We start from the raw sequence: 71,762 nt of genomic DNA, 5'->3' as shown, positions 1-71,762 counted from the left end.
TCACGTGGGCCAATGCGGCCATCATCAATAGCCTCAGCCAATCCCTCCTCCAATGGGCGAGCTTCCATGTAAAGACGGTTATGCTTGTTGGGGGACTTGCTCATGACAGTGCGACAGGACTTCTCAAGAACAGTCTCACGGAAGGAGACGACGGGAGGGGAAACAATAATTTCAGCACCACCCATGAAGTCCTCCTGCAGATCCTTCAAACAGATTTCAAGGTGAAGCTCTCCAGCTCCAGCAATGATATGCTCACCAGACTCTTCAATGCTACAGAGAACCATAGGGTCAGACTTCGCCAGCCGCTTCAAACCCTCAACAAGCTTAGGAAGATCAGATGCCACCTTGCACTGAACGGCAACACGCACAACAGGGGACACAGAGAACTTCATTGCCCTGATTGGGCAGGCATCAACTTCCTTCTCATTTGTCAGGGTTGCATTCTTGGTGATGAACTGATCCAAACCAACCAAAGCAACAGTGTTACCACAGGGAACATCCTCAACAGACTCTTGCTTCTTTCCCATCCAGATAACAGTACGCTGGACACTCTTCACATACAGATCCTTCTTCTGGCCAGGAACAAAGTTGGGACCCATGATACGGACCTTCATACCAGTTGCAACCCTCCCGGCAAAAACACGTCCAAAGGCAAAGAACCTACCCTTGTCAGATGCTGGAATCATCTTGGAGACATACAGCATAAGAGGACCATCAGGGTCACAGTTTCTGATAGCATTAGCATATATATCATCAAGGGGACCCTCGTACAAGTTCTCCACACGATACCTCTGTGCCTTTGAGGGAGAGGGAAGGTGAAATATCATCATCTCAAGCAGAGCACGACTGGCAGGCAGCCAAGTTTGCATCACACGCTTCATGAGAGCCTTGCCCATCAAGTCCTTCTCATCATTCTTCATCGTCACACCAAGCTTCTTCAACATTGGCCACAACTTATCCTTCTGATCATTCATGCAGGTGGCTATGATTTGCTTGATTGGCTCATAGCAGAACTGAACGAAACCTCTCTTGCAGGTAGCTGTCCCAGTGTTCTTGGAGGTCCATTTCTTTGTGGCTGGGTCAAAGAAGTTCTCACCCCACAGCCTCTCCATCATCTTCGACTCATCAACTCCAAACTTGGAGGCATACATCTTAGCAAAGTTTGTAAGGGTGAAAGCCCACCCATGCAAACCAGCGGAGAATGCAACAGTCCCCTTCTCTGGGTACACTTGGACATCACCAAGGAGCACATCTTCATATGTTGCCATGATGACATTGGCATTTTCAATGACACGGGAGAAAGTCTGATATGCTTCCTCGCCTTCCACTTGAAGCTCAAGGAAGCATCTGTCCATCTTGTTCACGGTGAGGACAGGCCGAATCCTCTCACCAAGAGCTTGGCGCAGCACAGTTTCAGTCTGCACACAGACACCCTCAATACAGTCAACAACAACCAAAGCACCATCGGTGATACGAAGAGCAGCTGTGACTTCTGAAGAGAAGTCAACGTGGCCAGGTGAATCAATAAGGTTGATCAGGTACTCATCACCATCCCTGTCGCCCTTGTACATCTCGAGTGATTCAGGAGTCATCTGATAGAAAAGAGAGATACCCGTGGATTTGATTGTAATACCACGTTCTGCCTCATCTGCACGGGTATCGGTCATGCGAACATCACCAGCTACTTCCTGGGCAATAATCCCAGCTGCTGCCACAAGGGAATCCGTAAGCGTAGATTTGCCTGCACAAATGTAAAAGATACAAGGACAGTGCACAATTTTAGTATTCAACAAAACAAAAAGGATCAGCTTTAAACAGTAGAACACAATTTATATGAACTGAGAATTGAACATATTAACTTCTTAAGAATTAAGTAGTACACAACAGCACAGTACACTGAGACAATCCAGAAACAAGAGAAGATGAAAATAAAACAAACAAGATACAGTAACATGGCTAAACACAATCTACTGGGAGTCTGGGACAAAGCAAAAAAAAACAGCACATGTATAAGATCATCAAATCAAAGTTATTAAGCACAATGGTGCCAATTTCTGAGCTTATAAATTGTAATAAATACAGTCATTAACATGATTATACACCAAACTGGGTAGATTTTTGAAACCTAGGACCCCAAGTTAACAGTTAAACGTCTTATATTAGTTTACAGAGGGAGTACATTTTAAGGTTATTACGTAATTATTTTGAGTCCTGGGACAATGAGGTAACTGAAGCTCTATGACACACGAGATGGAACTAATTAAATAGAACAAAGCTGACAGCTAATTAAACCAATTTATAGAAATAAACAGTTTACAGAATTAAGAACAGACTATAAAAACAACAATCAACAAGTTTCTAGATTATGAGCTCAGCAGTCAAAAACCAATGTTCACTGTTCAGGCACATGCACATACCATGGTCAACATGAGCAATAACAGACATGTTACGGATATTATTCTTTTTGTCCATAATTCCACGGAGCTCCTCCGCGGTAAACTTCACCATCTTGACTGCTTTTGAATATCACACCGAGAATTTAAGTTCCTGTTCAGAGAATGGCAAAGCTATTAGAATTGAACAAGAATGAGATGTGAACGACTAAACATGAATATCCAGCAATGTAATATAATGAATTAATGATTATGTCAAGTAACTGCAACCACAATTGTCTACTCAAAAGTGCTTAGTATTAAAAAACAATCAAGAACAAATAGGTAATGCAAAAACACACATCACGGCAAGAAAAGCAATCGACCATGAAAAGTGTCCTTGCAAAAGCTGGTCCTCCACAATTGAAGGGGCTGTAAAACTATGAGGAAGAAACATGCATGGATTTCACCAACTACACAAAATACTTCCAGATCTGTACAACTAGCGAAGGGGTGAATAATAGTAAAGCTTCTCAGGGATTGATCTAATCAAGTTAGAAAGGCTTAATAAGTACAGATACTATTAAGTGATCTGTACATGAATAAGCAAGGATGTATCCGCTGACCATTAAGTGACCAGTAAGCCATGTAATTTAAATTTCATTATACCACAATGATAATAATCAAATATGGAAGCACAAAACCGAGTACTCCTCAATATGCATAGCTTGACGCCTAATTACACCGGGAAGCAAGCACACATGTAACAATTTCTTTTGCAAGCAATGTATGAATGGCAAAACAGTGCATAAGTACAGCCCAAAACAAGACGGCTAATGGTCAGATCAGAGAAACTTATACATGGGGAGCACTGAGAAAAACCAAATCATACATGGTGAGCACCAAGAAAAACGCAGAAGATGCCCACACATAATAGTTCAGACGAAACGGTCAGATCAGAGAAAAATTCATGCACAACACCTGAACTAAAATTACATAGAGGAGTAGCAAAACACACCGACATGGGCATCTCCCATTTTGCACATTAAATTAGATTAAGCATGCCAGGCAGTGACATGCATCTCCATTTTATCCACGCTGAACATGGTAGCAAAAAAAAATCGACCAGGTTACGGCAGGCAGCAAAGTAAGCAAGCGAGCGAGCAGAACCCTGCAGCCGAACGATTTCCAACGAATCCCCGTGGACGAACAGCCGAGCGAAGTAGCCAAAAGTACACGATAACAGAACACGAACTCCTCTCTGGAATTACACAAAAAACTTAGATCGGCGTCGACCACAACGGAAACCACGGGCGCCTACCACCTAAGCAACCACCGATACCTAGTGGACGCACGCAGGAGGAGAAGCGACGGGCATCCATCCACGCCAGCAAATCGCCCCCGGAGCAAGCGCGCGGGGCGAACGGAGCAGCAGATCTACCGCGGAAATGATACGCACGCGTCCCTGACGACGACGAATCCGGCGAACCAGAGCCTAGAACCCAGTGAAGCCGGTCGACTGGGCAGCAGCTAGCTGGCGCGGACGCGGCGGGGAGCTCCGGGGAGAGGCAATCGGAGGAGCGGGGAGGGCGGGGGAGGAGGAGAGGGGGGTCTCACCTTGGGGCTTGGCTTCCGCCTCCCGATCCGGGAGGATGAGATGAGGAAGCGGCGGCGGAGAGGGTCTTCGGGTTTAGGGGACAGGGGAGGGGTGCAAGGGACCTGCTTGCGGATATACTGCGTGGTGAGGTGCGAATGGGAGACTGCGTGGACTGCGACCACGGCCCAGGAGTGGTGGAAGCGGCTCCGTGGACTCAAGGCCCGGCCGAATGAATGGCCCTGATGTGTGAGAACTTTCTTGTTACCACCTACCTGGGCCCAGTCGTGAAGCGTTGGCCCTCGCATCTTGATATTCTTAACGTGTATCAAGAAAAAAAAAACGAAATCACTAATTGAGTACTACTCGTTGCAAAGAACACTTCCACCTTCCTAGGTTGCGATAAGTGGCGCGCTGCATGTGCATGGCTTGTCATTTTTCCTTTTTTAGTAGATCTGTTTATTTAAAATGTTTTATCTCTTAAACCGTGCGTCCAAATCTTGAATCGTTTTCATCATTGGTTTCCTCGCGTCGAGATCTTTAAAACTAGATCCCATGTTGATAGGTTCTGACGAACTTTTTTTCACGAAAAAAGCAGGACGAAAAAACCGAATCGGGAGCACGGATTTTTTCCCTTTTCAAAAGAGGCATGCCCGTGTCTCTCGCGTAATCACAACCGTGCCTCTCGCGGAAGGAAAAAAAAGAAGAGAAAACGCGTTTTTTCCGTTTTCGCGGAGGCACGGCTATGCCTCTCGCGAAAGCACAACCATGCCTCTCGCGGAAGCAAAACCGTGCCTCTTGCGAAAGAAAAAAACAGAAAACGCGTTTTTTTCCGTTTCCGAGAGGCACGGTCGTGCCTCTCGTGAAAGCACAACCGTGCCTCTCCCGGAAGCAAAACCGTGCCTCTCGCGGGAGGAAAGAAACAGAAAATGCATTTTTTTTCCGTTCCCGACAGGCACGGCCGTGCTTCTCGCGAAAGCACAACCGTGACTCTAGCGGAAGCAAAACCGTCCCTCTCGCGAAAGAAAAAAGACAGAAAATGGGTTTTTCGTTTCTGAGAGGCACAGCCGTGACTCTTGCGAAAGCAAAACCGTGACTCTCACGAAAGAAAAAAGAAAACACGTTTTTTCGCGTAAATTTTTTTATTTATTTATTTGTTCTAAAAGCTAACAAAGGCCAGTGAAAAACCGAAGCGTCGAAAAAAAACAGGGAAAAAACCGTTTAAAAAGCTGAAAACGCGTGCGGAAAAATAAAAAAAACGAAGGGAGCGCCCAAAGCGCGACACGTGGCAGGCGGCTGAGAGCGCGCCAAGTGACGTTGATCGTTGTGAGGCTCCCGAAGGAGCGCTCGTTAACTAGTTGCTCCAAAAAAACTGATATTCTTGGCTGCACACTGTTAGAGCGAGGGTTTCAAGGGTGTTGCCGCTGCTGCAAGAAAATTTTTGGCCCTCTCGCCTCCGGCTGCTCTCTTAGCCCTTGAAGGTGGCTGCCAGATTGAATTGGACTTGGATAGAGTTTATTGTTGGAAATATGCCCTAGAGGCAATAATAAAATGGTTATTATTATATTTCCTTGTTCATGATAATTGTCTATTGTTCATGCTTTAATTGTGTTATCCGGAAATCGTAATACATGTGTGAATACATAGACCATAACATGTCCCTAGTGAGCCTCTAGTTGACTAGCTCGTTGATCAATAGATGGTTACGGTTTCCTGACCATGGACATTGGATGTCATTAATAACGGGATCACATCATTAGGAGAATGATGTGATGGACAAGACCCAATCCTAAGCATAGCACTAGATCGTGTAGTTCGTTTGCTAAAGCTTTTCTAATGTCAAGTATCATTTTCTTAGACCATGAGATCGTGCAACTCCCAGATACCGTAGGAATGCTTTGGGTGTACCAAACGTCACAACGTAACTGGGTGGCTATAAAGGTGCACTACAGGTATCTCCGAAAGTGTCTTTTGGTTGGCTCGGATCGAGACTGGGATTTGTCACTCCGTATGACGGAGAGGTATCTCTGGGCCCACTCGGTATTGCATCATCATAATGAGCTCAATGTGACTAAGTAGTTAGTCACGGGATCATGCATTACGGAACGAGTAAAGTGACTTGCCGGTAACGAGATTGAACAAGGTATTCGGATACCGACGATCGAATCTCGGGCAAGTAAAGTACCGATTGATAAAGGGAATTGTATACGGGATTGCTTGAATCCTCGACATCGTGGTTCATCCGATGAGATCATCGTGGAACATGTGGGAGCCAACATGGGTATCCAGATCCCGCTGTTGGTTATTGGCTAGAGAGGTGTCTCGGTCATGTCTGCATGATTCCCGAACCCGTAGGGTCTACACACTTAAGGTTCGATGACGCTAGGGTTATAAGGAAGGTTTGTATGTGATTACCGAATGTTGTTCGGAGTCCCGAATGAGATCCCGTACGTCACGCGGAGTTCCGGAATGGTCCGGAGGTAAAGATTTATATATGGGAAGTCACCATACGGTCACCGGAAATATTCGGGGGTATACCGGTATTGTACCGGGACCACCGGAGGGGTTCCGGGGGTCCACCGGGAGGGTCCACCTGCCCCGAAGGGCCTTATGGGCTGTAGGTGGAAGGGAACCAGCCCTTAGTGGGCTGGGCGCCAACCCCCCTAGGGCCCATGCGCCTAGGGTTTGGGGGGAACCCTAAGGGGGGAGGCGCCCCCCTTGCTTGGGGGGCAAGCTCCCTCCCCCCTTGGCCGCCGCCCCCCTCTAGATCTCATCTAGAGGGGCCGACCCCCTTCCCCCTCCTCCCTATAAATAGAGGGGTGAGGGGAGGGCTGCAGCACCACATCCAAGGCGCAGCCCCTCCCCTCCCCAACACCTCTCCTCCGCGTGTGCTTGGCGAAGCCCTGCCGGAGAACTGTCACTCCACCACCACCATGCCGTCGTGCTGCTGTTGGAGCCTTCTTCCTCAACCTCTCCCTCCTCCTTACTGGATCAAGACGTGGGAGACGGCACCGCTCCGTACGTGTGTTGAACGCGGAGGTGCCGTCCGTTCGGCGCTTGGATCATCGGTGATTTGGATCACGACGAATACGACTCCATCAATCCCGTTCTCTTGAACGCTTCCGCTCGTGATCTACAAGGGTATGTAGATGCACTCCTCCCCTCTCGTTGCTAGTAAACTCCATAGATTGATCTTGGTGATGTGTAGAAAATTTTAATTTCTGCTACGATCCCCAACAGTGGTATCAGAGCCAGGTTTATGCGTAGTTTCTATGCACGAGTAGAACACAAGTTGTTGTGGGCGTCGATTTTGTCAATTTACTTGCCGTTACTAGTCTTATTTTGATTCGGCGGCATCGTGGGATGAAGCGGCCCGGACCGACCTTACACGTACGCTTACGTGAGACAGGTTCCACCGACTGACATGCACTAGTTGCATAAGGTGGCTAGCGGGTGTCTGTCTCTCCCACTTTAGTCGGATCGGATTCGATGAAAAGGGTCCTTATGAAGGGTAAATAGAAATTGGCATATCACTTTGTGGTTTTGGCGTAGGTAAGAATCGTTCTTGCTAGAAACCTATAGCAGCCACGTAAAAGTTTGCAACAACAATTAGAGGACGTCTAACTTGTTTTTGCAGCAAGTGTCATGTGATGTGATATGGCCAGAAGGATGTGATGAATGATATATGTGATGTATGAGATTGATCATGTTCTTGTAATAGGAATCACGACTTGCATGTCGATGAGTATGACAACCGGCAGGAGCCATAGGAGTTGTCTTAATTTATTTATGACCCGCGTGTCAACTGGAACGTCATGTAATTACTTTACTTTATTGCTAACCGTTAGCCATAGTAGTAGAAGTAATAGTTGGCGAGACTACTTCATGAAGACACGATGATGGATATCATGATGATGGAGATCATGGTGTCATGCCGGTGACGATGATGAACATGGCGCCCCGAAGATGGAGATCAAAAGGAGCAAAATGATATTGGCCATATCATGTCACTATTTGATTGCATGTGATGTTTATCATGTTTTACATCTTATTTGCTTAGAACGACGGTAGCATAAATAAGATGATCCCTCGCTAAAATTTCAAGAAAGTGTTCCCCCTAACTGTCCACCGTTGCGAAGGTTCGTTGTTCCGAAGCACCACGTGATGATCGGGTGTGATAGGTTCTAACGTTCGCATACAACGGGTGTAAGCCAGATTTACACACGCAATACACTTAGGTTGACTTGACGAGCCTAGCATGTACAGACATGGCCTCGGAACACAAGAGACCGAAAGGTCGAACATGAGTCATATAGCAGATACGATCAACATGAAGATGTTCACCGATGATGACTAATCCGTCTCACGTGATGATCGGACACGGCCTAGTTGACTCGGATCATGTATCACTTAGATGACTAGAGGGATGTCTGTCTGAGTGGGAGTTCGTTAATAATTTGATTAGATGAACTTAATTATCATGAACTTAGTCTAAAAAACCTTTACAATATGTCTTGTAGATCAAATGGCCCACGCTAATGTTGCCCTCAACTTCAACGTGTTCCTAGAGAAAACCAAGCTGAAAGACGATGGTAGCAACTACACGGACTGGGTCCGTAACCTGAGGATTATCCTCATAGCTGCCAAGAAAGCATATGTCCTTGAAGCACCGCTAGGTGATGCACCTGTTTTCCCAGCAACTCAAGACGTTCTGAACGCCTGGCAGTCACGTAGTGATGATTACTCCCTGGTTCAGTGCGGCATGCTTTACAGCTTAGAACCGGGGCTCCAAAAGCGTTTTGAGCAGCACGGAGCATATGAGATGTTCCAAGAGCTGAAAATGGTTTTCCAAGCTCATGCCCGGGTCGAGAGATATGAAGTCTCCGACAAGTTCTACAGTTGTAAGATGGAGGAGAATAGTTCCGTCAGCGAACACATACTCAAAATGTCTAGGTTGCACAACCGCTTGTCTCAGCTGGGAGTTAATCTCCCGGATGACGCGGTCGTTGACAGAATCCTTCAGTCGCTTCCACCTAGCTACAAGAGCTTTGTGATGAACTTCAATATGCAGGGGATGGAAAAGACCATTCCTGAGGTATATTCAATGCTGAAATCAGCGGAGGTGGAGATCAAAAAGGAACATCAAGTGTTGATGGTGAATAAAACCACTAAGTTCAAGAAAGGCAAGGGTAGGAAGAACTTCAAGAAAGACGGCAAGGGAGTTGCCGCGCCCGGTAAGCAAGCTGCCGGGAAGAAGACAAAGAATGGACCCAAGCCTGAGACTGAGTACTTTTATTGCAAGGGAAACGGTCACTGGAAGCGGAACTGCCCCAAGTACTTAACGGATAAGAAGGCCGGCAATACCAAAGGTATATGTGATATACATGTTATAGATGTGTACCTAACCAGCGCTCGTAGTAGCTCCTGGGTATTTGATACCGGTGCGGTTGCTCATATTTGTAACTCAAAGCAGGAGCCGCGGAATAAGCGGAGACTGGCGAAGGACGAGGTAACGATGCGCGTCGGGAATGGTTCCAAGGTCGATGTGATTGCCGTCGGCACGCTACCTCTACATTTACCTACGGGACTAGTTTTAAACCTCAATAATTGTTATTTAGTGCCAGCTTTGAGCATGAACATTGTATCTGGATCTCATTTAATGCGAGATGGCTACTCATTTAAATCCGAGAATAATGGTTGTTCTATTTATATGAGAGATATGTTTTATGGTCATGCCCCACTGGTCAATGGTTTATTCTTAATGAATCTCGAACATGATGTTACACATATTCATAGTGTGAATGCCAAGAAATGTAAGGTTGATAATGATAGTCCCACATACTTGTGGCACTGCCGCCTTGGTCACATTGGTGTCAAACGCATGAAGAAACTCCATGCAGATGGACTTTTGGAGTCTCTTGATTATGAATCATTTGACACGTGCGAACCATGCCTCATGGGAAAAATGACCAAGACTCCGTTCTCCGGAACAATGGAGCGAGCAACCAACTTATTGGAAATCATACATACTGATGTGTGCGGTCCAATGAGCATTGAGGCTCGCGGTGGCTATCGTTATGTTCTCACCCTCACTGATGACTTGAGTAGATATGGGTATGTCTACTTAATGAAACACAAGTCTGAGACCTTTGAAAAGTTCAAGGAATTTTAGAGTGAGGTTGAGAATCAACGTGACAGGAAAATAAAGTTCTTACGATCAGATCGTGGAGGGGAATATTTGAGTCACGAATTTGGCACACACTTAAGGAAATGTGAATTGTTTCACAACTCACGCTGCCTGGAACACCTCAGCATAATGGTGTGTCCGAACGTCGTAATCGCACTCTATTTGATATGGTGCGATCTATGATGTCTCTTACCGATCTACCGCTATCATTCTGGGGTTATGCTTTAGAGACTGCCGCATTCACTTTAAATAGGGCTCCGTCGAAATCCGTTGAGACGACACCGTATGAATTATGGTTTGGAAAGAAACCTAAGCTGTCGTTTCTTAAAGTTTGGGGATGCGATGCTTATGTCAAGAAACTTCAACCTGAAAAGCTCAAACCCAAGTCGGAAAAATGCATCTTCATAGGATACCCTAAGGAAACCATTAGGTATACCTTCTACCTCAGATCCGAAGGCAAGATCTTCGTTGCTAAGAACGGGTCCTTTCTGGAGAAAGAGTTTCTCTCGAAAGAAGTAAGTGGGAGGAAAGTGGAACTTGATGAGATGACCCCTCTCGAACCAGAAAGTAGCGTAGCACAAGAAAATGTTTCTGTGGTGCCAGCACCGACTAGAGAGGAAGTTAATGATGACGATCATGATCAAGTTACCACTGAACTTCGTAGGTCCACAAGGACATGTTCCACACCAGAGTGGTACGGCAACCCTGTCCTGGAAATCATGTTGTTGGACAACGGTGAACCTTCAAACTATGAAGAAGCAATGGCGGGTCCAGATTCCAACAAATGGCTTGAAGCCATGCAATCCGAGATAGGATCCATGTATGAAAACAAAGTATGGACTTTGACAGACTTGCCCGATGATCGGCGAGCGATAGAAAATAAATGGATCTTTAAGAAGAAGATGGACGCGGATGGAAATGTTACCATCTATAAAGCTCGACTTGTCGCTAAGGGTTATCGACAAGTTCAAGGAGTTGACTATGATGAGACCTTCTCACCCGTAGCGAAGCTGAAGTCCGTCCGAATCATGTTAGCAATTGCCGCATTCTACGATTATGAAATATGGCAAATGGACGTCAAAACGGCATTCCTTAACGGCTTCCTTAAGGAAGAATTGTATATGATGCAGCCGGAAGGTTTTGTCGATCCTAAGAATGCTGACAAAGTATGCAAGCTCCAGCGCTCAATCTATGGGCGGGTGCAGGCATCTCGGAGTTGGAACATTTGCTTTGATGAGATGATCAAAGTGTTTGGGTTTACGCAGACTTATGGAGAAGCCTGTGTTTACAAGAAAGTGAGTGGGAGCTCTGTAGCATTTCTCTTATTATATGTGGATGACATACTATTGATGAGAAATGATATAGAATTCTTGGAAAGTATAAAGGCCTACTTCAATAAGTGTTTTTCAATGAAGGACCTTGGAGAAGCTGCTTACATATTAGGCATCAAGATCTATAGAGATAGATCGAGACGCCTCATACGTCTTTCACAAAGCACATACCTTGACAAGATATTGAAGAAGTTCAATATGGATCAGTCCAAGAAGGGGTTCTTGCCTGTATTGCAAGGTGTGAGATTGAGCACGGCTCAATGCCCGACCACGGCAGAAGATAGAGAAAAGATGAGTGTCGTCCCCTATGCCTCGGCCATATGGTCTATTATGTATGCCATGCTGTGTACCAGACCTGATGTTGTGACGCCCCCGATTTGACCGTCCACTAATCATGCACGCAAATGTGTATGATCAAGATCAGGGACTCACGGGAAGATATCACAACACAACTCTAAAACATAAATAAGTCATACAAGCATCATAATACAAGCCAGGGGCCTCGAGGGCTCGATTACAAGTGCTCGATCACAGACGAGTCAGCGGAAGCAACAATATCTGAGTACAGACATAAGTTAAACAAGTTGCCTTAAGAAGGCTAGCACAAACTGGGATACAGATCGAACGAGGCGCAGGCCTCCTGCCTGGGATCCTCCTAACTACTCCTGGTCGTCGTCAGCGGCCTGCACGTAGTAGTAGGCACCTCCAGTGTCGTAGGTGTCGTCGTCGACGGTGGCGCCTGGCGCCTGGACTCCAGCATCTGGTTGTGACAACCAGATAGAAAAGAAAAGGGGGAAAAGAGGGAGAGAAGCAACCGTGAGTACTCATCCAAAGTACTCGCAAGCAAGGAGCTACACTACATATGCATGGGTATATGTGTAAAGGGGCATATCAGTGGACTGAACTGCAGAATGCCAGAATAAAAGGGGGATAGCTAGTCCTGTCGAAGACTACGCTTCTAGCCATCCCCATCTTGCAGCATATAGAAGAGAGTAGATTGAAGTCCTCCAAGTAGCATCGCATAGCATAATCCTACCCGGCGATCCCCTCCTCGTCGCCCTGTTAGAGAGCGATCACCGGGTTGTATCTGGCACTTGGAAGGGTGTATTTTATTCAGTATCCAGTTCTAGTTGTCATAAGGTCAAGGTACAACTCCGGGTCGTCCTTTTACCGAGGGACACGGCTATTCGAATAGATAAACTTCCCTGCAGGGGTGCACCACATAACCCAACACGCTCGATCCCATTTGGCCGGACACACTTTTCTGGGTCATGCCCGGCCTCGTAAGATCAACGCGTCGCAGCCCCACCTAAGCACAACAGAGCGGTCAGCACGCCGGTCTAATCCTAAGCGCGCAGGGGTCTAGGCCCATCGCCCTATGCACACCTGCACGTTGCGAACGCGGCCGCGAGCAGACCTAGCAACCCACACGATCACGGCGGTTACGTCAAAGCGGTCCAACACGGCGCGCGCCACTCAGTCGCTGACGTCACGAAGGCTTCGGCTGATACCACGACGCCGGGATACCCATAACTACTCCCGCGTAGATGGCTAGTGCGTATAGACCAAATGGCCAGACTCAGATCAAATACCAAGATCTCGTTAGGCGTGTTAAGTAACCGCGAACGTCGACCAAGGCCAGGCCCACCTCTCACCTGGGTGGTCTCAACCTGCCCTGTCGCTCCGCCACAAAGATCCACTTGCGGGTACTCCTACGAGCCGACCCGGCTTTAGTCATCACATGTGTCATGTATATAGTATATAAGTATATACCCGTGATCACCGCCCAGGTGATCACGGCCCGATAGTATAGCACAGCAGACGGACAAGAATGTAGGGCCACTGATGGGAACTAGCATCCTATAGTAAGCATGTAGGATTGCAGGTAAAGGTAACAACAGTAGTAGCAAGGATAGGCTATGCATCAGGATAGGATATCGAAAAGGAGTAACATGCTACACTACTCTAATGCAAGCAGTATAGAGAAGAATAGGCGATATCTGGTGATCAAGGGGGGGCTTGCCTGGTTGCTCTGGCAAGTAGGAGGGGTCGTCGACTCCGTAGTCGAACTGGGCAGCAGCAGTGTCGGTCTCGTAGTCTACAGGAGAGAAGAGGGGGGGGAGAAACAGTAAATACAATGCAAACATAAGCATGACGATGCGTGACATGACAATGAGCGGTGCTAGGTGTGTCCTAACGCAACAGTAGGTGGTACCGACGAAAGGGGGGGAACATCCGGGAGGCATTCCCGATGTTTCGCGTTTTCGGACAGACAGACCGGAGGGGGAAAGTTGCTAGATCGATAGGTTAGGGAGGTGTGGCGGACGAACGGACTACGTATTCGGATTCGTCTCGTCGTTCTAAGCAACTTTCATATAGAAAACATTTTCATCCGAGTTACGGTTTAAAAGATATGAATTTTTGAAGATTATTTGAATTTCTGGAATTATTTGAATTTAGCAAAAATGAATTATGACGTCAGCATGAGGTAATGCTGATGTCAGCAGGTCAACAGAGCGGCTGACCAGGTCAAACTGACCAGTGGGCCCCACCTGTCATAGACAGTGGGCTAATTAGAAGATTAAATTAACTACTGGACCCCACCTGTCAGTGCCTAATTAGATTAATTAATTAGTTTTATTTATAAAAACATTTTTTTTGTTAATTATGCGGCAGAGCCCGCATGTCAGTGGCTGGGCCTGCCCAGTCAGCAGTTGACTGGGTCAACCCAGTCAACTGGGACCCACTGGGCCCACTGGCAGTGGCACTGGGGTGGCCCCAGGCCAGCCACGTCGGCGGCCGGCGCCGGAGCGACTCCGGCGACCAAAACAGCGGCGGCCCCTCGCCGGAGTTGGCCGGAATCGCGCTACAGGGCTCGGGGAGGAGCGGGGCTAGGCTCATTCGAAGGAGCTCGCAGCGCCGCATCCAGTGGTGGCCGTAGCTTCGCCGGACCTGGCCGGAATCGGCGCCGGCGAGCGGCGGAGGCGCGCACGGGTGCCCGACGGAAACGGGGCTACGGCGTGCTATCGAGCAAGCGGAGGGGCTGGGGAGCATCTACGCGTTGTGGGGAGTGCAACGGGCTTGAGCCCGTGACCAAAAGGTCACCGGAGCCTTGCCGGCGGCGAGCTCCGCGGCGCTGCGTTTGGGCGCGCGGGGGGAAGCAGCTAGGGGGCGCGCGAGAGCGAAAGGACAGGGGAGGAGGGGGAGAAGCTCACCGCGCGGCACACAGAGGCCCGTGGGTGGCTTAGTAGCAGCAGCAGTCGCCGGAGTCGAAGGAGACGGTGGCGACCCGAGGAAGAAGGCGACGGCGTTGGGGGCGATGTAGGGTGTCCCGGCTCGAGCAGGTGGTCGGGGAGGACGGGCTCGACGCGGCGGAGCTCGTGGACACGTCGGGGAGGAGAACGGGGCTCGGTGGCCGCGTGAACGACGGAGAACGGCGGCGACCGCGTCGGGCGTGGGGAAGCAGGGAGCGGCGTGGATCTGGGGGGGAAGGGAGAGGCGCAGAGGCCGAGAGGTGAACGGGGCGAGTGGGAGAGGGGCCCGAGGAGGCGGGGGGCGCTGGCGTCCTTATCCTCCCCCGTCGCCGGCGAGGGGGTGCGGCGGGGACCGGCCCCTGTTCCGACCCCGGTCGGGGGAACAGGGAAGGGGAGGGCGAGTGGGAGAGGTGGGCTAGGCCGGCTGGGCCGGGGGTCGGCCCAGTTGGGCCAGGGGTCCAGTGGGGGGGGCCTTCTCCTTCTCTTTTTTTCTTTGTTTGTTCTGTTTTGTTTTGCATTTTCTTTTATTTATTTTCTTTCACCTTTTAATCCATTTTAAAATACTTAGGCATTTTCTAAAAAGGAGTTTTCTCCACAATAATTACCAGTGTATTATTTGGCACCCACCGAACATTTTTGTTTAAATTTTTGAAAACTTTTATTTTCCACTTTAATTTTAATTGAAATTTGAATTAGGAGTTTGAAAAGAAATGTGATTCCAATGTGATCAAGCCCTGTTTAGCAACATGATTAGCTTAATCACAGAGAGTTACTGTAGCATGATTCTCGGGGTGTTACAGATGTAAACCTTGCCGTAAGTTTGGTAGGAAGGTACCAAAGTAATCCCGACATGGAACACTGGACAGCGGTCAAGAACATCCTAAAGTACCTGAAAAGGACTAAGGATATGTTTCTCGTTTATGGAGGTGACGAAGAGCTCGTCGTAAAGGGTTACGTCGATGCTAGCTTCGACACAGATCTGGATGACTCTAAGTCACAAACCGGATACGTTTATATTTTGAATGGTGGGGCAGTCAGCTGGTGCAGTTGCAAGCAAAGCGTCGTGGCGGGATCTACATGTGAAGCGGAGTACATGGCAGCCTCGGAAGCAGCACATGAAGCAATCTGGATGAAGGAGTTCATTGCCGACCTAGGAGTTATTCCCAATGCATCGGGGCCGATGACTCTTTTCTGTGACAACACTGGAGCTATTGCCCTTGCCAAGGAGCCCAGGTTTCACAAGAAGACCAGGCACATCAAGCGTCGCTTCAACTCCATTCGTGAAAATGTTCAAAATGGAGACATAGATATTTGTAAAGTGCATACGGATTTGAATGTCGCAGATCCGTTGACTAAACCTCTTCCACGAGCGAAACATGATCAACACCAGAACTCTATGGGTGTACGATTCATCAGAATGTAACTAGATTATTGACTCTAGTGCAAGTGGGAGACTGTTGGAAATATGCCCTAGAGGCAATAATAAAATGGTTATTATTATATTTCCTTGTTCATGATAATTGTCTATTGTTCATGCTTTAATTGTGTTATCCGGAAATCGTAATACATGTGTGAATACATAGACCATAACATGTCCCTAGTGAGCCTCTAGTTGACTAGCTCGTTGATCAATAGATGGTTACGGTTTCCTGACCATGCATATTGGATGTCATTGATAACGGGATCACATCATTAGGAGAATGATGTGATGGACAAGACCCAATCCTAAGCATAGCACTAGATCGTGTAGTTCGTTTGCTAAAGCTTTTCTAATGTCAAGTATCATTTTCTTAGACCATGAGATCGTGCAACTCCCGGATATCATAGGAATGCTTTGGGTGTACCAAACGTCACAACGTAACTGGGTGGCTATAAAGGTGCACTACAGGTATCTCCGAAAGTGTCTGTTGGGTTGGCTCGGATCGAGACTGGGATTTGTCACTCTGTATGACGGAGAGGTATCTCTGGGCCCACTCGGTATTGCATCATCATAATGAGCTCAATGTGACTAAGTAGTTAGTCACGGGATCATGCATTACGGAATGAGTAAAGTGACTTGCCGGTAACGAGATTGAACGAGGTATTCGGATACCGACGATCGAATCTCGGGCAAGTAAAGTACCGATTGATAAAGGGAATTGTATACGGGATTGCTTGAATCCTCGACATCGTGGTTCATCCGATGAGATCATCGTGGAACATGTGGGAGCCAACATGGGTATCCAGATCCCGCTGTTGGTTATTGGCTAGAGAGGTGTCTCGGTCATGTCTGCATGATTCCCGAACCCGTAGGGTCTACACACTTAAGGTTCGATGACGCTAGGGTTATAAGGAAGGTTTGTATGTGATTACCGAATGTTGTTCGGAGTCCCGGATGAGATCCCGGACGTCACGCGGAGTTCTGGAATGGTCTGGAGGTAAAGATTTATATATGGGAAGTCACCATACGGTCACCGGAAATATTCGGGGGTATACCGGTATTGTACCGGGACCACCGGAGGGGTTCCGGGGGTCCACCGGGAGGGTCCACCTGCCCCCGAGGGCCTTATGGGCTGTAGGTGGAAGGGAACCAGCCCTTAGTGGGCTGGGCGCCAACCCCCCTAGGGCCCATGCGCCTAGGGTTTGGGGGGAACCCTAAAGGGGGGGGGCCTTGCTTGGGGGGCAAGCTCCCTCCCCCCTTGGCCGCCGCCCCCCTCTAGATCTCATCTAGAGGGGTCGGCCCCCTTCCCCCTCCTCTCTATAAATAGAGGGGTGATGGGAGGGCTGCAGCACCACATCCAAGGCGCAGCCCCTCCCCTCTCCAACACCTCTCCTCCTCCGCGTGTGCTTGGCGAAGCCCTGCCGGAGAACTGTCACTCCACCACCACCACGCCGTCGTGCTGCTGTTGGAGCCTTCTTCCTCAACCTCTCCCTCCTCCTTACTGGATCAAGGCGTGGGAGACGTCACCGCTCCGTACGTGTGTTGAACGCGGAGGTGCCGTCCGTTCGGCGCTTGGATCATCGGTGATTTGGATCACGACGAGTACGACTCCATCAACCCCGTTCTCTTGAACGCTTCCGCTCGCGATCTACAAGGGTATGTAGATGCACTCCTCCCCTCTCGTTGCTCGTAAACTCCATAGATTGATCTGGGTGATGCGTAGAAAATTTTAATTTCTGCCACGATCCCCTATATTTATATGTACGCATATTATATATAGGACAATAGGAGAGAAATAAAATTATGAAGTGTCGGTTTTAAGGAATATGAAATAGCACAAGGCACCAATACCTTTAGAACACAGTTTAAGCTATTTAAAAGACTCACTTTTTAGAGAATCTACTACATTTGCTCTTAGACCGTTCATAAAATCTAGCACCAATAACTATCATCTCAGGGTTGCTATTTCTGCTTTTGATAGCTCATGTCGGTGGTTGTCCCCGGTGGAAAAACCACACCCAACTTCACGTTTTGCCTTCGATGAATTTTGCCTATGTCACTATTCAACATCTGCAAGGAAGACATATGATTCCAAAGAAACTCAATCGAGTGTAAAGCCTCACTTTGCCAAGAACAGCATCATTTCGGCGATGTCGCATGCACGCTACGACATGAGCGCCAAATTTGTGTGCATGTCTTCATTCATCTTATCAAGCACAATAAGAACCTAGTCTTTCCTAAAGTAATTTAACTCGTTATCCAGTGGGATGCCCCAAACATCTTGCAAGCCATGTCGCAAATCACCAACAAACGTACACCACATTACGACATGAAAGACGTGTTTTAGTTCGCTACCGCAAACATTGCAAATTGGTGATAGATTTGGTATCCACTTGCATCGATTAGTGTGTATCAGAATGGATACATAGGCTAGCTTCCAGGCAAAATCATGAACCTTCGGAGGCACTAGGGCCTTCCAAATAATTTCGATTGTGTTGGAGTTTGCTTGTACTTAGCGTAGCATCAAGTGCCAAACGGTAGATGCTCCGGACAAAAAAAATGTCAATCTTAGGATAGTAGGTAGTGAAGTCATCATCTTCATAATTTGGGCAACCTGATTTTCATGACTTCTTCTGCATCATGCATCAAAAGAATCCACCAAACCACCACCTCCTTCAAATAGTGTTCTTGATTAGTGACGTCTGCCACCCAACAAACACGTGAGTTTGAATGATTACTCGCAATATTAACCAACGTGTGGTAGGATGGTTAGGTAGGCAGTGGTATCCCCAGCCAACTAGGGTTCAAATCCTGATGCTCGCATTTATCCTGGATTTATTTCAGTTCCGGCGATGCGTGTCCAGTGGGAGGAGACGTTCTCGTCGACTACGAGGCGCCTACGGCGACTTCGTAAAATCTCAGCTCAGTCTCTCGGAGGTGCTCATAGGGGTAGGGTGTGTGTGCGCGCATATGTATGAGCGCTTACGTCAGTACAGTGTTAAAAAAAGATCCAACTAGTCCTCATTTTTTAACATTTACATGCCATGCATAATGCCACGTCATCCTAACGATGTAGTTCGAACAAAAGCATTATCTTTAAACCTCCCTCAATATATACTTAGTTTTCAATGATATTGCAGATAATATGCCCATGGCGAGCAGGGATTTTTCAAAAGGTCTCTACATCTACATCCCCTAGCCTTTTCTCTTTCATCACCCCCGCCGAAGAGGAGAATTCAAAAACACTCATCCTATAAGTAAAGGAGGATGCAATACATGTGATATATTCCACGAGAGCCAGTTATGTGTTTATGGTAGACAACAAACACCACACATGAAGAAACGAATGATGGCCACAAAGATGACATGCACACATACACAAAAGATAAGCATGACATGCAACAAGAGATGTAAGTCACCACATTAAAAAATAGAGTTTACAAGACATAGAAGAATCACAAGAACAAGTCTGGTAACTCTTGACACCTTGGGACGATCCTATAGTTTAGTGAATCATTATCTTCCATCAGGACCAAGACACCAACAATAGAGAAGAAGACACTATTATGGTGGCTGAGCGCCTTATTTGAGATCTTTGGTGTGAGTGTGTGACCCTGACTAAGGAGGTGATGAAGCAACAACCTTCTCGCCCTCGGCCTTGTCTGCAGGGGCACCGGTCATGCGAACATCGCTAGCAACTTCCTCGGCAATAGTCCGAGCAGCTTCTACAAGCGTATTCGTAAGCGTAGACTTGCCTGCAAATATGTAAACAAAATGTAAGAACGGCGCTAAATTTTGTTATTCAACAAAATGAAAGCGTCAGGTTTGAACAAATGAACACAATTTATATGAAGAGACGATTGAAAATTTAGTAGGGCACAACAGTGAAGTACATTGAAACAAAATAAGTTGACTACTCATATCAAATAGCAGAGCTTACAAATTGTAATAAAAACATGATCGTGAGTACACTCCAAATTTGGTAGATCTGAGCCCTTGGCACATATGTAGTAGTCACATTTTACCTTATTAAACCATAAATCAATCATATAAGAAAACAAAATACGATGGATTGATACTTTCATGGATGGAATTAATTACTTCATAATAACAAATTTAAAAATATACCCACGTTTTAGATTAAGGCGATATAATTAAGAACAGGCTATAAAGACATCAATTTTAAACTTATAGTCCGAGACCACTGCCCACTGTTCAGCACATACCATGGTCCGCATGAGCAGTAACAGACATGTTGCGGATGTTGTCCCTCTTGTCCATAATTGCGCGGAGCTCCTCTGCTGTAAACTTCACCATCTTGACTATCACGGTGGTAAGATAAGTTCCTACTCAAAGAACAGCAGAGCGTGAGCATCCAACTTCACTAATACGAATAATTACACAGGGAAGCAACATGCGACAATTCTTTTTTCAAGTAACGTGGGAATGACAAAACAGTGTAGAGGGTTGCTTCGTGTGGCAGAATCATATTAGCATGCACAAGTGCTGACAGTATTATCGTGTAACTACCACGGTAAAAAACAGTTCGATGCACAAGACGTTCTGAAAGAGATGCAACATGCAACCAGCCATAATAAACTGAAACAAAAACTAAATAATTTAAACGAGATGATCAGATCAGAAAACCATTCATGCAGAAAGCCTGTAGTGAAGTTACATGGAATAGTAACACACACTAATATGCATATGTACCTTTTGAAACATAAAATTTGATTGCATTAGAGCATCTCCAACAGGCGCGCTAAACAAGGGCCGCGCCGCAAATTTACCCGTTTTAGCGCGCGCGCAATCGCTAGTGCATCGCCAGCAGGCGCACAATAACCGCGCGCGCCGCATATAGAGTTGGGCGCGCGGTCCGAATCGCTATCGCGCGCTGCGTATTTGGGGCGCCCGCTTCCGCGTGCGGCACACACGAGCGCTCGGGCCGCACTCTCTCCCCCGCGCCACCTTCGCCCCGCCGGCGCCGGCGCCGGCGAGCTGACCCCGATGGACCCACGCGCCGGCACTCCCCTCACCCCATCCTACAGCCGCGAACCCTCCAGCGCCGCCGCCGCCGCCGCAAACCCTAGCGCTGGGAGCGTTGGCCACGCCTCCGCCGGAGCTCCTCCGAGCATCGGCCTCGCGCGCGGCCTCTGAAGATGCCGTTGAAGATCTTGGCAACACCTTCCGAGCTTCACGTGATGAGGATACGACGCGCAACAATGAAGAGGAGGAGGAAGAATCGTCTTCGGAAGAGTCAGATAAATCAGAGGAAGAGCATGAAGACAAAGACGAGGACAAGGCTTGATTCTTGTGTCTTTCGTTTGTGTCATCATAAACTTGGTTTGCATGTTAAACTTGGTTTAATTATGTTGTGGGCATGAATTTAAACTTGTGGGCATGAATTTTTGGGCACGAACTTGGTTGGAATGATGTTTGGGATTCAATATATGCCATGTGTTTTGTGTTGAAGTGTGAAATTTGTGCCCAAAATGAGAATAAACATGTGCGCCGGCTGCTCGCGTGCGCTGCATTTTAGCGCTACTGCTGGAGCAAGTGCTGCACCACGCGCCAAACCTGGCGTTGCGCGCGCCGCAAATCAGATTTTAGCGCGCCGCGTGTTGGGCGCCTGTTGGAGATGCTCTTAAACATCCGATGAGAAGATAAGGAACAGAGAGCAGAACCGAGCAGCAGGTGAAGGCATGCAAGCGAGCAAGCACTATATATTCCTACGGCATGAACATTCTGGCGGGACCAGTGAATGAGCAGTCTACCAATATATGCAGACAAAAGTAAACAACACCACACACCAGAACAACAGATCCACGTTAGACAAGAGTAGACATAGATCCAGGCATGTCTAGTACCAGTCGAACATCTACGACAACTTAGCGACCGATGCACGAGGGTGGACGACGAGCGCCTATATATCTACGTAGCAGGAGGTCGAACAATGGCAGCTACTATGTTCAGAATGATATGCCAACGAAGAAGAAGCAGTCAAACGAGGGCTGGATCACCTTGGGGAATCGCTCTCCCGATCCGGGAGATGAGGAAATGAGGACGAGGCGGCGGCGGCGGCGGCGAAGGTCTGCTTTATAGGACGGGTGCTATCAGGCACGCTTGGACTAGGGCCGTGAAGGAGGCCGGCCAGATGGAATGACGGCCCGGCCCAAAGGGTTTTGTGAAAACTTATTATCTAGTGGTACCGTGTTTCCCCTTTAAAAAAAACAAATAGTGCTAGCGTGTTTGTTTCCTAAAAAAACACTGGTGTGGTGCTTTCATTTTGGCTTGTGCCACGGTGCGATGGGTGCGTACACGCGACGCATTCCACGCCGTGCACTTTAGCCGGGTCAATATTATCACAAGCTTGTGCGCACACGGACGAACGACTGATCAATTTTTTCTGAGGAAAAGGCCTTCATGGCTAGCTTTATTAATTTAAACAACGCTTACATCGTCCGCGAAAAGTGCAGAAATAAAATCGGGAGGTGCGCCTAACCACAAGTTTGATGGATCAACACGCCCATTCTGAGCTAGCGCGTGAGCTACCATATTAGATTCACAGTTACAATGCTCTAATAAAGCCTTTCCGAAGTCGTGAAGAAGAGTTCGGCAGACGTCAAGAATAGGAGCAGCGATCATTGAATGGTCAGTATTCTGTTGGATTGCGTCCACAATGACTAAATTGTCCATCTGTACCAATATAGAATTGGCACGAATAGAAATGGCTAACTTGAGTCCCTCCACAAGTGCGGCTGCTTCCGCTGACACCACAGACATACCGCTGCTATCCCTTATAATTGCCCCGCAAACACCTGCATTCTCCTCTTCTGAGAACGCAGCATCAACATTAAGAATAAGTTGGCCCAGCATCGGTTTTATCCATAGGTTCTGACGAGGGGTTGCTGCAGGTTTGCTCGCTGCTCTCACAAAATTCAGACAAAGTGCACGGATAGACTGGCTTGATCGAACAGGAGACTGAACCTCTTCCTCTCACACAATTTGCCTTCTTCGCCACCATAGATACCAGCTCGCCACAGCGATCAACTCAGTTAGATCAACCGAGTCCATATATTGTGTTTGATGCGCTGGGTCGCAGAGAAATATCTCCAGTATCTCCGCCCCCGATCTGCCTAGTGTAGCCACCTGCTCTATTATTTCATGTACGCCTAGGCTCCTCCAAATTTCCTGAGCCTGGGTACACTTGAACGCCATATGTGCAACGTCTTCTGCTTCTTTCAAGCAGAGTGGACATTGTCCTGATTGAGCTATATGCCTGTTTGCTAACACGCAGCAGCAAGGAATTGCATTATGTAAGCATCTCCATAAGAATATTTTTATCTTACTTGGTACCTTTAAGCTCCAAAGTTTCTTCCATGCTGGGTGAGCCAAGGAGCCACTTATTCCAGAGGGACTTGAGTTACTTGATACGTAGGTGTCCTCCCATTGCCTGTAGTAGGCAGACCGGACAGAAAAAATGCCCGACTTTGTGAGGTGCCAAGAAACAAAATCTTCCGTATCATGATGAAAGATCGGAATTTGCAAAATCCTCTCCGCATCAATATGCCAAAAGTTGTCCCGTATTAGTGCTTCATCCCATTCTCCAGTGACAGGATTTATAAGTTCATTCACCGTCGTCAGAACACAGTTGCCCCGGACTGTTATAATCTTCCTGGATGTACTATTTGGTATCCAGCAGTCTTCCCAGATGTTTATCTTCATCCCATTGCCTACCCTCCATATGCAGCCTTTCTTGAAAGTTTGTACCCCTGCCCAAATACTCTGCCAAACATAGGACGAACGACTGATCATAGTGTTGAACCGGTCGCGCTTTAAGCTCAAGCACCGGGCGTTCGGACATTGGACTTTTAGGGCCTGTTTGGGTTATCACTTTTCTTTTAGATACACCTCTAAAAACAATATGTGTCTCTACCCACCTATTTTGTTTCTGTCCGAAAACACTCATGTCCGGTAAGATACACTTGTAAATTTAATACCTCTGTATTAAAATACACCGATGCCAAGCGCCACATTATGGTTTCTTTCTGAGTAAAGTTTGGAATAAGACCTTGAACTCGTAGAGACGGTCAGAATCAAACCTTAAACTTGATCCTAGTCAAGTCCAACCCTAAACTGACCCTAGATTGTTTGTCCCACTGGAAAAGTCCACCCTGAATGCTTCTCTCACTGGCCACATGGTCCTACTTGTCGTATTCATTTTCTCCCTCAATCTATCTCCTTTCTCCTTGCCGACGAGTCGTTCGTCCACACAAGGCATGACATGATGCAGACCCCCTTGTGGCGCATGTTCACAACCGAGACGAGTCGGCTACGAAGGGTGAACAATGTTATCACTGTCACTGTTATCGTCATCATTGGCATCAGAAACACACCGGCGAAGAGCGTCCAATGAAAGACGTCGCCAGTGCGGCAACAACATGCTGGGTTTAGGAACCCAATGACCGACGGTTACTGTGCGAGGTAGAACTTGTGCAATGTATGGGGATCAGACGATCAGTGTCAAGGTCGTGAAAGATGGAGCTCCTACACTGAGCGCAACAAGGAGGCATTGTCGAGTGTCGAGTCGCTAGAGCACGAAGGATAGCATATCCACGGGAGGTCCTCGATAACTGTCTATGCCACGCCCCGTCTCCACACCCCGGAGAATCTTCTCGATGAATACTCAGCTCCATGGACAAGACAAATTCACACGTGCACAATTCTTTCCCGTGCACACATTGCAGCCACATACAACACATCACCAGTCACGGTACGGAGTTGCCGAAGCACAATAGATCTTATCCTTAAAAATGATTTTCACTGAAATTGGGGATTGTATGCTGGTGCACACCATGCATTTGACCAAACGCTTTAAGATCCTCGTCGCAACCTTCACTTGTGGCCACATTGCGAGTCGGCGACCACCTTTGGTGGCGACGAGGGAGAGGGGAAGGTGGAGGGAAGGCCGGTGACGGGCTAGGGTTACATCTCCCGAGTCACCCTTGCAGAGCGATGCGGGGGCGATCGAGTGTGTTCACCCTTACCTTTGGACTGCTCGCTTTCCATGATGCTCCTGGCTCCATCTCTTATTTGATTGTCAGTGATGTCAACTGTCAATGAATGCATGAATAAAATGGGTGTTGAATGTCAGAAGCAAAACTGGAGCCAGAAGTGTAACAACACACGGACATTGATCGTGAATATAACACCATTTCTGACACCCGGGGCCCCGCCTGCCTATGGGCCCCACCCGCCGCGCGGCAGCACCCGCAGCCGGTACATGCAAGCGATACCTACGAGGAGGAGGCGTCCACGTACCATTCTTCGTCCGGGTGCCCGGAGACACGTCGCTTTTGCCACGCGGCGCCCTCCCATTCGCCCAGCCCCTCCCCGCCCCCGTGCGCCATTGGCGGGTCACACGGCCCATGCGTGCGCCGCGCGCACGGCCACCACGCGGGCCCGCGCTGTCAGTGAGACGGCGTCCTCCTGCGGCGACGCCACTCCGCTCCTTTATCAAGGCGCGTCTCGCGCTCGCTATCCATCAGGAGGTTTTAGGTTGCCAAGATTTGGAGTTAGGTGGGCAGGATCGGAAGGATCTAGAAGCTTCGGTTGGTGTGTTGGGCGCTCCCTTGCCGTCCCCGGTGACGATGGCGGTCCTCGCGAGGTCGGCCGCCGCGGTGGCCGCGCTCGCGCTGCTCGCGTCGGCCGTCGCCGGCGAGGTCTTCTTCCAGGAGAAGTTCGACGGTGAGCCGCCCCTCCGGATCCAAATTCCACCCCCCCCCCCCCGCCCCTCTCTCGTAGCGCGCGTGTTCTAGATCCAGTCGATCAAAACGTCTCAGTTGTTCGTTGATCCAGTCCTACTTGTAAGTCGTTTCGTGCCTGAATTCTCGCCGTGATTTGTGCCTCACAAAATACAGACGGATGGGAGGATCGGTGGGTCAAGTCGGAGTGGAAGAAGGAGGACAACACGGCCGGCGAGTGGAACCACACCTCCGGCAAATGGAACGGAGACGCCGACGACAAAGGTAATTTTTGTCGCCGGATTTCCTTTTGTTCTGTTCTCTTCTGATCGGCGGCGAATGGGGAACTGAATCGCTCTGTTTCCGCAGGCATCCAGACGTCGGAGGACTACAGGTTCTACGCCATCTCGGCGCAGTACCCGGAGTTCAGCAACAAGGACAAGACCCTGGTGCTGCAGTTCTCGGTCAAGCACGAGCAGGACCTTGACTGTGGCGGCGGCTACGTCAAGCTCCTCCCCGCCGACGTCGACCAGAAGAAGTTCGGCGGCGAGACCCCATACAGGTGCCGATCATCTCCTCTAAATCGTTCAATCCGTCTCCGATCTGTTTTAGTGGCTGGTTGATCATTCATGCCCTGGTTCGATTCGAATCGCAGCATCATGTTTGGGCCGGACATCTGCGGGTACGCCACCAAGAAGGTGCACGCGATCCTCACCAAGAACGGCAAGAACCACCTGATCAAGAAGGAGGTGCCCTGCGAGACGGACCAGCTCACGCACGTCTACACCTTGATCCTCCGGCCCGACGCCACGTACAGCATCCTCATCGACAACGTCGAGAAGCAGTCCGGCAGCGTCTATGATGACTGGGACATCCTTCCTGCCAAGAAGAAGAGGGATCCTAATGCCAAGAAGGTGAGGTTCAGAGATAAAACTGTCTACTAGCCATGGTTAAGGTGTTTTCGTCACAGAGGTGATAAATAAAGCCATTAATATAACATTGCGTGCTGATGGTTGCAGCCAGAGGACTGGGAGGACGAGGAGTTCCTTCCTGACCCCGAGGACAAGAAGCCAGAGGTAGCTTTCCCTTTGTTGCTGCACAATTTGTATGATATGATGATAATGTTGTAGCATGAGTATTGATTTCTGGCCAATGCCATAATACTGAGCTAAGCCGAAGTGTTCATCATATTAATCTCCGAATGCAAAGTTTCCATTACAATCCTAACAGCACAACATGAGTTTCCACATTCTTGTGTTATAAACTGTTGTTTGTCTTTGGTGCTTTGCCTCTAGTGGTTTCCTGTTTGACTCAGATTGTTTGCAGGGGTATGATGACATTCCCAAGGAAATCACTGAACCTGATGCAACGAAGGTGCACATTTCCCCGTTCATAAAACAATTTTACTTTGTGTTCTGTTGCCTCTTGTATGCAATTTCTCACATTGGTCGATATTACATATATGGCAGCCTGAGGACTGGGATGATGAGGAAGATGGTGAATGGACAGCTCCAACCATCCCAAACCCGGAGTACAAGGGACCATGGATCCAAAAGGTATAACTATGACAGCATGACTAGTTACTTAATTGTTCAGATAGGTGGCAACGTGCATAGCAACTTCTGACACGAGACTTTTTTGTATTCAGAAAATCAAGAACCCTAACTTCAAGGGCAAATGGAAGGCACCTTTGATTGACAATCCAGGTAAGCTGAGCTTGCCCACTGTTGTACATTCAGATTAACTGCTGTACATTTATCTTTTCTGCTCAACTAATTCAGTGAAACATCAAAGCTCATATGATCTTCTTTTCCTTTGTTCGTGCAGAGTTCAAGGATGATCCTTACATCTACGCTTTTGACAGCCTGAAGCACATTGGCATTGAGCTGTGGCAGGTTAGTGCTTCACAAGTTCTGTGAAACATGGTTAGCATAGCACATTGTGAAGCTTTTGTTGGGACCACTGATATTGATTTCTCCTTCGACCGGCACTAGGTTAAATCAGGAACTCTGTTCGACAACATCCTGATCACTGATGACCCCGAGTACGCCAAGAAGTTCGCGGAGGAGACCTGGGGCAAGCACAAGGATGTATGCCGTCTTATCACGAGCAGTTTAAGTTTTGTTTCATTTTCAGTTTTGCTTCGTTTTAGATATTTGATGTAGAGAGCTAAGTCAATGGCTCTCTGCCTTGCAGGCTGAGAAGGCTGCCTTTGATGAGGCCGAGAAGAAGAGGCTTGAGGAGGTATATATGCAAACATCTTCTGTTTGTTATACTGCCTTCTACGCTAAATCCAGTACTAACTACTCTGTTTTCTCCTTGTCAGGAATCTGCAAACGCTAAGACCGAAGACAATGACGATGCAGCTGATGTAAGCTGCAAATGAATTTAATTTTATCCTCAACGTTTCTAACTGCTTATATGATGTGTCTCATTTTAACACAAAACTACTTTCTCTTACCTGTGGCAGGAGGATGAGGGCAAAGCTGCCGGTGCCAGTGATGAGGAGAACAAGGATGCCTCCGGCGATGAGAAGGTGGAGGAAATTAGCAAGGATGCTTCTTCTTCTTCTGACAAGAAGGACGAGCTTTAGAGTGTGGCAGGCAGGCTCTATATCTAAACTTTTTCCTCTTGAGGCAGTAGAACTTCCCATCCAGCAATTAGAAGAACATTTTCTCTGAAAGTTGAGAGAAGAAGTAATGCAATCTCGGCTCTTGTAATTTGTTATGTGTTTTTTGTCGGTCATAGGAAATATAGCGTAGTCATGAATCTATCTCGGTGCCTCATCGCGTTTTTTTTGGAGCATCCTGTTGGAGGTCAACCTTCTAATTAAGTACAGAAGATATAATTTACCTGTCAAAAAAAGCAGAAGAAATAATTCAGCTAAAAAATAGAAGACGAACTGTCCACTTAATAAAGTTAACTTATTGAGAGAAACAGGACCCACAAAAAAAGCCAAAGTGCTTGCAGCACAATAGGTTCATCCTACTCATCAACGGCCTGATTTTGATGGAAGGAAGAGTCTCAAACAAGCCCTAAATATTTTTTGCCTAGTTTAAGAAAAATTTGAAATGTTGTTTTTTCAAGAGAAAGAAAATGATGACCACTGTATTAAACCCAGACCCAATTCTAAACTAGCCTTGTATGTCGCTGCAGCTCAGCAGTTTTCAGCAAAACTATATTGTTATGTTTCAGAAGAGATGTAGAAACTACAGTAGAAATGTTGATTTGGAAGATAAACACTACCTGTTCCGAATAGCCAGCCTCTTCGAATTAGCTATGCATGCTACTTAAACCAAGCAACTGCCGGCAAGAGTAGAAAAAAAACAGATTCATACAGAGAGGGGAAAAAAATAGTACTGTTTTCTTGCAACTGATGAAATATGTCGACGATGTTTATCCCATTTCTTACAAGTCTTCACAGAATAGAAACATTACCGTATAGAACAACAAACATACTCAGTGCTAAGGCATCATCATACAACTATCAGGTTTAGCAGTTACAAATAGTTTTCAAGTCCTAGTTGTGATGCTATCTTCAGAACAAGTCTTCAACATCATTCGCTACTTCACTTCTTCGTGCCTTGATTCTTGTCAATGTTTGATCTGGAACCTAAACTACAATACCATGAAAAGAAGTGTTTCCCGACTGCGGAGAAAAAAAGGATCCTACTCACGGCACTGATGACTGACCATCAGAGTAGCACTAAGCAGCACACAACAAATTGAGATGTTAGTATGTCAGATATATATGGAAAGCTTAACTCCTCCAAAAGGCATGTATGCTAGCAGAATGGACTGAGACAAGATGTAATACATCTATACATATGGATTTCACATAAAAAGCAACATTCACGCATGCACAAGAACATGCAAAATTGTTTATAAAACCCTCCAAGACTAATGCAAAGCCTGTTGCATCAAAGCTTTTCAGAGCATGGCAATCATTCAATTCGATGATACCTTGTTCAGTGAGGTCGAAAATTGAATGCTCAGTCTAATTTTCTACCGTCGAAGCCCGCTCCCGCTAGGGTTTCCCCCGCCGCCGGCGGGCCCTAGACCCTTCCTGCCGCCGCCGGCCCCCGGCGCGGGCCCCCCTTCCCGCCTCCCCCCCGCCCCTCTCCCTTCCTCCCCGTCTGGCTGCCTCCGCCGTCTCCCCGGGAGGCGGCCGGGGCGGCGCGCGCCTCCTTCCACCTCGTCCGCCCTCCCTCCGTCCTTCCCTCCCGCCGCCGTGGTGCCGGCGGCGGCGGGCCGTCCCTTACCCGCGCATGCTCCTCCTTCCCGGGGTGGGGGGAGGCGGCAGTGGTGCTCGGCCGGTGGCGGTCCGGTGTCCTGGTGGCGGAGGCCGGCGGCGCTCGCCGTGGTGGTGCCACTTCTTGGCGGCGGGGCGATCTGGTGGTGCTGAGCGGCCGGTGGCGCGTCCCCGGCCCAGATCTGGGCCCGTAGGGCCCCTTCTGGGTCCTTGCGGGTCGGCTCCGGCGCGACCGCAACGCCCTCTGTATGGGGAGGCAGGGGAGCGGCTTGGACTGGGGCAGCGACGCTGACGGCGTGCCAGCTGCTGCGCGGAGGCGGGAGCTGCCCGGGCCTTTGAGGCCCCGGTCGGGCCTGTGGGGCCACGGGCCCGGTAGGCTCCTGCTTTGGCGTCCGGTCGGCTACCATCGTGGACGGTGGAGGTGGGGCCCTCCCGTAGGCCGACGGTGCTGCTGCCCTAGTCCCGGCTCCTCTTCGTCGTTGTGCAGACCATCTTCGCGGTGCCGTGGTGAGACAACGTGGGAAGCTTTGTATCCGTGTTGGTGCAGGGTGGTGGTCGGTTTGGTGGCGAGCTCCGGAGTGCCTGAGGTGGAGGATGGGATCGGGATAAATCCTTGTTGGCTTGGCCGACACCGACGCGGTGGTGTCTGAGGGTGCCGCCGGACCTTCCTGGAGGGCGTCGGGGCTACCCTTCCTCTCTCCTCGCCGCGTACCGGGGGAAACCCTTGACAACAGCGTCGTCATCGTCGCATCCCTTCTTGAAGGTGTGATTGGTACCGGCGCTTCGGAGTCTCGGAGCTTGGTGGGCGATCTCCGATGGACGCAGCGGTCGCGAGGCTTCGTCGTTTTTGTCGATCTGCCTTTATCAGCATTTGTTTCTTTTCTTTTTCTCTTTCATTTCTTTTGGGCGTGATTGTGCTGCTCCCGCCCCAGCTCCTATCGTTGGTTGTATCGGATGGTTGCTTTGTAATACAAAGCGGGGGAAACCCTTTTTCTTAAATCATTCAATTCGATAACGAACATGGCAAACATTGCAATAGCATTGACCAAAATAATTAACAAAAGTAGCTACTTGTATACCAATCAACAGATGAGTATTGACCACTGAGGCAGCATGAACATGGAGTAGAAACATCTTGTTACAACGTCTCAAACATATCTTGGCAATTTCAGAACTTCATATGTATTTGGAATCACATTTCACAGACACCGAACAATCAGCTGCTCCTCTCTTTTGGGGAAAACTCAGCACGGAGCTGACATTACCACGTTTGCTGCTTCTAGCTACAACCCCAATGTTAATTACAGTACTTCCACTGCTCATCGAAAAACGCTATCAAAAAACTCCAGGGTAATTCGACTTGCTGAACCCCTCAAACTCAGTTGGGTTCGTCGCCAAATATAAGATGAACACCACTTGGCAACAACCTCGTCCTACAACAATCAAAACCTTTTCCGAACTCACCTTCCAGAGAAAGAAAAGTCCTAAAGCAACTATGGACACATGGAAACCAACAACTAAGCTTAAGGGGAACTGAAGTACTGAACTAACACGATATTTTCCAGAATCCCCGTACAAATGTTTCAGCGCAGCTCAGAATAGGCGAGGCCACTGGGAACAAAGCCGTCGCCTGACATTGTGGTCATAGCTGATGCATTCAAAGGTGTTGACAAAGTCCCTCCTCATTGATAGCATCGGACCCCTTGTCGAACAGCCGATGTGCCTGAACTATTGTTTTCTCCCCCCTCACCGCTTGCCTCCTCGCAAGGTTTCAACGCCAGCAGATTCTGGTTGTCGCGTCGGGGCACAGGAGTGTAGAAGCCGACAACTGGAATCAGATTGCAGAAGCCACGATCATCCGGCACCTCCGTCACCAACCCTAATTGCAGATCGATTGTGAAGAGGCCGGCAACCGTGTCAACGAAAATGACTTGTGCTTCCTCAGTAAAGCCCAGCACGGTCACTCTATAATTTATACCCGGGACCAAGAGATCGCTAGTTGGAAACAAATTTTCCAAGCAGAAGATGCACTTCACAACCCATGGTGCATCAGTGGTGTCACTCGCCTTCCTTGTCCACAGTTTGAGACGCTGGCCACATTCTTCACTAACTCCCAGTCCACCATCCTCCGCAAGCATGAGTTTAAATCTGTCATCCTCCAGGGACAACCCAGCGTCAGACTTGTAGTCGGGTGGGTCGAAGACAGTCAGGCCGTGCCTCACTAAATCGTACTCCAGGATCAACCCACCGTCAGACATGAAGTAGAGCAGAGACCTCCCAACGAGCAAGCTGGAATATTCTCCAAAGAACATCATGAATTCGCTGTACATCGAGGTCAGCTCGCCCCACGTGCCGGTCTCCGACGAGTACACGCCGGCCGACGTGACATTCTCCTCCTCGTGGTCAACGTCTTCGTTGTCGACGGCGAAGACGAAGACCACGCGGAATGGACCCCCAAGGCAGTCGCGGTGGTCGCACCCGTCCACTGCGCAGAACACGGCCGCGGTCGGCCAGCTGCCGTTGAACGCCGCGGGCACCGGTATGCGCTACTGGGCGCCCGTGATTGGCTCCCACAGGAGCAGCTCCCAGGTACGAGCATGATTGCGCTTGGAGAGGAAGAGGGCGCGGCCGTGGCGGCAGTCCACCGCCCGCCACGAGCGCCAGTCCGGGGCGGCGAGGGAGAAGGGCGACGCGGTGGTGTGGACGAAGTGCGGGATGTCGTCGTATTCCGATCCGTGGAGGAAGCCGAGCACGGGGGGTGCGAGGTAGAGCTCGTGGAGGCGGCGGCGGAAGACGGGGTGGGAGACGATGCCGCACCAGTCCTTGCAGACGAGGGATGCGCGGAGGAGGCAGGCCGGGTCGTCTGGCGGGAGGCAGAGGAGGATCTCTTCGACGATCTCGTCCGGGATCGCCGGCGGCGGGGCGCGGCGTCGCTGCGGCGGCGGTGCTGAGGCCATGGACATGGTGGTCGCTGGGTTTGGGTTTGTCGTCTGTGCCTCTGTGGGGAAGGGCTTCGCCACATCTACGGGGCTAATTTAAATCCTACGGGGTACGATTACGGGCCGGACCAGGATGGGGACGGGAGGTCCATTTGGAGTCGGTCCAGGATCAGTACTAGTTATTTTTCTTTTTTGCCTAAAAAAAGTTATTATTCTTTTTATATTATATAAAACTCTACAAAATTCAAATTCAAATACTCGTACCCTCAACTTGAGATAGCTGAGAGCTGACCATCCGTGTGGCAATACATCAATGTGATACTTCAGGACCATCACGTGAAGAAGCAATCCTTTTGGTTCCTAAATTTTTGGTGCAGAAGTCAAGGCAAAGTAGCAACTCGGTCATGATTGTTTTTTCCTTAATTAGTATATGTTTATTATCTTCAATTTTTCTCTAGTATACGCCATACCGGTCCAAAGAAGAAAAAAAATATCTACTTCTTGAAGGGATAGGACACCAGTGAGGAGCAAGCATAGCCGCCGCCCGCACCCACTCCCTCCACACACACACACACACACACACACACACACACACACACACACACAACACATCACTGGCACACAGGGAGCTAACCAGATCAAACTACAGAAAAAATAGGAAAGAGAAATAGAGAGGAGAAAACACAAGATGATAGATGGAAGAAGTACCATGGCGAGCAAAACTGGGGATGGTGTTGCGTACTAGCCTGGTGATTACCCTGCTGATCTAACACTTAAAAAATATATGAAACTGAAGAATTAAATCTACAAAATATCTTGCTTCAGGGGAGTGCATCTTCAATTGTTTCTACCTGAAAAATGCCAAACTATGCACTCAAAAAGGAAAAACAGCAACAAAACAGAGGCCTTGATAATACTACCATCAAAAACATGTTAAATCAACCAGACAAAAAAATGTGCTAAATTAAATGTCATTGCATATGCAGCCGCAGGTATGCGTCCGACGAAAACATGATGACACAACGAGCAGGAGCAACCACATGCTATCAGCATTCTCAACAGCAAAGATCAAACTACCAGCCTTGAAAGGAGAGATCCTGACTAAACATCATTTCAACAACTAAGAATACAATAACAAACTGCTAAGGATATGCCAGGGTGTATCCCCGTCAGACAGAATAGCAATGTCATTTTGCTTCCCAACAATGCAAACTGAAAGTGAAATTTGGCAGCAGCAAAGAACATCAGAAAAGTTCTAAGAGCATCTCTAGCATCTCTAGCAGAGACATATCTATAATAACCTCAACTCACCTACCGACTCCCGACTCCTCCCTTGTCGCCCCTGCGCGGCGATCGGGGGGAACCCTAGCGCCGCCGCGTCCTCGTCCCTCCCCCGACCTCTCCTCCTCGCCGCCGCCGGGCAAAGCCCGGTCGGCGTCGGCGGCGGCGGGATCTCTTCTCCCACGACTCGCTGGATCTGGCGCGGGCGGATCGCGGCGGCTGTTGGCGACGCGCTGGAGGCGGGGCGCGCCGGCGCGGGCTTGGGGGCAACGGCAGGGCTCACGCTCGCGGTTTCCCCTGGTGTGCGTGGAAGTCCGTTCGGGGCGCACGGCGGCGGCCCTCGGCAAACGGTGGCAGGCGCTGGGCTCTCGGCGGCGCTCCGGCGTGTGCAGGCGGCGATGGTCCCTGTGCGCGGTCGGCGGCTCCGTCTCTGACCCGGACGGCGCTGGGGATGGCGGCGGCCCACTGATCTGCCGGTGCTCCAGGGTTCTGCATGGTGGTGCTGGTGGTGACGGCGGCCCGTGCACGAGAGTTGGATCCCTTCGAACTGATCTGGGTGAAAACTTGCCTTCGGCGTCTGCTAAGGCCGGCGGTGGCGGCGCTATCTGCGTCGTTCCCTTCTTGAAGGCGTCGCCGTGGAGAAGTTCAAGGCCACTTTCTGCTACCTCCGGGGGAAACCCTATCGGATGACGGCAGCGCTCTGGTGTCGTTCCTCCCTTGGGGGCGTCATTCTTGGAGGTACACACGTGATCGAGGGACCAGAGGACGGATTCTTTGGTGGAGCGGTGATTCATCCTACACACTGATGGCGACGGATCTTGATGGCGTGGCGCAATGCAGATTCGGAGTTCGCTGTGGGAGGATGGACTCGCGCAGGAGGACAACGCTGTCGGGCGTCGTGGTGGTGTCGATGGCAGAGAGACCTGGCACGGTACATGCAACAGTACAACTCTGAAGATGGATTGGTGGCAGGTGGCTGCGGCGGCCTCATACCTGGTAGACATCCTGGTTGAGGAGTGCGCCGGGCTGGTAGGTGCCCCATACCCGGCAGGCGTCCTGGTTGGGACCTCAGGTCTTAGATGTTTAGGTTTGGCTGTGATGTCTGTTTGGTATTAGACCCAGACTATCTGCGCCCCTTCATCAATTGGATAGGTGTAGCGACAGTTGTTGCTTAGATGGTGACTTTAGTCTTGCTATTGTATGGCTTTGTAAGGTCTTGTGAGAATAGTTAATAAAATGGCCGTATGCATCGTCCAGATGCAGAGGCCGGGGGTCATCCTCCTTTTCTAAAAAAAAATCTCTAGCAGACACGGTAAAAGTTCGACCTTTAAAACATATATACAGGGTGCCTAAAACTGGTTTTACGGGCTGAAAACGGTCACGATAGAATAGATACACTAAATCTGGTCCTTAAAAGAGCATCTACCAGCGGGACCCACTTTTTTCCATATTTTATTTCTTTTCTCTTCTTCTTCTTGTGAGGCTCCTCCTTATCCTCACGCATGGACTGGTCGAGGCCCGACCTGCCGCTGCCCCTCCGGCATGCCGCCGCCACCAACCCACTGCCTCTCCGGCCTGCCGCCGCCGTCCATCCTCTGCCCTTCCGGCTGGCCCATCCCCCGCCGCCCATCCGCTCTCCGTCGCAGTCCCGCGCACCGCCGCCCCTGCCAGCGTTGCCCGCGCACCGCCACCGCGAGCTGGGACCTCGAGAGGAGGAGTTCGGGGCTGCTCCCCGAGTGCGCGAGGCCAGCCCCAGGACCGCATCCGCCCGCCCCGCTATGGCCGCATGCACACGCGAGTCCGGCCCCAAGCCCGCATCCCGTTCCTCTTCCTCGTGTCGAGCACAAACGGGATTAGCCATGGCCGCACGCACGCGCTCGGTCCTTTTGCAGTGCAAAATTTTGTTGGAGGTGGGAGAAATCAACGGCTCGAGACGTGTGGTACGGACGGTGGCGCGCGAGGAGAGGGTGGCAGAATCGACGAGTTCGTGGCCTGCATACCGTCCTCAGATCCATAGAAGTATGGGTCTGAGGCTCGCGTTTTCGGTGGCCCATAAAACGTATAAGGGTCCGCGGACTTTTACCTCATTTGTTCTGGATAAAAAAATAGTCGAACCATAAACCCGTCGGAATTTTACAGGTTTGGCCTTTTTAAGGAGTCCGCAAGAGATTCTTTAATATCATATACATACATATTCCCTCCATTTCATAATGTAGTGCGCCCATGCTTTTTGAGATTTAACTTTGACCATAAATTTAATTAACATGGGCAACTGGGGCGGGAATATGACAGATACCTTTGAATTCGTATTCGAAAAAAGTTTTCAACGGTATGATTTTTCAATAAAATGATTTATATATTATTTTTCTAACTTATGGTCAAAGTTGAACCTCAAAAAGCGTGGACGCACTATTTTATGGAATGGAGGGAGTACTTGATAGTGACGTTCAAAACATCATAATAAGCACCAGATGATGACAGGAAAGGTACTACCGCCACTAGTAGAAAAGAGGGCTTTGGTCCAGGCCGGGTCAGCCCATTAGTCCCGGTTCAATCCAGAACCGGGACCCATGGGGGCATTGGTCCCGGTTCGTGAGCCCAGGGGGCCGGCCGGGCCACGTGGGCCATTGGTCCCGGTTCGTCTGGACCTTTTGGTCCCGGTTGGATGAACCTGGACCAATGGGCCTGGCTCCTGGCCCACCACCATTGGTCCCAGTTGGTGGCTTGAACCGAGACAACAGGCTGCCCTTTAGTCCTGGTTCGTGCCACGAACCGGGACCATTGAGGTGCCTATATATACCCCTCGCCCGCGAGCAGAGCACGCCACTGCTCTGTTTTTCTCTGGCCGGGGAGGGGAGGGCTTTGTGGTGCTCTAGCTCACCTCCTATGCACATGAGGTGTTCGATGAAATACCCGAGCCACACTAGTTAAGCTTTCTCCTCTCGAAGCACGACCTCCGAACTCTATTTTTTCCAAGATTTGTCTAGGTTTATATTAGCGGCCCATCACGCCCCGTCCCCGTCTTCACTGTCGTCGATCGCCCGCGCCGATCTCGTTGCCGGCACCACCATGGTGAGCCTCTTGTTCTTATCTTCTTTCTGAAAGAAAAAAATTCTTGCTTTAGATAGATACTTGTCTAATTTTCTCACTATTTTATTGCTTGTTATTATATAGTGCGATGGTTTTGGTATCCGCCCCCGTCGGCCCTCGTCCTGTCTATGATTCGGATGTGGTATATATTATCTTTATAACTATTGCTTCATTTATTGTTTATGAAAATTATGCCGACCAACGTGACATAGATTTTATTTATCTAGGAGGTATGTGAACCGGAAATTCCAACCGACCCTATTGTTGAGAGGTTAAATTTAGTTGAAGAAGAAAACAATACAATTTCTTGAAGGAAAAAATAAAAAAAATTGAGGAGGAGAAGATGATATTGGAGTTGCATGTTGCGGATGTCGTCGATGATCACAAGATCAAGATGGATGCAATGCGCTTGAAGATTAAAAAGATTAGAAAATATGTCATTCATACTGAGGCTTGGTATCATTATGCCGTTGGATCAATTGTTATCTTGGTTGCAATTATGATCGCATTTGTTTTCACATTGAAATGTTTTACATAGTTTCAATGCATGCATGGTTTAATTAATTTAGATGCTCTGGAGAGCTTTATGTTGTTAGATGAGAACTATGTATGTACTTTGGTTTTAATGTGATGATGAACTTCTATTAATTTGGTCACTTAATTATCTATTCATGACGTTCTGTAATGGTTTTGACACACTTAATTATATATAATGCACGCAGATGAACCGGCAATGGATGTACGGTGACAGACACACCTCCAAGTACATTAAGGGCGTGCATGATTTTCTTGAAGTGGCTGAGGCAAACAAGCAGAATGGTTTTATGTGTTGTCCATGCCCTAAATGTGGGAATACGAAGTCTTACTCTGACCGGAAAATCCTTCACACCCACCTGCTTTACAATGGTTTCATGCCACACTATAATGTTTGGACGAGGCACGGAGAAATAGGGGTTATGATGGAAGACGGCGAAGAAGAAGAGGACGATGACAACTATGTGCCCCTGAATACGGTGATGCTACTGAAGATCAAGAGGAACTAGACGATGTGCACGATGATGCTGCAACGGGCGAAGCTGCTGAAGATCAAGAGGAACCAGACGATGTGCCCGATGATGATGATCTCCGCCGGGTCATTGTCGATGCAAGGACGCAATGCGAAAGTCAAAAGGAGAAGCTGAAGTTCGATCGCACGTTAGAGGATCACAAAAAAGGGTTGTACCCCAATTGCGAAGATGGCAACACAAAGCTCGGTACCGTACTGGAATTGCTGCAGTGGAAGGCAGAGAATGCTGTGCCTGACAAAGGATTTGAGAAGCTACTGAAAATATTGAAGAAGAAGCTTCCAAAGGATAACGAATTGCCCGACAGTACGTACACAACAAAGAAGGTCGTATGCCCTCTAGGATTGGAGGTGCAGAAGATACATGCATGCCCTAATGACTGCATCCTCTACCGCGGTGCGTACAAGGATCTGAACGCATGCCCGGTATGCGGTGCATTACGGTGTAAGATCAGACGAGATGACCCTGGTGATGTTGACGGCGAGCCCCCCAGGAAGAGGGTTGCTGCGAAGGTGATGTGGTATGCTCCTATAATACCACGGTTGAAATGTCTGTTCAGAAACAGAGAGCATGCCAAGTTGATGCGATGGCACAGTGAGGACCGTAAGAAAGACGGGAAGTTGAGAGCACCCGCTGACGGGTCGCAGTGGAGAAAAATCGAGAGAAAGTACTGGGATGAGTTTGCAAGTGACCCAAGGAACGTATGGTTCGCTTTAAGCGCGGATGGCATTAATCCTTTCGGAGAGCAGAGCAGCAATCACAGCACCTGGCCCGTGACTCTATGTATGTATAACCTTCCTCCTTGGATGTGCATGAAGCGGAAGTTCATTATGATGCCAGTTCTCATCCAAGGCCCTAAGCAACCCGGCAACGACATTGATGTGTACCTAAGGCCATTAGTTGAAGAACTTTTACAGCTGTGGAATGGAAACGGTGTACGTACGTGGGATGAGCACAAACAGGAGGAATTTGACCTAAAGGCGTTGCTGTTCGTGACCATCAACGATTGGCCCGCTCTCAGTAACCTTTCAGGACAGACAAACAAGGGATACCACGCATGCACGCACTGTTTAGATGACACTGAAAGTATATACCTGGACAAATGCAGGAAGAATGTGTACCTGGGCCATCGTCGATTTCTTCCGACCAACCATCAATGTCGAAAGAAAGGCAAGCATTTCAAAGGCGAGGCAGATCACCGGAAGAATCCCGCCATGCGTACCGGTGATCACGTACTTGCTACGGTCAATGATTTACACGTAATCTTTGGAAAGGGTCCCGGCGGACTAGCTGTTCCGAATGACGCTGAGGGACACGCACCCATGTGGAAGAAGAAATCTATATTTTGGGACCTACCCTACTGGAAAGACCTAGAGGTCCGCTCTTCAATCGACGTGATGCACGTGATGAAGAACCTTTGCATGAACCTGCTAGGCTTCTTGGGCGTGTATGGGAAGACAAAAGATACACCTGAGGCACGGGAGGACCTGCAACGCTTGCACGAAAAAGACGGCATGCCTCCGAAGCACTATGAAGGTCCTGCCAGCTACGCTCTTACGAAAGAAGAGAAAGAAATCTTCTTTGAATGCCTGCTCAGTATGAAAGTCCCGACTGGCTTCTCGTTGAATATAAAGGGAATAATAAATATGCTAGAGAAAAAGTTCCAGAACCTAAAGTCTCATGACTGCCACGTGATTATGACGCAACTGCTTCCGGTTGCATTGAGGGGGCTTCTACCGGAAAACGTCCGATTAGCCATTGTGAAGCTATGTGCATTCCTCAATGCAATATCTCAGAAGGTGATCGATCCAGAAATCGTACCAAGGCTAAGGAGTGATGTGGCGCAATGTCTTGTCAGTTTCGAGCTGGTGTTCCCACCATCCTTCTTCAATATCATGACGCACATCCTAGTTCATCTAGTCGACGAGATTGTCATTCTGGGGCCCGTATTTCTACACAATATGTTCCCATTTGAGAGGTTCATGGGAGTCCTAAAGAAATATGTCCGTAACCGCGCTAGGCCAGAAGGAAGCATCTCCATGGGCCATCAAACAGAGGATGTCATTGGGTTTTGTGTTGACTTCATTCCTGGCCTTAAGAAGATAGGTCTCCCTAAATCGCGGTATGAGGGGAGACTGACTGGAAAAGGCACGCTTGGAGGGGACTCAATAATATGCAGGGACGGATATTCTTGGTCTCAAGCACACTACACAGTTCTACAAACTCTACCTTGGTGACCCCGTATGTCGATGAACACAAGAACAGTCTGCGCTCCAAACACCCGGAGCAGTGCGACGACTGGATTACATGTGAACACGTCAGGACTTTCAGCAGTTGGTTGGAAACACGTCTCAGAGGTGACAAGACTGTTTGTGATGAGCTGTACTTGTTGTCCAGGGGACCATCTTTGACTGTATTGATTTACAAAGGATGCGAGATAAATGGGAATACATTTTACACGATTGAACAAGATCAAAAGAGCACCAACCAAAACAGCGGTGTCCGCTTTGATGCAGCAACCGAGAGGGGAAAGGACACATATTATGGTTACATAGTGGACATATGGGAACTTGACTACGGACATGATTTTAAGGTCCCTTTGTTTAAGTGCAAATGGGTCAATCTGTCAGGAGGCGGGGTACAAGTAGACCCACAGTACGGAATGACAACAGTGGATCTGAAAAATCTTGGGTACACTGACGAACCGTTCGTCCTAGCCAATGATGTGGCACAGGTTATCTATGTGAAGGACATGTCTACCAAACCGAGAAAAAGAAAATATAAGGAAGCGAATACATCATACGATGAGCCAAAGCGCCACATAGTTCTTTCAGGAAAAAGAGACATCGTGGGAGTGGAGGGCAAGACAGACATGTCTGAAGATTATGAAAAGTTTCATGAAATTCCTCCCTTCAAAGTCAAGGCTGACCCAAGCATCCTGATAAACGATGAAGATTATCCATGGTTACAGCGCAATAAGCAAATGACACAAGCGAAGAAATAGTGAAGACTTTCTCCCGCAACTATTATGATGATACCATGCCAACTTTGTAACAGACGAGTATGATACCATTGTCCGTTTTGGACATGCACATGCTATGTGTGTGAAATTATGATACCATGCCAACTTTCAACTTTTCCAGAGTTCATTTGAAATGCTTTAATGTCTTATGGTTCGGCCCTCGTAATACCATTAATCCCGGTTCGCTCCTTGTCAACTATGTTCTCACCAAGAACACTCAAGAGGGCAGCCACGTGGGCCATTGGTCCCGGTTCGTCTGGACCTTTTGGTCCCGGTTCCACGCACGAACCGGGACCAATGCGCCTCGCCCCTGGCCCATGACTATTAGTCCCGGGTTGTGCCACAAACCGGGACTAAAGGGTTGGTCCTCGTTGCGGTCAGAGTTCAGTCCCACCTCGCCAACCGAAGGGCGCTCACACCGGTTTATAAGCCCCTCCCTCTCTGCCTTGTTGAGCTCCTCTCAAAGTGAAAATAGATGCCCTTATACAGGGAATTTGACCTAAATTCATACTGAATTTCGCTGAAATTCATAGAAATTTATTATAAATTTAGGTTGAATTCTCCCTATAGGCGCATCTATGCTCATTTTTTTAGTAAAGTTAATCACAAACTTGTGATTCACACAAATTTCAAGAATTCAAATTTTAACTATTCAAATTTGAAAACTAATGGCACTAACAGAAAGTTTATAATTTTTGTGACTTAAAATAAAATAATTAAAAATAAACTTTAATAAAATAAATAAAAATAGCAACAATAAGTATTTTATTGTAAGTAGAAACAAAATAAAATAAATAAAGCAACAAAGAAAAAAAACAAAATAATTTTTCTAAAACTAATGGCACTAACAGAAAGTTTATAATTTTGCTGACCTAAAAGCAAAAAGAATTTAAAAATAAAGCAAAAAAACAAAAGAAAATAAATAATGCAAAAAACAAAACAAAAAAACTGGAAAAAAAACTTTGAATTTTAAACACAGTAATATTAAACACAGTAATTTTAACTATTCAAATTTGAAAACTAATGGCACTAACAGAAAGTTTATAATTTTTCTAACCTAAAAGCAAAAAGAATTAAAAAATAAAGCAAAAAACAAAAGAAAATAAATAAAACAAAAAGAAAACAAAAAACTGGAAAAAAACTGCCACCTATTGGGCCACCACGGCGTGAATACGACTAGAAACCCAATCTGGGCCAGGATTCAGGCCTGCAGAAGGCCCAATAGGCCCACAGACAACATAGTGTGAGATTAGGCCCGTAAGCCTGCATTTGAGAGGAGCTCGAGAGGGCAGCCGCAGCGGGGCTTATAAACCACTCCGAGCCCCTCTCAGCTAGCGAGGTCGGACTAAACTTTTGGCCGCGACGCGGGCAGCAAGAGGCCTTTGGTCCCGGTTGGTGGCACCAACCGGGACTAAAGGGGGTGCATTGGTACCGGTTCGTGAGACCAACCGGGACCAATGCACCCCCTTTAGTCCCGGTTGGTGCCGCCAACCGGGACCAAAGGCCTCTGCTTCCCGCCCTTTGGGCTGCTGAAAAGAGACCTTTCGTCCCGGTTGGTGGCACCAACCGGGACTAAAGGGGGGCATTGGTCCCGGTTGGTGCCACGAACCGGGACCAATGCTGTGGGTATATAAGAAAGCACTTAGGAAATTTCAGTTTTCGTCTCGCATTAGCCCCCGACGACGCCGAGCTCATCGACGCCGCCAGGCTGCCCGTGCTCGCCGTCGCCGCCCGCTCCTCGTTGCCGTCGCCCCGCGCCCTTTCCCCGGCGGGTCGCCGCCCGGTCCTCGTCGCCGTCGCCCTGCCCCCACGCGCCGCCCCGCCTCGAGCTCCCTTGCTCTGACGCGCGCGCCGCCCTGGCGCACCGAGCCCCTGCCCGTGCTCGCCGTCGCCGCCCGCTCCTCGTCGCCGTCGCCCCGCGCCCTTGCCCTGACGGGTCGCCGCCCGCTCCTCGTCGTCGTCGCCCTGCCCCCACGCGCCGCCCCGCCTCGAGCTCCGCTGCTCTGACGCGCGCGCCGCTCCAGCGCCCCGAGCCCCTGCCCCGTCCCGCCCCCGCGCGCCGACGCCCTCGCCGCCCCCGCCGTCGCCATCGTCATCGCTAGCCGCCCCCGCTATGAGCCGCCGCGCCGCCCCGGCTCTGTTTTTTTCATTTTTATTAGTTTAATTTTTTTGTTCATATATATATATATATATGATGTATATGTGTATGTATGTGGCTATGTGTATGTAGATGTTTAAAATGTATAAAAAATTGTTCAGAGCATGTTTTTGTTCATATATGTATTTTTTTGTTCATATGTGTATTAATGTTTTTTCCATATATGTAATTTTTTTGGTTGTAAAAGAGTTAGGAAAATTTAGAATATGCTAAATATATATGTCAAAAATGTTTTTTTGTTCATAGAAAGTTTTTTGTTCATATATAGAAAGTTTTTATATATGACTATGGATATATATTCGATATATATGAGAAATGATGATCTATGGAAAAGTTTTATATATGCAAAAGTTACATTTTTAGAAAAGTTTTATATATCTAGCTAGGAAGGGAAGAAGAAGAAAAAGAAGGATAGAAAAGAAGAAAATAAGAAGAGGAAGAAAGAAGAAGAGGAGAAGAAGAAAAGAGGAGAAATAAATAAGAAGAGGAAAAAAGAAGAAAAAGAAGAGGAGAAGAAGAAATGAATAGAGGAGAAGAAGAAAAAATAGAAAATATTCTACTTTTTCTTCTTCTCCTCTATTCCTTTCTTCTTCTCCTCTTTTTTTTCTTTTTTTTCTTCGATCTTTTCCTCTATTCCTTTCTTCTCCTCCTCTTTTTATTTCTTCTTCGTTTTCTTATGTTTTATCGGGTCTGTTGTCGTCGATATACCCCTCCCGATAACTTCAACACGAGGGGGGTCGATATACCCCCTCCCCGATAATATTATTTTCCCATGTACGTATGTCGTCGTTGTCGATATAACCCCCTCCCGATAACTTCAACACGTGGGGGGGGGTCGATATACCCCCTCCCCGTTAACATTATTTTCTCGTGTATGTATGTCGTCGTTGTCGATATTACCCCCTCTCGACTGTGATAACTTATACCAAAACTCTCGAGGACACCCAAACCCTAGAAAAAACGATGTCGGTCTCCTACCCCTCCCGCCGCGCCCCTACCCGACAAACTCTCTCGAGGCCACCCCCTCTCGCTCGACCAAAACTCTCGAGGACACCCAAACCCTAGAAAAAAACGATGTCGGTCTCCTACCCCTCCCGCCGCGCCCCTACCCTTGAAGCGTTGCCGAGGCCACCCCAAACCCGGAATAAGCTCGGTCTACGTTTGCCACTAATATATCCACCTGCTGTCATGTTTGTGTAATAATTGCCATGTTGTAATATTTGCAGAAACAATGGAGCACATACGAGACGAGGAAGCAGAAGAGGTGTTGGGGGACATAATCTTAGCCGGAGGTGATATCTTCTCGTGTCTTAACGACAATGATGGTCTGGAAGAACAGGGTGAAGAAGCAGGCTACGGTGATCGAAGAATGGAGGAGGAAAGACATGATTATGATGGCTCCGGTGACCCAATGACGGTGCAAGAAGGAGACCGTGATGACGGCTCCGGTGACCGAACCAAGTCCGGCCAGGTATATATATTAGTTAAGCCTGTGCTGACTAGCTAATTGATGCATTCATTGTTTTGGTATATGTACACATATTAATTAACTATCGTCTTTCTTCTTTTTTCTAGCCCTCCGGATCGAGCACAACTTTGGTAAAGAGACGAGGCCCGAAGAAAAAGTTGAGCTCGGATGAAAGGTTTGAGATCACAGCAATCGCGCGCGATGGCGAACCGATTGAACCCATCCGGACAAAGAACGCATTTGCTGCTCAGTGCGGGGTTCTTGTTAGGGACAAGATCCCGATCAGCATCCACCAATGGTATAAGCCTAAGAACGAAGACCCTGAGGTGTCTTATGTCAATGATATGCAGAAAGATGATCTTTGGACTGAGCTGAAGGCAAATTTCACCCTACCGCCAGAGGAGGATCCGGAGAAGCCAGTTAAAGAGCAATTAATCAAGTCTTTTGCTCTTAAGAAGATGGCAGACCTATTCAGGAGGTGGAGGAAAGAGCTGAAAAAGTTTGTCGACAAAGAAGAGACACCAGAATTCATCGACAAATATGAGAAGATCAGAGATCACTGGCCCGCATTTGTGGCCCACAAGACATCAGAAAAGAGTAAGAAGATGTCGGCGACAAACAAGCAAAATGCTGCGAAGAAGAAGCTTCACCATCGCACGGGGTTAGGTGGCTACCTCAAAGCCCGGCCTAAGTGGGCCAAGGCTGAGAATGATCTGCTTGATAAAGGGATCGAACCAGAGACAATGAACTGGCCAGACCGTTGCCGGACTTGGTTCTTCGGGGCTAGCGGAACCTTGGACCCTGTATCAGGGAAGTGCCTTTGGACGGACGAGCAAATGAAAATACCAGTCAAGAGGCTTCAGAACTATATCGATGCAGCGCAGCAAGGGACGTTCGTTCCAGACAGAGAGAAGGACGAGCTCACAATGGCCCTCGGGAATCCTGAGCACCCTAGACGGACACGAGGCACGCCAGGCTCCGTTCCGTGGAAGGTTGGGTTTCCGGACGCAGGCGGTTACAAATGCCATGAGAGGAGGAAGAAAGTGGAGCATAGCCAACTGCAGGCGCTGCACGCAAGGGTACTAGGGCTAGAGGAACGAGAAGCAGATCGCAGCAAACGACCTGCCGAAGCTTCCCCCGAAGCTACCCCGCCATCTCAGCGGAGAAGCAGCGTGGCTTCCACCGAGCTGCTTTAGCCGGAGCATGTCTTGACGGCTCCTGCTAGCTACCCCGTGGATGCTATCACGGAGTCTCAAAATTGCCACCTTATGACACAATGGCAGAACTTAAAAGTCAAGGCGGCTGTCAGCTCTGTTCGACCTTCTGAACCCGGCGCAACTTTTCACTGTCGTCCGATTCCAGAAGGATATGCTAGGGTGACGGTGGACGAAATAATGGAGGGATTTGAGGACCTCCAGCTTGACCACCCTACCGGTGAAGGGGAGACTCGGCTGGGTTCTGCTCTGAAGACTCCATGCCTATGGCGGAAGGAGTTCATCAACCTTCCGAACTGGATGCCTCTGCCTCCTCCTCCTCCTCCTCCGGCGAGTCAGGGCACTCCGCCTCCTCCACCGCCTCCTCCTCCGGCGAGTGACGATCAGGGCACTCAGCCTCCTTCTCCGGCGCGTGGCGGCACTCCGCCTCCTTCTCCGCCTGCGTCGGCGCGCCCGAGCAGCTAGCAGCCTCCTCCTTCTCCGCCTCGCCAGCAAGGGCGGAAGAGACCCGCCACCGCCCCGGCTACTCCGGCGCGTCATAGTCCTTCTCCTCCGACTCGTAAGCAAGCACGAAAGAAGACAGCCGCAGCCGCTCCGTCTGGTCCGGCGTCTAGCAGTACAGCCAGAGGCGGGAGGGAATACAGATACGGTCCACCTCTCAAGCCTCTAGAGAAGTTACCGTACGAGATGACCAAGGAGGAAAACGTGAAGATCGTGCGGACCGAAGTGAAGGACTTCTTTGAAGGGTTGAAAGCAAAGAGACATCCACCTCCGGAGGAGAAGGTAGATCCGGTGAAAGCAAAGCGCACTATTGATGCCCTGAGGAAACCACCAAAGTCTCCGCCGAAAACCAACTATGAGCGCATTACTGAAAAGGCATATCTCGAAGCGAAGCGGTCGGGAAGTACTGTCAGTGATCAAAGGTTAAAAGAACGAGCAACTGGGAAAAAAATTGCCCAGCTCGGCGAACAAGCAAAGCAATCGTGCCCCCCGCTCAATGTGTCTAGCGACATCGTCGCTAATGCTCCGGGACGGTGCCCGGTTATAGCAATCTTAGAGATTACCTGCCTGACGATGTACATTTTGATTTCTTGGAGGTGGACGAACACAGATACGAGTACGGGAAGCCTCTCGTCAAAGATGAAAAATCTCTATCAACGATGATGCGAAGATTCCATAATTGGTACATGAAAACTTGCAGAGAGTCTGGGGGGACGAATACTTTGTATCTGAGAATTAAAGAGGAGCACGACCTCGTTGGAACTGATCTGTTGCCTGTTCCATTTGAGGAGTTCTTCGAGTTCTTCAATCAAAAGGCCCTCGATAAATTAACGGTCTTTTGCTACTGTCTGTAAGTACTATTTCTGTCATTAAGTCTCTATATATAGCTCAGCTCTTTCATTGCATGTATTTATAATTAATTATCCTCACTATATTATGCAGATTGAAGATCGTCGAGTGCAGAAAACAAGAAATGTATGATATTGGGTTCATTAACACAAATATCATAGATGAAATTCAGGTTAAAAAGCACGCCGAAGAGGCCGAGGCCAACTTGCTACAATCGTTGATCAAAAATCAAAACAAAGATACCATACTCTTTCCTTACAACTTCGAGTGAGTGTTACTGTCATGTGCATATTCGGTTTCCCTTATTACTCGAGCGAGGTTATAGTAATGTAATTGATGAGTTATGCATGCGTGCGCAGCTTCCACTATGTTCTTCTGGAGATTAAGGTTGAGCGGGGACTAGTAACCGTCTTAGACTCGAGACGAAAAGATCCCGAAACCTATGCGGACATGACTAAAATGCTCAACAAGTAAGTTCAAGGGATCATTATCGCACCATATCGGCAACTTTTGTTCATTTCCTGATATCTCAAGTAATAATAATTATTTTCTTTGTCTTGCAAGGTTTGGAAACAGTTCACTGCAGAAGCTCTGGGACTGCCGAAGGAGCTGCGATATACATACCCGAAAGTAAGTACTACTAGCTAGCTAGTTGCGCGCATCTCCCGTTGATTCTATAGCTATACTTTCATCAATGCCATTTATAATGCTTCATTATCAGTTTGATTGACCTCTATTTCTCGTAAAGTGCTTGTGGCAGGAGCAAGGGAATAATTACTGTGGATACTACGTGTGCGAGTTCATCTACAACGCGACTTTGAAAAATAAGCGGGGCTACTCTAAAAGACAATATGAAGTGCGTAAGCAATAATATTCACAATTTCATTTTATTACACCATCATTTCTGTTGAGTTTCATTCATATATATGTATTAACCCCCTTCTTCAAATTAGACGTGGCAGATGCGGAATGAACTCCTAGAACAAGATTGCATGAAAGCAATTCAAGAGGAATTGGCGGGATTCTTTCTTGACCACGTCATCAATAAAGCTGGAGAATACGATGTGGAAGTTGATTTCAAATGCTAGGGGATGGTAAGAGATCTTACATATTGTATATGTATGTAGCCAGTACCGTCGGATAGATAATACGAAAACTTGTTGTTCGACCAATCTCTCGGAGAAGGAGAGGTCGATCGATCACTTCTCTCGGTATGCATGACGAACTTGTTGGGGAACGTAGCAATAATTCAAAATTTTCCTACGTGTCACCAAGATCAATCTAGGAGATGCTATCAACGAGAGAGAGGGAGTGCATCTTCATACCCTTGAAGATCGCTAAGCGGAAGCGTTACAAGAACGCGGTTGATGGAGTCGTACTCGCGGCGATTCAAATCGCGGAAGATCCGATCTAGCACCGAACGGACGGCGCCTCCGCGTTCAACACACGTACAGCCCGGGGACGTCTCCTCCTTCTTGATCTAGAAAGGGGAGAGGAGAAGTTGAGGGAGAACTCCAGCAGCACGACGGCGTGGTGTCAATGGAGCTCGTGGTTCTCCGGCAGAGCTTCGCTAAGCACTACGGAGGAGGAGGAGGAGGAGGAGTTGGAGGAGGAGAGGGCTGCGCCTTGCCAGGGGTGCGGCTGCCCTCTATCTGCCTCAATATATATAGGGGGAAGGGGGGTGGAGGAGGCGCCCTAGGGTTCCCTAGGGGAGGGGCGGCGGCCACAGGGGAACCCTAGATGGGTTTGGGCGCCCCCACCCCTGGGAAACTTGCCCCCCAAGCCGGGAGGGGTGCCTGCCCTAGGGGAGGCGCCCCCACCTCTCCACGTTACGTGAGAGGGGTTGGGAGGGGCGCACAGCCCCTTAGTGGGCTGGTGTGCCCCCTCCCCTTGGCCCATAAGGCCCCCCAACACTTGCCGGGGCCTCCGAAACACCTTTTGGTCACGCTGGTCGTCACCCGGTACTCCCAGAACAATTCCGGACTCCAATACCCTTCGTCCAATATATCGATCTTCACCTCCGGACCATTCCGGAGTTCCTCATCACGTCCGGGATCTCATCCGGGACTCCGAACAACCTTCGGTAACCACATACTATTTCCCATAACAACTCTAGCGTCACCGAACCTTAAGTGTGTAGACCCTACGGGTTCGGGAACCATGCAGAAATGACCGAGACACCGCTCCGGCCAATAACCAATAGCGGGATCTGGATACCCATATTGGCTCCCACATGTTCCACGATGATCTCATCGGATGAACCACGATGTCGGGGATTCAATCAATCCCGTATACAATTCCCTTTGTCCATCGGTATGTTACTTGCCCGAGATTCGATCGTCGGTATCCCAATACCTCGTTCAATCTCGTTACCGGCAAGTCTCTTTACTCGTTCCGTAACGCATGATCCCGTGGCTAACTCCTTAGTCACATTGAGCTCATTATGATGATGCATTACCGAGTGGGCCCAGAGATACCTCTCCGTCATACGGAGTGACAAATCCCAGTCTCGATTCGAGCCAACCCAACAAACACTTTTGGAGATACCTGTAGTGCACCTTTATAGCCACCCAGTTACGTTGTGACGTTTGGTACACCCAAAGCATTCCTACGGTATCCGGGAGTTGCACAATCTCGTGGTCTAAGGAAATGATACTTGACATTAGAAAAGCTCTAGCAAACGAACTACACGATCTTGTGCTATGCTTAGGATTGGGTCTTGTCCATCACATCATTCTCCTAATGATGTGATCCCGTTATCAATGACATCCAATGTCCATGGTCAGGAAACCATAACCATCTATTGATCAACGAGCTAGTCAACTAGAGGCTTACTAGGGACATGTTGTGGTCTATGTATTCACACATGTATTACGGTTTCCAGTTAATACAATTATAGCATGAACAAGGAAATATAATAATAACCATTTATTATTGCCTCTAGGGCATATTTCCAACAGTCTCCCACTTGCACTAGAGTCAATAATCTAGTTCACATCACTATGTGATTGTAATGAATCCAACACCCATGGGGTTTGTTCATATCTCGCTTGTGAGAGAGGTTATTAGTCAACGGGTCTGAACCTTTCAGATCCGTGTGTGCTTTACAAATCTCTATGTCATCTTGTAGATGCAGCTACCACGCGCTACTTGGAGCTATTCCAAATAACTGCTCTACTATATGAATCCAGTTTACTACTCAGAGTCATCCGGATTAGTGTCAAAGTTTGCATCGACGTAACCCTTTACGACGAACTCTTTTACCACCTCCATAATCGAGAAAATTCCTTAGTCCACTAGTTACTAAGGATAAGTTCGACCGCTGTCATGTGATCCATTCCTGGATCACTATTGTACCCCTTGACTAACTCATGGCAAGGCACACTTCAGGTGCGGTACACAGCATAGCATACTGTAGAGCCTACGTCTAAAGCATAGGGGACGACCTTCGTCCTTTCTCTCTCTTCTGCCGTGGTCAGGTCTTGAGTCTTACTCAATACACACACCTTGTAACACAGCCAAGAACTCCTTCTTTGCTGATCTATTTTGAACTCCTTCAAAATCTTGTCACGGTATGTATTCATTTGAAAGTATTATTAAGCGTTTTTTGATCTATCCTTATAGATCTTGATGCTCAATGTTCAAGTATCTTAATCTAGGTTTTCCATTGAAAAACACTTTTCAAATAACACTGTATGCTTTCCAGAAATTCTACATCATTTTTGATCAACAATATGTTAACAACATATACTCATCAAAAATTCTATAGTGCTCCCACTCACTTCTTTGGAAATACAAGTTTCTCATAAACTTTGTATAAACCCAAAATCTTTGATCATCTCACCAAAGCATACATTCCAACTCTGAGATGCTTACTCCAGTCCTTAGAAGGATTGCTAGAGCTTTGCATACTTGTTAGCATCTTTCAGGATTGACAAAACCTTCTGGTTATATCACATACAACCTTTCCTCAAGAAAATCGTCGAGGAAACAATGTTTTGACATCCTATCTGCAAGATTTCATAAATAATGTAGTAACTGCTAATATAATTCCAACAGACTCTTAGCATCGCTACGAGTGAGAAAGTCTCATCTTAGTCAACTCCTTGAACTTGTCGGAAAACATCTTAACGACAAGTCGAGCTTTCTTAATGGTGACACTTACCATCATTGTCCGTCTTCCTTTTAAAATCCATCTGCACCCAACAGCCTTACGCCCATCAAGTAGTTCTTCCAAAGTCTATACTTTGTTTTTATACATGGATCCTCTCTTGGATTTTATGGCCTCGAGCCATTCGTCGGAATCTGGGCCCACCATCGCTTCTCCATAGCTCGTAGGTTCATTGTTGTCTAGCAACATGACTTCCAAGACAGGATTACGTACCACTCTGAAGTAGTATGCATCCTTGTCGTCCTACGAGGTTTGGTAGTGACTTGATCCGAAGTTTCATGATTACTATCATAAGCTTCCACTTCAATTGGTGTAGGTGCCACAGGAACAACTTCTTGTGCCCTGCTACACACTAGTTGAAGTGACGGTTCAATAACCTCATCAAGTCTCCACCATCCTCCCACTCAATTCTTTCGAGAGAAACTTTTCCTCGAGAAAGGACCCGTTTCTAGAAACAATCACTTTTGCTTCCAGATCTAAAATAGGAGGTATACCCAACTGTTTTGGGTATTCTATGAAGATGCATATATCCGCTTTGGGTTCGAGCTTATCAGCCTGAAACTTTTTCACATAAGCGTCGCAGCCCCAAACTTTTAAGAAACGACAGCTTAGGTTTCTCTAAACCATAGTTCATATGGTGTCGTCTCAACGGAATTGCGTGGTGCCCTATTTAAAGTGAATGCGGTTGTCTCTAATGCCTAGCCCATAAACGATAGTGGTAATTCGATAAGAGACATCATGGTATGCACCATATCCAATAGGGTGCAGTTATGATGTTCGTACACACCATCACACTATGGTGTTCCAGGCGGTATTAGTTGTGAAACAATTTCCACAATGTCTTAATTGTGTGCCAAACTCGTAACTCAGATATTCATCTCTATGATCATATCACAGAAATTTTATCCTCTTGTCACGACGATCTTCAACTTCACTCTGAAATTACTTGAACCTTTCAATAATTCAGACTTGTGTTTCATCAAGTAAATATACTCAGCATCTACTCAAATTATCTGTGAAGTAAGAACATAACAATATCCACTGCGTGCCTCAGCACTCATTGGACTGCACACATCTAAATGTATTACTTCCAACAAGTTGCTTTCTTGTTCCATCTTACTGAAAACGAGGCCTTTCAGTCATCTTGCCCATGTGGTATGATTTGCATGTCCCAAGTGATTCAAAGTCAAGTGAGTCCAAACGATCCATCTGTATGGAGTTTCTTCATGCATATCTACCAATAGACATGGTTCACATGTCTCAATCTTTTCAAAAATGAGTGAGTCCAAAGATCCATCAACATGGAGCTTCTTCATGCGTTTTATACCAATATGACTCAAGTGGCAGTGCCACAAGTATGTGGTACTATCATTACTATCTTATATCTTTTGGCATGAACATGTGTATCACTACGATCGAGATTCAACAAACCATTCATTTTAGGTGCAAGACCATTGAAGGTATTATTCAAATAGATAGAGTAACCATTATTCTCCTTAAATGAATAACCGTATTGCGATAAACATAATCCAATCATGTCTATGCTCAACGCAAACACCAAATAACAATTATTTAGGTTTAACTCCAATCTCGATGGTAGAAGGAGCATGCGATGCTTGATCACATCAACCTTGGAAACACTTCCAACACATATCGTCATCTCACCTTTAGCTAGTCTCCGTTTATTCCGTAGCCTTTTATTTCGAGTTACCAACACTTAGCAACCGAACCGGTATCTAATACCCTGGTGCTACTAGGAGTACTAGTAAAGTACACATTAATATAATGTATATCCAATATACTTCTGTCGACCTTGCCTGCCTTCTCATCTACCAAGTATCTAGGGTAGTTCTGCTTCAGTGACCGTTCCCCTCATTACAGAAGCACTTAGTCTTGGGTTTGGGTTCAACCTTGGGTTTCTTCACTAGAGCAGCAACTGATTTGCCGTTTCATGAAGTATCCCTTCTTTCCCTTGCCCTTCTTGAAACTAGTGGTTTTACTAACCATCAACAATTGATGCTCCTACTTGATTTCTACTTTCGCGGTGTCAAACATCGCGAATTGCTCAAGGATCATCATGTCTATCCCTGATATGTTATAGTTCATCACGAAGCTCTAATAGCTTGGTGGTCAGTGACTTTGGAGAACCATCACTATCTCATCTGGAAGATTAACTCCCACTCGATTCAAGCGATTGTAGTACTCAGACAATCTGAGCACATGCTCAACGATTGAGCTTTTCTCCCTTAGTTTGCAGGCTTAAGAAACTTGTCAGAGGTCTCATACCTCTTGACGTGGGCACTAGTCTGAAATCCCAATTTCAGTCTTTGGAACATCTCATATGTTCTGCGACGTTTCAAAAACGTCTTTGGTGCCACAATTTTAAACCGTTAGCATTACGCACTGAACTATCACGTAGTCATCAAAACGTGTATGTCAGATGTTCGCAACATCCACATACGACGCTCGAGGTTCAGCACACCGAGCGGTGCATTAAGGACATAAGCCTTCTGTGCAGCAATGAGGACAATCCTCAGTATACGGACCCAGTCCGCATAATTGCTACTGTCAACTTTCAACTAAATTTTCTCTAGGAACATATCTTAAACAGTAGAACTAAAGCGTAAGCTATGACATAATTTGCAAAGACCTTTTGACTATGTTCATGATAATTAAGTTCATCTGATTATTTAATGAACTCCCACTTAGATAGACATCCCTCTAGTCATCTAAGTGATACATGATCTGAATCGACTAGACCGTGTCCGATCATCACGTGAGACGGACTAGTCATCAACGGTGAACATCTCCATGTTGATCGTATCTACTATACGACTCATGTTCGACCTTTCGGTCTCTTGTGTTCCGAGGCCATGTCTGTACATGCTAGGCTCGTCAAGTCAACCTAAGTGTTTCGCATGTGTAAATCTGGCTTACACCCGTTGTATGCGAACGTTAGAATCTATCACACCCGATCATCACGTGGTGCTTCGAAACAACGAACCTTCGCAACGGTGCACAGTTAGGGGGAACACATCTCTTGAAATTTTAGTGAGGGGTCATCTTATTTATGCTACCGTCGTTCTAAGCAAATAAGATGTAAACATGACAAACATCACATGCAAATCATAAAGTGACATGATATGGCCAATATCATCTTGCGCCTTTTGATCTCCATCTTCGAGGCGCGGCATGATCACCTTCGTCACCGGCATGACACCATGATCTCCATCATCATGATCTCCATCATCGTGTCTTCATGAAGTTGTCTCGCCAAATATTACTTCTACTACTATGGCTAACGGTTAGCAATAAAGTAAAGTAATTACATGGCGTTTTTCATTGACACGCAGGTCATACAATAAATTAAGACAACTCCTATGGCTCTTGCCAGTTGTCATACTCATCGACATGCAAGTCGTGATTCCTATTACAAGAACATGATCAATCTCATACATCACATATATATAATTCATCACATCCTTTTGGCCATATCACATCACATAGCATACCCTGCAAAAACAAGTTAGACGTCCTCTAATTGTTGTTGCATGTTTTACGTGGCTGCTATGGGTTTCTAGCAAAAACGTTTCTTACCTACGCAAAAGCCACAACGGTGATATGCCAATTGCTATTTACCCTTCATAAGGACCCTCTTCATCGAATCCGATCCAACTAAAGTGGGAGAGACAGACACCCGCTAGCCACCTTATGCATCAAGTGCATGTCAGTTGGTGGAACCTGTCTCACGTAAGAGTACGTGTAAGGTCGGTCCGGGCCGCTTCATCCCACAATGCCGCCGAATCAAGATAAGACTAGTAACGGCAAGCAAATTGAACAAATCATCACTCACAACTACTTTGTGTTCTACTCGTGCATAGAATCTACGCATAGACCTAGCTCATGATGCCACTGTTGGGGAACGTAGCAATAATTCAAAATTCTCCTACGTGTCACCAAGATCAATCTAGGAGATGCTATCAACGAGAGAGAGGGAGTGCATCTTCATACCCTTGAAGATCGCTAAGCGGAAGCGTTACAAGAACGCGGTTGATGGAGTCGTACTCGCGGCGATTCAAATCACGGAAGATCCGATCTAGCGCCGAACGGACGGTGCCTCCGCGTTCAACCCACGTACAGCCTGGGGATGTCTCCTCCTTCTTGATCCAGAAAGGGGAGAGGAGAAGTTGAGGGAGAACTCCAGCAGCACGACGGCGTGGTGTCAATGGAGCTCGTGGTTCTCCGGCAGAGCTTCGCTAAGCACTACGGAGGAGGAGGAGGAGTTGGAGGAGGAGAGGGCTGCGCCTTGCCAGGGGTGCGGCTGCCCTCTATCTCCCTCAATATATATAGGGGGAAGGGGGTGGAGGAGGCGCCCTAGGGTTCCCTAGGGGAGGGGCGGCGGCCACAGGGGAACCCTAGATGGGTTTGGGCGCCCCCACCCCTGGGAAACTTGCCCCCCAAGCCGGGAGGGGTGCCTTCCCTAGGGGAGGCGCCCCCACCTCTCCACGTTACATGAGAGGGGTTGGGAGGGGCGCACAGCCCCTTAGTGGGCTGGTGTGCCCCCTCCCCTTGGCCCATAAGGCCCCCCAACGCTTGCCGGGGCCTCCGAAACACCTTTTGGTCACGCTGGTCGTCACCCGGTACTCCCAGAACAATTCCGGACTCCAATACCCTTCGTCCAATATATCGATCTTCACCTCCGGACCATTCCGGAGTTCCTCATCACGTCCGGGATCTCATCCGGGACTCCGAACAACCTTCGGTAACCACATACTATTTCCCATAACAACTCTAGCGTCACCGAACCTTAAGTGTGTAGACCCTACGGGTTCGGGAACCATGCAGAAATGACCGAGACACCTCTCCGGCCAATAACCAATAGCGGGATCTGGATACCCATATTGGCTCCCACATGTTCCACGATGATCTCATCGGATGAACCACGATGTCGGGAATTCAATCAATCCCGTATACAATTCCCTTTGTCCATCGGTATGTTACTTGCCCGAGATTCGATCGTCGGTATCCCAATACCTCGTTCAATCTCGTTACCGGCAAGTCTCTTTACTCGTTCCATAACGCATGATCCCGTGGCTAACTCCTTAGTCACATTGAGCTCATTATGATGATGCATTACCGAGTGGGCCCAGAGATACCTCTCCGTCATACGGAGTGACAAATCCCAGTCTCGATTCGAGCCAACCCAACAAACACTTTTGGAGATACCTGTAGTGCACCTTTATAGCCACCCAGTTACGTTGTGACGTTTGGTACACCCAAAGCATTCCTACGGTATCCGGGAGTTGCACAATCTCGTGGTCTAAGGAAATGATACTTGACATTAGAAAAGCTCTAGCAAACGAACTACACGATCTTGTGCTATGCTTAGGATTGGGTCTTATCCATCACATCATTCTCCTAATGATGTGATCCCGTTATCAATGACATCCAATGTCCATGGTCAGGAAACCATAACCATCTATTGATCAACGAGCTAGTCAACTAGAGGCTTACTAGGGACATGTTGTGGTCTATGTATTCACACATGTATTACGGTTTCCAGTTAATACAATTATAGCATGAACAATAGACAATTATCATGAACAAGGAAATATAATAATAACCATTTATTATTGCCTCTAGGGCATATTTCCAACAGAACTTCTGTACTTAATGGTTTCCTTCATTTTCTTACTAGCTAGCGTGTCGAGGGCCTCTCTATGTATAGTACGTAGCGTCGACCAAGCACGGACATAAGAGAGGACACTTCTCTTTATTAATTAGCTAGCTAACACAATATATGAAACACCTAAATTAACCCCCCAAAACCCCCAAAAAACAAAAACCCCAGCCCCTGAAATGCTGACGCGTGGATGCCTTTTGGTTCCGGTTGGTGCCACCAACCGGGACCAAAGGCCCTCCTGCCTGGGCTCGGCGCACTGGCCACGTGGAGGCCCATCTGTCCCGGTTCATGTTTGAACCGGGACTAAAGATCTAGGGCATTAGTAACGACCCTTTAGTTCCGGTTCAAGAACCGGGACAAAAGGCCCTTACCAACCGGGACGATAGGGGTTTTTTTCTACTAGTGCGCAACCATCCGAAATGTAGTTCTACCTTTAGTAGTAGCTAATAAGTAAGAAGAGTGAAAAAAATGATCTTGTACAAGAAATGTGTACATGGCCGATAGGTTGATAGACTGAACTCAAACTCAACTCAACTTCAAAATGATGAATTAATTAATGACAAAACCAACGAATCTAATGCAGGTCATACTGAAATCTGATGATTAAAACTGAAAACATCATGAAAGAAAAGTGAAGAAGTGCTGCAAATTGAAGAAGTTGTCTGAACAGACAAGCACTAAAGATTGCAAAGGCCAGCATGCTAGTAGGCAAAGAAATTAAGAAGTGGACTGGGAGGAACACTGAATACGCATGAAGAGCCCCAATCCCAAATAGGATAGGACGCCACAGATTACGAAAAAGGATTTCCCCCCGCTTTGTATTACAAAGCAACCACCGATACATCCAAGGATAGGTGCTGGGGCCGCAGCACAAACAAGCCCAAAGAAAAACAGAGAAAAAAGAAAGAGAAACAAATGCCAACAACGGCAGATCAATGAAACGAAGATGACCGGCGACCGCTGCATCCTCCGGAGAAGTACCACCACGTTCCCAGCACTCCCAAGCGCCGCGTACCAAGCAACACCTTCAAGAAGGAGGCGACGACGATGCCGCTGTTTCCCGGACTAGTCCTAGGGTTTCCCCCGGTACGCGGGGGGCAGTGGGCGGAGGGGTGTACCCGACGCCCTTCAGGAAGGTCCGGCGGCACCCACAGGCGTCGCCGTGTCGGGGTCGGACGAGCCGCCAGAGATTTCTCCCAACCCAAACCCCCACCACCACCCCAGACGAATCATAGTGCACCGCCCATCACGCCGCCCACCAACATGTGCCACCACGGTCACCGAATCAACTTTGCCGTCTCCTTGAGGCCACCGACACGAGACCTGGAGGACGGGAGAAGAGATAGTGGCCTCGGGGGCATACGCAACATCACCGACGTGAGGGGACAACCACCACCGCCACCGCGGAGCCGACCGGACGCATGGACAAGGGGCCTGCCTGGCGCCGAGGCCCGGCCGGACCCAAAAGGGTACAGACAGCCCCTGCCGTCACGCTGCAGCTCGCCGGCCGACGAAGCCGCCACCGCCCGCAGACCACCGTCTCTTCGCCACCAACCAGGGAGCAGCGTCGCCGCGCACCGAGTCGCCGGCCCACCCTAGCCCAGATGGGGCCCGAAAGGGCCCAGATCTGGGCCGCGCGGGCGTCGCCGGCCACCAGCACCGCCACGCCGCCCCACGGCCAACGGCCGCGTCGCCGCACCAAGGACCACGAAGCTCGCCGGAATCCTGCCGCCGAGCCACACCGCAGCCGGCCGAGCTGCACCGCCGCCATCGGGAGGCCCCCGCGCCCCCCATGAGCGAGCGGGGAAGGGACGGCCCGCCGCCGCCAGGGCCGCGCGGGCAAGGCGGGGAGGGAGATGGACGGGGAGGGGGGCCGGAGGAGAGGTAGCGGCAGGGGCCTGCCCATCGCCCGCGGAGGGGGGAGGGAGAGGCGAGCGGGCGGACGGGAACGTGGCGGAGGGGGGGGAGGAGAGGGAGGCGGAGCGCGCGCGGCCGGCGGCCGACGGCAGCAGGAGGGGGGCAGCAGGCGGCGGCGGCGGCGGGGGGAGGAACCCTAGTCGCGGGAGCTCAGTAGGACGCCACAGATTGGCGTCCTTAATTACCCACTGTGGTCTGCCGTCCTTCTGTGCCGCGGCCAACTCAGACGCCGCGTGGGCGTGCTTCCTGCTCTCGATGGGCCGTCGCTCCTCCTCCACCTGTCCGACGGCCCCGTTCTCCTCTAGACAGACTGTGGCACTGTGTCCGAATCCTCCAACCCAATGACCCCTACAAACAAATTTGGTTCCTCGGCTTATCGCTAATCAATTGGTCATTTGATCGGTGATTGTCCATATCTGCAGAGTACGTGGCTGGACAGGGACACCGGCATCAAGCGGTACAGTTGGCGAGGAAGTTTGTCCATGCTGTGTGACACACTTCGCAGTACCGGGCTGGATCCCTCTCGAAGGCTATAGCTTCGTCCGCTCCCTCTTATTCAGACGCAGATTGTCTGAATTATATCTAGCTTGCATTTCTGAAGATTGTCGTGTACTCTCTCTCTAAAGTAATATAAAGCGTTTAGATTACTACTACACTTAGGGCGATCGTACACAAGTGCTGGTGGCTTGCACGTGGAGTGAATTGCAGAAAACCACCACATTGACAGCTAGGTTTGCAGAAAACACCGGTTTACGAATTTCTGCCAAAAACCACTAATTCTCGGCCTAACTTTTTGCAGAAAACACTAACCGGTCGCTTTGGGCATTTTAACCTCAATTATGACATGTGGGGCTCACATTTGATGTCGTGGCATAACGGCTCAGGTTAGACGGCGTTTGATCTAATATTACAAACTAGTCCCTGAAATTTTACATAGACACCCCTCACTCATAAAGCAAAAACGCAATTAAACCCCGTGGACAGAACCTGCAGCACGGCTCCCATGGGCTCTCGTCGCCGGCTTGGGGCGGCGGCCAAGCCGGCAGATGGACCTCGCCGGCGTCGAGGTCGAGCACCAGGCTGGGCATGGAGAACTACGTACGCCCGTGCGCCGCGACGCCTGCTACGAAGGCGAGCAGGTCACCGGCGACGAGCAGGTCTGCGCGTCGCGGGGGGAAGGGGGCCGGACGCCGCCGTGGTCTGGCAGCCCTGCAGCAGGTAGGAGGAGGGCAGTGGGGGGGGGGGGGGGGGCTCGCCGTAGGAGGAGCGCAGGATGCCGCCATGGCCGGTCTAGCAGTTCCCGCGACCGGTAGGAGGAGCGCACGCGAGGACGAGCCCTCTCGGCGAGGTGCGGCGCACACGAGGGCGAGCCCTCTCGGCGAGGCGGCGGCGACCGTGTGCGCGGCGGTAGGGCGGTGTCATCGTCGGGCTTGGGCAGGTCGAGCATGGCGTCAGCAGTAGCAGGTGGAGCTGCTGCTGCTCGTGGCTTGGCCGGCGCAAAGGAGGCGCGGTGGAGCTGCTGCTGCTCGGCGAGGCGTTCTTGGTGGCGTCCGAGGCCCGCGAGGCCAGCGAGCAAGCCCGGGCATCCGCCGGCAGAACGAGAGAGAGAGGAGGAGCAGCACATCCATCAGGAGTACGAGAGAGATTTGGATCCCGATCTGGATCAGGGACGCACAGAGATTTTTTTTAGAAAGGTAAGGAGTTTTTGACAAAAAGACCCTGTCTAATGCCGTTTATCATGAACCGTTACGCCACATCAGCACAGAGTGGGCTCCATCTGTCATAATCGTCATTAAAACAAACAAAGCCGTCAACTAGTGTTTTTTGCAAAAGATTAAGCCGAGAATCAGTGGTTTCTGGTATAAATTCGTAAACTGGTGTTTTCTGCAAACCTATGCGCCAATGTGGTGGTTTTCTGCAATTCACTCCTTGCACATGACCTTAGCCAGTGTCAAGAGTGTTCTGAATTTACAAAGGCAACTGAAAGGCGAAAAGATTACACATAAGAGATTAAGATAAAGGTTCAGATCGATCGAAATAACATGACAGCTTGAACTGTGCTTCCTGCTGTCTATTTCTCCCGGCGGGGTCCTCTTACGGTTTGGCTCGAATCTCCTTTTCAACATAACATCATTGTAGTTGTTTACTTGTTTTTGCTGCATCAAGACGGGGTCTAAGTTATGTTGATTTTTTTCCATGTGATGAAGGCAGTGAAGACACCCGATCTCAATCCGACCTTGATATATATGTGGAATCGTCTTGCGTCATATGTACTGAAATTGTTCGGGAGACATGGTCAAAGTCCGGAGAAAGAGAAAGAAAACTAAAGAAAGCGTTAGCGCATTGGACTCGAAATCCAAATTGTGCTAGCTGACAAAGAAAAAACAGAATATAACATGTTGTCAGATTGTGGTCTCGTTTGTTCTTACCAAATCATCGTTTGTTGTTTTAAATTTTGGTCACTGAGAATTTTTGTTGGTTTTCAGTTTTCTAGGAACTTTTGTTGTTTTAAATTTTGGTCACTGCTTCCAACCACTCTGACCCACCCAAACCCCCCCACCCCGCCCCTCCCGCGCTTTCCTTCCGATGCACATGCCACTTACCGCGGCGCATTCATGCCGCCCTAGGGTGCGCGAGAGGGATGGGCCCCCCACCGCCATCAGTCGCGCGAGGAGGATGAGGACCCGACACACTGGAGGTGTCCTTCGGCAGAGGCGAGGGGAGGAGGATCGGAGGAGGAAGGGGCGGCCGCGCGCTCGTGGGATCCGCCCGAGTCGCCTCTCCTGGGACGATTCTGTTCTATTGATGCAACTGTCGGAGACTTATATTAGTAATTTAAGTTGTGTTCTGTTGATCACACAACAACACGTCCAATTTGGCCAACATACGCAACCTCATGACCATAGTTCTGCCCAGGCGCGCGCAACGCATACATGCACATCATTTCAGCGCCCCTTTCATCTAGAGTAGCTCTCAGATTCGTAACCGTGCCAGCCTGCAAAGATCAAAAGAACAATTCTCTGGTTGCTTTTTTGGTTGGCTCTTTTGATTTAGCGAGGAGGAGTGCAGCACATACGTACTATCTAAAGATCAAAAGAAGGAAGAATCAATCATCTGGTTTCTTTTTCCTTGGCTTAATCCAGACGATGATGGGGTTGGCGAATCAAAAGCAGATAATTAAAGCATCGATGAGGAGTTTTGCCAAACATCAAGAGAGGAATCCTTTGCTTGGCCTCATCTCCAAGGCATGAAATCAAAAGCATTAGTAGGAGTACCAAATAACATCAATAGCAGGAATCCTTTGGTTCTAGGGGAGGGAGATGGCGTCAAAAAGATGAAAGAAAGAATCCATTGCTTTGGTTCTAGGGGAGATGGCGTCGAAGTTTATGCCAAGGAGCAGCAGCACGTAAAGATAGAAAGACGATTCCTTTATCTGTTGGGACGACTTGTGTCGGACACTCGGTGTTGCCGTATGTAAGCGAACATCTTAAGCACGGAGACGGGAGACAGTCCGGACGCTTTCCGTTGGCGACAGAGAGCTTTCGTGTGCGTGTGTGTGTGAGGGAGAGGGAGAGGGAGGAGGAGAAAGGGAGTGCCAGCCCGGAGATGGGTCTCGTCTCAGGTGCTCTGAAATGGTGGGAGGAGTGGCAGCTGCGTATCCTGGTGCTCAGCAGCCTATGTGTCCACTTCTTCCTCTACTTCTCCATGTGGGTGCGTCGAGTCCCCGGCCTACGCAGGCTGAGAGTGGTGGTGTGGATGGCGTACATAGGAGGCGACGCCCTGGCAATCTACGCCCTTGCCACCCTCTTCAACCGCCATAAGCAGTGGACGGCGGATGCGGTGGGTGAGAGCAGCAGCGACCTGGAGGTGATATGGGCGCCTGTTCTCCTCATCCACCTGGGTGGCCACGTGACATTGAGCGCCTACTGCGTCGAGGACAATGAGTTGTGGCTACGACATGTCATAACTCTGGTATCTCAGGTCACCGTCGCCTTGTACGTCTTCTGCAAGTGGTGGTCCGGCGAGTCGAGGCTGCTGCTGGCGGCAGTTATGCTCTTCGTCTTCGGCATCTTGAAATTTGGTCTCAAGCCATGGACTCTCAGGAGAGCTAGCTATAGTCAGATGCTCGCTTCCACCGATGTGTCCCTACCAAAAGAGGGGGGGAAAAGAAGTCGTGATGGAGCAACAGGGGACAGCCCCCTTTCCCTTGATGAATATGTGACACAAGCAAAGGCGACAATGTGCACAGCAAGCTGCGAGCAACAAGCTGCTAACCCGCCTACAGCAATAGCAGTCAGACACATTGATTACTTTGTGGACCTGTCCGCTCCATACGGTGCTCGGCTAAGTGACCTGTGGTATCTCCAGAGCAACAACAAGAAGACGAGGAATGCATCATACAAGATGTTGCAAATGTGCTTTGATCAAATATTTGATCTCTTGTACACCAAAATGGGATATGTTGATGGAGACACCAATGTGGGATTCACTTCTTTTGAGATTCTGTTTACGCTTTTGCTTCCATTAGTGGCCTTAGCTTCCCTGACGCTCTTCGCCACAAGCGACAAGCATGGTTACAACAGCAGGGACGTCAAGGTGACATACATCCTTTTCTCTTGCACTACTTTGCTGGAGTTCTTACAGTTATGGTGTGGTATTGTCACCATGTGCATTCCTTGCCTGAGATTCATCAACGAGTATCTCGAGGGATGGCATGACATGGTTTCTCAGTACGACCTCATGTCGTTCTATGTTCGCAAGAAGAAACCCACCTTCCTGATGAAGATCTCTTATTTCGAATGTCTAATGGGGTATGTTATCAAGGTTTGGTATGTAAGGCAGGTGCCTGCAGCCTACGAAATTATGGAGCTAGTTCAACGGCACATAGAAGAAGATGGATGGAAGACGTTCATAACTGATGCTGCCACCTACAGGAGATTCAGCGATTTCAGGGGCCAACTGACTCTGGAGAGGTTCAGTGAAGCACCAACAGGGAGTGTACTTGGAGAGGAGTTGTGGGATAGCTTGAAGGTGCCATTCGACAGGAGTATCATCCTTTGGCACATCGCCACAAATCTCTGCTTTCACCGGCCCGTGGACAAGCCATCATCCTTCCCTCGAGGACGAAGTGGCCTTACGCAACGTAGTATGGAGATGTGCGACTACATGTTATACCTGCTTTTCATCCGCACCGAGATGTTGTCGCCCGGCACCAGACCGGGTCTCTTCACCGTCGCCATATATGATCTAGAGGAAATCTTGAAGAACAGCAAGGCAAAGCTCCAGGATGAAGAAGCACTTGCTCAAGAGATTATTCAACAGACGGTCGGGAGTACTCTGATTCACAAAGCTTGCAGGCTCGCTATGTCATTGATGGACCTGCAGGAAGAGGAGATGTGGGAGATAATCCAGGGCGTGTGGGTGGAGATGCTCTGCTACTCTGCGAGTAGATGCAGAGGATTCCTGCACGCCAAGAGCCTGGGTGAAGGCGGGGAATACCTCTCCTATGTGTGGCTCCTCTGGTCATACATGGGGATGGAGACATTGGCGGACAAGATTCACAAGCCCGAGTCTCCGAAAGAAAAGGAGATCCTTGTTGAGGACGATGAATTGGCTTCTTCGTCCCACCGTGGACTCAGCCACCAAACTTCAACAGCAGGTATCCCTAGCCCAGTGTGACTTCATTCCTTCGTGTTATTCCTGTTACTATGTGTTAAAAATGTATTACTCCCTCTGTTTCCTAATATAATACTCCCTCCGTCCCATAATATAATAACGTTTTAGCTTTTCTTGATTTGTATGTATCTAGACACATTTTAGTATGTATGTTCACTCATTTTAGTATGTACAGTCAATATTTTAAAATAGCTAAAAGGTCTTATATTAAGAAACGGAGGGAGTACGATCTTGCAAGAGCGGCCCCTTCTTTGGGTGCAGGCCACCATGTTTCATTTCCTTCCTCATTGGATGTTATTTGTATTCCTATGAATATTGTGCTGCAATGAATTCTTCTTTCACCTGAAGAGAAACCAAAAAGGTTGTGTGTATGCTGAGAGCGAATTAGATTACCCTGGGCTTGTAAGAAAATATGTGATGTAATGCGTCAGTTATATCATCATAGGCACCGCTAGCTTTTAATGCTTATGATAAAGTTTGCAGTAATTATTCGTGGCCAATTGTATGCTTAATCTGGAGACCATGATAGCTCTATTAAAACAAGTATCGTCAGTTGTGCATCAACTTGGATGCGACTGGCAGTACGGAAAAGTATCCGCGGGATTGGAGTGAAGGCTTCAGTTAATGGAATAAAGCACGGTGCCATACTCAAATATTATGAACTTGGTAAAATTGTTGTGCTGCCATCAAACACACACATACTTGTGCCAATTCCTTTGATCTCTCTGACTGACAATTAGTTTTGTGGCTCGTGGGCAAGTTGAACGCTGGAGACTGGGATAGACCACATTCTTTCTAACATAAAAGATCCTTGCTAAGGAAGGTACTATTTCTTGAAAAACTTTGTCTTGCACAAGCGAAGCAATCCACGATGGTAGGTAATAGTTATGGCTGGAAATTTTTGACGCTCCTCCTAAGCATGGCCTTACAGGGTAGGATCCCCTCCAACAAAGGACAACTTCCCCTAAAAAACACTCCCTATGTAACCTAGTTTTGCCAAATTAATGGACCAAAATGCACCTCCGCCGAAACTGTTGTCATGACCTCAAATTGCCAAATCGCCCATACAAATTATGCGTAGTAGACCAAATCTGAAATTGGCAATTTAGATTCCCATGTCTTGATGCTCTTATCACGGGAGCATTTTTGGTCCATTTGTGTTGTGGCACAATCAAACCTTTGGACCTAAAGAAAGAAAGGATTTAGTTGCAACTAACAGCTCCAAGGGCACTTTTAGCTGTCTAGAAGGACATCTTGACAATTCCCCCTGCTTGTTTTCAAGTGTGTATTCATCCCCCAAAAATCCATGGGTGCGCAGTAGCCGGACAGGCCTGGCCCCGTCGATAGCTGGCAGATCGCGTTGGTGTGGGACATCGACGATCTGCGTGGCATCCGGTCCGCGGCTCCTCTTTAATCTACCCATCTATGAGTGTACAAGTGCTTCTGGTGGGTTTCTGCTGATTTTCAGTCGTTTTAGCTAGTTCGATCTCGCTAAGCCCTGTACCACTATCCTGACAAAATAATGAACAAAAAAATCAGCTTACCTTCTGATCTCCATGTTAATAATGTTACAAAGCAAATTCTTCATTGAACAGGGCAAAGCCACAAGAGAAATGTTCTTCATTTCATTTTCAAGACAAAAAAGTAGCTAATAAAGAGCCAAGCAAATGTTTCGCAGGCACAAAAGTACTCAACTCAGAAAAGGCAAAAAAATAAAGGAAACAAGATGTCCTATCTCTCTTACACGCAGGAGTGGAGACAACTTCCCCTGAAAATACAAAAGCCCATTGTCAACTAGTTCGACCAAATAAATGGACCAAAATGCCCTTCCGCCAAAATTGTCAAAATGGCCTCAAATTGCCAAACCAAATTGCCCATGTTATGCATACCAGCACTAGACCAAATGATCTCATCACAGGGGCATTTTGGTCCATTTGTGGCACAATCAAACTGTTGAACCTAATAAAGATTTTAATTGCATTTAACAGCTCAAGAGCACTTCTACCTGTTTGGAAGGACATCTTGACACCCCCCTCCCCCCCACACACACACTTGTTTTCAAGTGTGCATTCTTCCCCCAAAAATTTAGATAAAGGATCAGATCGATCGAAATAACATGACAGCTTGAACCGTGCTTCCTGCTGTCTATCTCTCCCGGCGGGGTCCTCTTACGGTTTGGCTAGAATCTCCTTTTCAACATAACATCATTGTAGTTGTTTTTGGTGCATCAAGACGGGGTCTAAGTTAATTATGTCGATTTTTTCCACTTGATGAAGACCATGTCGTTAGATTGTGGTCTCGTTTGTTCTTACTAAATCATCGTTTGCTGTTTAAATTTTGGTCACCGAGAATTTTAGTTGGTTTTCAGTTTTCTAGGAAGTTACAAATATAAGCTGCTCAGTTCTAGCAGTGTTTGCTCTGATCCGTAGCGAAGCCAGTTCTCACTACAAGCCCACCTTCCACTTTCTAGGAAGATGACACAAGGTCGTTGACATAGATACAATTTTCCCGTCACCACCTTAGAGCATCTTCAGCCGCGCCCCAACAGCTCCCCAGGCTTTTTTTAGCGCCGGCGGGCGAAAATCGGCCCTGTCGCATCCCCACGAGTTTGTTTTTCGCCGGGTTGGGCCGAAATAATAGCCGGCGCACCCGAGCCGAACCCGGCGCGCTGGGGGCGCCGGCACAAGCGAAAAGGGGCGTGGGGCCGCTCTATCCCAACCCTATTCCAAGGAGGGAAGGCCCTGTATCGCGCGACAAGGTGAGGGGGCGCCCAGATCCGCAGCGGCACCGCCGCGCCCTCGTCCACCTGGGCCTCGTGGTCGGCCATGGACGTCTGACCCGACCCATGGATGGATGGGGGCGAAACCCTAGCCCCAAACCCATCCATGGATGGATGGGGATGGGGCAATGACGGCGACGGCCTTCTCTCGGTGCTTGCTGATGTGATGGCCCTTGACGCCAGCGACGGGTTGCAGCACGTAGATGCCAAAGGTACTTATGCCCTCCGTCCTCCTCCCCTCCCCTCCCCTCATCATCTTCTTCTTCTGGATTTGTCGATTTGATTTGTGCGGTTGGTTTGTTGTAACACCCACGATGCGGCTATATCTCCCACGTGTCGAGGCACGACTTAGAGGCATAACCGCATGGTGGTTTTGTCGCAAGAAGGGTCATCTTCACACAATCCCATGTAATGAACAGGAATGGGATAAAGAGTTGGCTTACAATTGCCACTTCACACAATACATTAATTAAACATACATCAATCAGAGTACACACATAGACCGACTACGGTCAAAGCCAAAAGAAAAGAAGATAACCCCAAATGCTAGATCCCCGATCGTCCCAACTGGGCACCACTACTGATCATCAGGAAACGAAACATAGTAACGACCAAGTACCTCGTCGAACTCCCACTTGAGTTCGGTGGCATCACCTGCACTGGCATCATCGGCACCTGCAACTGTTTGGAAGTATCCGTGAGTCACGAGGACTCAGCAATCTCAAAACCCGCGAGATCAAGACGGGTAGGATGGGGTAATGAGGTGGAGTTGTAGCAAGCACTAAGCAAATATGGTGGCTAACATACGCAAATAAGAGCGAGAAGAGAAGCAACGCCACGGTCGAGAAGCTAGAAGTGATCAAGAAGTGATCCTGAAACTATTTACGCACAATCATAACAAAAAGACCGTGTTCACTTCCCAGACTCCGCCGAAAAGAGACCATCACGGCTACACACGCGGTTGATGCATTTTAATTAAGTCAAGTGTCAAGTTCTCTACAATCGGACATTAACAAATTCCCATCTGCCACATAACCGCGGGCACGGCTCTCGAAAGTTTATACCCTTCAGGGGTGTCCCAACTTAGCCCATCACAAGCTCTCACGATCAACGAAGGATATTCCTTCTCCCGGGAAGACCCGATCAGCCTCGGTTACAAGACATTTCGACAATGGTAAAACAAGACCAGCAAAGCCACCCGACTATGCCGACAAATCCTGATAGGAGCTGCACATATCTCGTTCTCAGGGCACACCGGATTGTCTAAGCTTCCGGTAGGCCAGCCCAGAGTTGCCCTTGGTGGCCACCGGCGGCTGACAGGTTGGACCAACACTCACGACGAGCACTGGCCGGGGGGGGGGTAAAATAAAGATGACCCTTGAGTCTGCAGAACCCAAGGGAAAAAGGCTTAGGTGGCAAATGTTAAAACCAAGGTTGGGCCTTGCTGGAGGAGTTTTATTCAAAGCGAACTGTCAAGGGGGTCCCATAACCCCAACCGCGTTAGGAACGAAAAATCAAGGAACATAACACCGGTATGACGAAAACTAGGGCGGCAAGAGTGGAACAAAACACCAGGCAAAAGGTCGAGCCTTCCAACCTTTACCAAGTATATGGATGCATTAATTAAATAAGAGATATTGTGATATCCCAACATAAGCATGTTCCAACATGGAGCAATCTTCAACTTCACCTGCAACTAACAACGCTATAAGAGGGGCCGAGCAAAGCGGTAACATAGCCAAACAACGGTTTGCTAGGAAGGTGGGTTAGAGGCTTGACATGGCAATATGGGAAGATGATAAACAAGTGGTAGGTAGCGTGACATAGCGATAGAACGAACAACTAGCAAGCAAAGATAGAAGTGATATCGGGGGTAATGGTCATCTTGCCTGAGATCCCGCAAGGAAGAAGAATGAGTCCATGAAGAAGACAAGCGGACGTAGTCAAACGAATCCTCACAACTCCGGAATGAAACCGAAGCTAACGAGAGAAGCAAACCGGAAAGAAGCAAACAACATGGTAAACACACGAGCATAAACATGGCATGATGCACAATCAAGTATGATGCATGTCCATTTTAATGAGGCATGGCATGGCAAAGTGCACAAACAATACTACAAATTAAGTGGAGCTCAATATGCAAGGAGTTGCATATTGACGAAACACCACAAGACTTATTTAGTTCTCTCTCGTTTATGTACCCAACAATATTAAATGTTATTAAACATGGCAAGAGGTGAAACATATATAAACTAACTATTTAGGCAAGTTTAAATGAGGCCGAAACAACAAACAACAATTCTGGAAAATCCTCATATGCATATCTCGAATTTGGTACTGTTCTGCCCTAAAACATATTTTAAAGTTGTTAAACAGTAAAACAAAGTGCATCAAGTTAATCTAAGCATTTTTCCACCCCATTTACATATAAAGTTTATTTAATTTGGAGCTACGGTTAATTAGTTATGAAATAAAACATTTTAACATGGCATTTAAGAAAATTTAAACAAACAGCAAGTTTAAACATTTTAAACATGGATGAGAGTTGCATATTATGAAACTAGACAGAATTCTAAACATTTTTCATATATGAAGTTTTTTAATCCGATGCACGGTTAATGAGTTATTATATGCATGAAGACTAGGGACTTTTTTGTAAACCCGACGTTCTCTGGATTAATAGCTAAAATCGTCCAGAGGAAAAAAATGCATCGGGCCGAATCTGAAGGATCTGGGCTGCTCACATTGGGCCTGCAGGGGCGCGCGGAGCTGGGCCTCGCGGGCGAAGGGAGCTGGGCCTGCGCGGCTATGACCCAGCCGACGCTCGCGGTCAACGGGGACCGGATCGAGCTTGACGCGACAGAGAACGAACAAGACGGCGGCACTGGAAGCAGAGTCTTCGCGGGCACGTGCTGGGACTTGCAGCGGCGGGCGCGTTCTCCGGCAGCTCTAGGCGAAGGTGACCGGCAGCGGCTCGGTCCAGTGAAGAAGGCGACGGGAAAGGGGAGCAGCGCGGCTACATGCAGCGGGCGGCGGAGCACTTCCTCTGCACTTGAACAGAGATAGAGAGAGAGAGAGAGAGAGAGAGAGAGAGAGAGAGAGAGATTCAAAGAGGATGGAGCAGAACGAAAAGGGGAAGAAGAGAGAAGGCGAGGGCGACGGGACCTGGGGCGTGATGATGCTCACCGGCGGCGAGGGAACCAAAGGGTGCCGGCGCAACGCTGATCTGGGGGAGGCAGGAGTAGGGCAAGCCGGCTGCTTGGCCTTGGGACGGTGGATCGGCGCGGCCCAGCTGGCGCTGAAGGTGCGCACGAGCGAGGCCGTCGTCCTCCTGCATCGAAGCAGAGGAGGCAACGCTCTCGGGTCGCAGGGGAGGCAGCAGCGGATTCCAGCGCGGGGACGGCAGAGGAGTGATACGTCTCCAACGTATCTATAATTTTTGATTGTTCCATACTATTATATTACCTCTTTTCGATGTTTATGGGCTTTATTTTACACATTTATATCATTTTTGGGACTAACCTACTAACCGGAGGCCCAGCCCGTATTGCTGTTTTTTTGCCTATTTCAGTATTTCGAAGAAAGGGAATATCAAACGGAGTCCAAACGGAATGAAACCTTCGGAAGCGATCTTTTTGGAACAAACGTGATCCAGAGGACTTGGAGTGCAAGTCAAGAAGCAGCCGAGGCGGCCACGAGAGGGGAGGGCGCACCCTTCCCTGGTGGGCGCGCCCCTGTCTCGTGGGCCCCTCGGTCGGCCACCGACCTACTTCTTCCTCCTATATATACCTACGTAC

General features: G+C 48.5%; 3 protein-coding genes and 1 pseudogene across 3 annotated transcripts in view; 1 reads left to right on the top strand and 3 right to left on the bottom strand.

Annotated features, from left to right (window-relative positions):
- Positions 1–4,175, bottom strand: part of LOC123123606 (elongation factor 2) — a 5,081-nt gene extending 906 nt beyond the window's left edge. Inside the window, exons 1-3 of the mRNA XM_044544143.1 lie at positions 3,990–4,175; positions 2,418–2,547; positions 1–1,741 (exon numbers count right to left, since the gene is read on the bottom strand). The exon at positions 1–1,741 is cut by the window's left edge and continues 906 nt beyond it. Of these exons, the coding sequence (XP_044400078.1) occupies positions 1–1,741; positions 2,418–2,508 (1,832 nt within the window). The 5' untranslated portion in view covers positions 2,509–2,547; positions 3,990–4,175. The remainder of the gene's footprint in view (positions 1,742–2,417; positions 2,548–3,989) is intronic.
- Positions 4,176–19,565: 15,390 nt separating this feature from the next.
- Positions 19,566–22,300, bottom strand: LOC123126063 (elongation factor 2). Its single transcript, XM_044546471.1, has 3 exons — positions 22,179–22,300; positions 20,385–20,504; positions 19,566–19,913 (listed from the first exon to the last, which is right to left on the bottom strand). The coding sequence occupies exons 2-3, from the start codon at positions 20,473–20,475 to the stop codon at positions 19,777–19,779; spliced, it is 228 nt and encodes a 75-aa protein (XP_044402406.1). The 5' UTR covers positions 20,476–20,504; positions 22,179–22,300; the 3' UTR covers positions 19,566–19,776.
- A 3,387-nt stretch (positions 22,301–25,687) lies between these two features.
- Positions 25,688–28,672, top strand: LOC123123605 (calreticulin). Its single transcript, XM_044544142.1, has 13 exons — positions 25,688–25,905; positions 26,079–26,186; positions 26,271–26,463; positions 26,557–26,815; positions 26,921–26,977; positions 27,228–27,275; positions 27,371–27,457; positions 27,550–27,607; positions 27,729–27,796; positions 27,896–27,991; positions 28,098–28,145; positions 28,228–28,272; positions 28,372–28,672. Exons 1-13 carry the CDS (start codon positions 25,809–25,811, stop codon positions 28,492–28,494), a joined length of 1,287 nt encoding a protein of 428 aa, XP_044400077.1. The 5' UTR covers positions 25,688–25,808; the 3' UTR covers positions 28,495–28,672.
- A 2,960-nt stretch (positions 28,673–31,632) lies between these two features.
- Positions 31,633–33,136, bottom strand: LOC123126062 (uncharacterized; annotated as a pseudogene).
- Between the last annotated feature and the right edge of the window lie 38,626 nt (positions 33,137–71,762).

The sequence above is a fragment of the Triticum aestivum genome, chromosome 5D (genome assembly GCF_018294505.1).
Source record: "Triticum aestivum cultivar Chinese Spring chromosome 5D, IWGSC CS RefSeq v2.1, whole genome shotgun sequence".
Lineage (NCBI taxonomy): Eukaryota > Viridiplantae > Streptophyta > Magnoliopsida > Poales > Poaceae > Triticum > Triticum aestivum.
This window is presented reverse-complemented; position numbering and strand designations above follow the sequence as displayed.

Coding starts and splice junctions, on each gene's coding strand:
- LOC123126063 (XM_044546471.1), bottom strand. CDS start 20,475: ATGGTGAAGTTTACAGCAGAGGAGCTCCGCGCAATTATGGACAAGAGG. Junction 19,914..20,384: donor TACTGCTCATGCGGACCATG/GTATGTGCTGAA, acceptor ACATATTTGCAG/GCAAGTCTACGCTTACGAAT.
- LOC123123605 (XM_044544142.1), top strand. CDS start 25,809: ATGGCGGTCCTCGCGAGGTCGGCCGCCGCGGTGGCCGCGCTCGCGCTG. Junction 26,978..27,227: donor CCGAGGACAAGAAGCCAGAG/GTAGCTTTCCCT, acceptor GATTGTTTGCAG/GGGTATGATGACATTCCCAA. Junction 27,992..28,097: donor CCTGGGGCAAGCACAAGGAT/GTATGCCGTCTT, acceptor TCTGCCTTGCAG/GCTGAGAAGGCTGCCTTTGA.